Source organism: Oryctolagus cuniculus (genome assembly GCF_964237555.1).
Source record: "Oryctolagus cuniculus chromosome 16 unlocalized genomic scaffold, mOryCun1.1 SUPER_16_unloc_1, whole genome shotgun sequence".
In the NCBI taxonomy this organism is placed as follows: Eukaryota; Metazoa; Chordata; class Mammalia; order Lagomorpha; family Leporidae; genus Oryctolagus; species Oryctolagus cuniculus.
The window spans coordinates 2355925-2428013 of record NW_027208201.1 but is presented as its reverse complement, the minus strand read 5'-3'; the positions used below and the strand labels follow the sequence as shown (position 1 = coordinate 2428013).

The following is a 72089-nucleotide window of genomic DNA, read 5'->3' as shown; positions in this document are numbered from 1 at the left end:
AAAGAATAAGGGGAAGAAACTTCACACAGTGCCACAAGACCTGCACCACCTGAGAAATGCAGAAAGAGGAAGCAGCAGGGTTAGGCAGAGACACCTGTCACCACTACAAGGAGGTGCTGATCCTTGACCCCCACACATACCAACTGAGGCTGAAATCAGAGCATGTGCCCAGCAGTCCCAGGGTATTCAGAAGCCATACTGACTTTTCTAAAGCAGTATCAAATTGGAAGGCCTTGTTTAAGCAGAAGTCAGAGCATCAGTGAAACCAAAGCAAACACAAACACAGCCTCTGTCCAAACCATCTGTGCTCACATGGCCCTCAGAAAACATAAAATGCAAATGGCGGTAAAGCCACATCTCTAAATCTAATACCAGCAAGGTTCAAGTTGTATGATGAGACTCAGTATGAGCAAGATTCAAATTGCCAGATTATACCCAGGCAAACTGGCTTGGCAGAATAACAAGGGTAAAGTTAACTCTCATCTAATGTTGGGGTGCAGTGTGAAACAACGAGGCTGTATTCCCTAATGGAGGGTAGAGATGTGAGGTACTTTTCCAAGTCAGAGGAGACGAAAGAAAGAAGAAAGATTATTTTACATTCTAGGAAAACTGGGCTTTTCCACAGCGAGATGCCGGCAGGCCTCACTGGGCCCAGGAACATCCCTGGAAGGTCCACATCTCACCACAGAACATGGCAGGGATTCTTGCATTCCCTGCGATGAGGCACTGAGAGACAGCTATGAGGGGAATACAACGCCCTCCCTAAGGCTGGCACAATGCGACTCTTACCAAGGTCTCAGTGACCCAGCATAGGGACCAGAAGAGGCCACATTGGGCCATGAAGGGCACCTGTGTAGGATGCAGTTCTCACCTCTCTTCTCTCACGAAAAGCCTTAGGTGCCTCCCTTGGCTTCCAGCATCCACTTAAGACTCAAAGCAGGGGCTAGCGATGGCTGGTTTGTGGGTCTCTGCAAATTCCCAGAGTGGCAGGGAGGGGACAACCTGAGAGGCTAAATTTCAAAGAGCCCCTGGGGGGCAACTTCAGGTGCATTCAGGCAGTCTCTGGGCCAGGTTCCAACCCAGCACCATGGGTGCCCTCTGGGGGCAGCAGACGGCACTGACCCCGACAGAAAGGTAGAAAGGCAGGAACAGGCCTGACTTAGGTAGAGGTCAAAACTGCAGGAATGTCGCACTCCAACAGCACATTTGTCCCATTTCAATCAGATGACTCCACCACACCACTAAGGGTCCCTGACACAGACATGATTCTGAGCAGAACACGTCTGACAGAAGACTGTGGTGGGAGCTGCCTCAGCAGTAGGATTGTGGTGGTTTTCCTTTATAAATGCATCAAAACTGGATTTATTTGCCCTGTGCCTACTACTTGCACCTTAAAGGCGGGAATGTGACTTCCACATGGAAAATAAATTTCTGTGTTTCTTTTAAAGATAGATACAGGCCTGTGGTAATAGAGAAAACGGATGGAAAGCAATGCATTCAAGAATATATTCTTCAGATAATGCACAAACACCATCAACCCAACTAATAATACTAAATAATATATCATACTAAATAATATATCATCAAGGAGATATCATTTTGACATATAAAGCCAGAACATTGTTTTTAAAGAGGTCGATGTGAAAGGTAAAGAATCTATTAGTGTAATTCCAGACAATTCTTTGGACATTACAATTAAAAATCGTTGTCACATGCATTGCCGTATATGCACACATCATATTTCTCAGGATCTATCTCAGCTGCTCCACTTCTGATCCAGCTGTGCTAATGGCCTGGGAAAAGCAGTGAGGATGGCCCAAGGGTTTGAGTTCTGTACTCACATCTGAATGAGTCAGATGATGCTCATTCCTTCAGTCTGGTCCAGCTCTGGCCATTGCAGACAGGAGTCAACTAAAAGATAGTAGATCTCTCCTTCTTTGTCTCTCCCTCATTCTCCAAAACTCTTTCAAATAAATTCTACAAACTTGGATTAGCCAAGTGAGCCATGGTGCCAGGCCCATAGAACATCTTACTCCAACTGATTTAACTGTTGCCAGAATCTAACTATTACCAATCTGTTTCCAAGAAAACTGGAATGATACCAAGTATATGGTTAAAGTAACTACTCATCCATCACAAGCTAGAGCTGGAAAATCTTCCTGATATATGCGATGATCATATCTTACTGCTTAATGGAAAAATATGAGAAATTCTACATAGTTTTCAGGAGTAAAAATTCTCCATTATTCATTTCTGTTCATTTTTTACAACACATGTAATCCCACAGATCACTTGGTCAGAGTGCCAGTGACACTGAATCTTTCTTATGTTTTCTTGAGTACAAAATAATGTTTAGTGTAGTTGAAAATCTTTATCCTTCTGAAGATCATTATGTATTAAAATATGATAATTACTACCTGAAGGTAGGCAGAATTTTCTCATCAGTCACATTCCACTTCTTTTTTTCTGTCAAAGATGAAGACTTTTGAGACAGGTGTTAACTTCACCATGAAACAGGCACTGAATTACCTGTCTGATTGGAAATCTCATTTTCTGAACAAGGTGTGCAATCAAAACAACAGGTAGGCTTTCCCTCCAGAGGGTTTTTACTGAGTCCAGGGCTACAACTCTCACTGCACTGAGCATGGCATCTGAGAAAACTCAGATGGATGTAGGTCATAGTTGGGACTGTTATCTAAACTTCAAGTAGGGTATTTAGTCCTGGAGAATCTATGCTCTTAAATTGTAAGTACCTGTTTCTAATACACTGATTGCATGCCATATTGACTCTGTGCCATGAAATAGACTCAAAACATATGGAAGAACAAGTGTCTTTGTTATCCTTCCTCAGATGCCACAAACACAAGAAACATATATAGGTTGGAAGGGGAGTGGATTAATGTCTGTAAAGGTATTTTTATTAAGCCAAGTGACACAAAATACCATACCAACTGTGGGTAACAATGTGTAGTGTGAATCTTAAAATTAGGAACAGATTACGCCTTTAATTTCTGTGGCCCACTCTATTACATCCTCAAAGAGAGACAACTGTTGCTCATGGGGAAGAAACACTATTTTCACCTTACATCCAACAGCTTTTGGAAAATTACAGAAGTACAGAATGTCATACTCAACATCCAATTTTCTCTTTTGATTCAAATTCACTAGGTCACCAGCAGGATTGGCAAATTGGAGGTGCTTGAGAAACAGGTGCATCTAAAAAAAATGTGCCATCCTCTCATGTGACTGCTCAAAAATTTGTACAATAAATTCAAGTTAGAGAAAGTATCTCTTGGTCTGTAATCACAGCTACACAAAGGAACAGTTTTGTAGCAACCCTATGAATTCAAAGAAACCAGATACAGAGCTATATCACAGTAAGTCAGATTTCAATCATTTTCATTAAGAAACATGAGGAAACAAAATCACTACGTGTGAGATTCAGACAAAAGCTACACATGCTCTATTGTTTTCTCCATGTATCTATGGCAACAAAGAGTAAAATGAAGTTACCCATATACAAATGTGTTCAAATTACATATCATCATTATCTCCAAATTGTAGATATTTCATATATATATATGCCACACAGACAACAGTGGGGAGACTTAGGACGCTCAGGGCTCCGAGTCCACACATCGGCACTGGAAGGGGAGGTGAGCTCAATAACACGAGACATTGGTGGGGAAACGGGGGTCAGAATCTAGAGGGGGGCCGGAAAGTGCAGCAAACTCACTACCGGAAAGAAGGGAAAAAAAAGCTTCTGGGTTTCTCTTCCCCCTAAACTTGCAAAGGTTACAAGGCTGCAAGGCTTGAAGAATTCCCAAGAGACAAAGAGCAGGCCTCCTCTCTGGATTTACATATCAATGGGGGAGAGCTAAGGAACTGAGTCACTACAATTCAGTAGCCTAGGCAACCCAGTGGGAGTCCAGAGGAGCCAAAGACTGGAAGCTAAATACCATCAATTCTGCACAGCCATGCAGTGTTACTTACCCCCTGAATAAATAAAATACATAAATAAATAAAAAGAGAGAGATTTACCATGAATAACCTGAGGGTGTCACCTTTGCACACCCTTAACCAGGAAGAACCAGGCAGAGCTCTCAGGCCGCACCCATCTCAAGCCTCCAAGGCTCCTCCAAAAGCAGGCAGTCCACTTAACACGGACACAGTATAAAAAAAAAAAAAAACGCACAGTGACGCAAGAAGAATTAACTATGCCGAGTAACAAACACAGAAATAGAGGGAGCAAGATCAATGATGACACTATGATGCCTCCAAATAAGCGAAACACCCCAAGCCAAGAGTATGAAGATGATGAGATAGAAGAAATGCAAGATACGGATTTCAAAAAATTTATGACAAGAACATTTAGAAGTTTTCAAAAGCAAATCCTTGAACTACAGAAATCCTTAATGGACAAGATTGAAAATCTCTCTCGTGAAAATGAAATTTTAAGGAAGGGTCAAAATGAAACTCAGAAACTAGTAGAACAGGAAAGTGTTATAGTGAAGAGAAATCAAAATGAAATGAAGAGCTCAATAGATCAAATGACAAACACATTAGAAAGCCTTAAAAACAGAATGGGTGAAGCAGAAGAGAGAATATCGGACTTAGAAGATAGAGCACAGGAAAACATACAGTCAAACCAAAGAAAAGAAGAGGAAATTAGAAATCTAAAAAATATTGTTGGGAATCTATTAAAAAAACCAACATTCGAGTTCTAGGAGTTCCTGAAGGCATGGAGAGAGAGAAAGGATTAGAAGGCCTTTTTAGTGAGATACTAGCAGAGAACTTTCCAGGTTTGGAGAAGGACAGAGATATCCTAGTACAGGAAGCTCATAGATCCCCAATAAACATGACCAAAAGAGATCCTCACCACGACACGTGGTAATTAAACTTACCACAGTGAAACATAAAGAAAAGATCCTAAAATGTGCAAGAGAGAAACGTCAGATTACTCTCAGAGGATCTCCAATCAGACTCACAGCAGACTTCTCGTCAGAAACACTACAAGCTAGGAGGGAATGGCGAGACATAGCACAGGTGCTAAAAGAGAAAAATTGCCAGCCCAGAATAATATATCCTGCCAAGCTCTCATTTGTGAATGAAGGTGAAATAAAGACCTTTCATGGCAAACAGAAATTGAAAGACTTTGTGGCCACTCATCCGGCCCTGCAAAAGATACTTAAAGATGTGCTACACTCAGAAACACAGAAACACGGCCATCAATATGAAAGAAGGGAAAGGAAGAACACCTACCAGTAAAAGAGCATGGGAAGCTCAAAGCATATACTACAAAATATTTCCGGGAAAATGACAGGGCAAAGTCACTACGTATCAATAGTCACATTGAACATTAATGGTCTGAATTCTTCAGTTAAAAGACACCGTTTGGCTGACTGGCTCACAGAACACAACCCAACTATTTGTTGCCTACAAGAAACACATCTCTCTAACAAAGAGGCATGCAGACTGAAAGTGAAAGGTTGGAAAAAGATATTCCATGCCAACAGAAACCAAAAAAAAAGCAGGTGTAGCCATATTAATATCAGACAAAACAAACTTTAATACAAAAACTGTTAAGAGAGACCAAGAGGGACACTATATAATGATTAAGGGTTCAATTCAACAGGAAGGTGTAACTATTATAAATGTATATGTGGGCCGGCGCCGCGGCTCAATAGGCTAATCCTCCGCCTAGCGGCGCCGGCACACCGGGTTCTAGTCCCGGTCGGGGCGCCGGATTCTGTCCCGGTTGCCCCTCTTCCAGGCCAGCCCTCTGCTGTGGCCAGGGAGTGCAGTGGAGGATGGCCCAGGTGCTTGGGCCCTGCACCCCATGGGAGACCAGGAAAAGCACCTGGCTCCTGGCTCCTGCCATCGGATCAGCGCGGTGCGCCGGCTGCAGCGCGCCGGCCGTGGCGGCCATTGGAGGGTGAACCAACGGCAAAGGAAGACCTTTCTCTCTGTCTCTCTCTCTCACTGTCCACTCTGCCTGTCAAAAAATAAAAAAAAAAATTAAAAAAAAAATAAATGTATATGCACCTAATTACAGGGCACCGGTCTATTTAAAAGATATGTTAAGGGACTTAAAGGGAGATTTAGATTCCAATACAATAGTACTGGGGGACTTCAATACTCCACTCTCAGAAATAGACAGATCATCTGGACAGAAGATCAACAAGGAAACAGCAGATTTAATTGACACGATTGCCCAAATGGATCTAACAGATATCTACAGAACTTTCAACCCTACATCTACAGACTTCACATTCTTCTCAGCAGTGCATGGAACCTTCTCTAGGATTGATCACATACTAGGCCATAAAGCAAGTCTCAGCAAATTTAAAAGAATTAGAATCATACCATGCAACTTCTCAGACCACAGCAGAATGAAGCTGGAAATTAGCAACTCAGGAAACCCCAGAAAAAATGCAAACACATGGAGACTGAACAACATGCTCCTGAATGAACACTGGGTCATTCAAGAAATCAAAAGAGAAATCAAAAACTTTCTGGAAGTAAATGAAGACAACAACACAACATATCAAAACTTATGGGATACAGCAAAAGCAGTATTGAGAGGCAAATTTATAGCAATAGGTGCCTATATCAAGAAATTGGGAAGGTACCAAATAAATGAGCTTTCAGCACACCTCAAGGACCTAGAAAAACTGCAGCAAATCAGACCCAAATCTAGTAGAAGAGAAATAATTAAAACCAGAGAAGAAATTAACAGGATTGAATCCAAAAAAAAATTACAAAAAATCAGCCAAACGAGAAGCTGGTTTTTTGAAAAAATAAACAAAATTGACACCCCATTGGCCCAACTAACTATAAAAAGAAGAGAAAAGACCCAAATCAATAAAATCAAAGATGAAAAAGGAAACGTAACAACAGACACCACAGAAATAAAAAGAATCATCAGAAATTATTACAAGGACCTGTATGCCAGCAAACAGGAAAACCTATCAGAAATGGATAGATTCCTGGACACATGCAATCTACCAAAATTGAACCATGAAGACATCGAAAACCTAAATAGACCCATAACTGAAACAGAAATTGAAACAGTAATAAAGGCCCTCCCAACAAAGAAAAGCCCAGGAGCAGATGGATTCACTGCTGAATTCTACCACACATTTAAAGAAGAACTAATCCCATTTCTTCTCAAACTATTCAGAACAATCAAAAAAGAGGGAATCCTCCCAAATTCTTTCTATGAAGCCAGCATCACCTTAATCCCTAAGCCAGAGAAAGATGCAGCACTGAAACAAAATTACAGACCTATATCCCTGATGAATATAGACGCAAAAATCCTCAATAAAATTCTGGCCAATAGACAACACATCAGGAAAATCATCCACCCAGACCAAGTGGGATTCATCCCTGGTATGCAGGGATGGTTCAACATTCGCAAATCAATCAATGTGATTCACCACATTAACAGACTGCAAAAGAAAAACCGTATGATTATCTCAATTGATGCAGAGAAAGCATTTGATAAAATTCAACACCCTTTCATGATGAAAACTCTAAGCAAATTGGGTATAGAAGGAACATTCCTCAATATAATCAAAGCAATTTATAAAAAACCCACAGCCAGCATCCTATTGAATGGGGAAAAGCTGGAAGCATTTCCACTGAAATCTGGCACCAGGCAGAGATGCCCACTCTCACCACTGCTATTTAACATAGTTCTGGAAGTTTTAGCCAGAGCCATCAGACAAGAAAAAGAAATCAAAGGAATACAAATCGAGAAGGAAGAAGTCAAACTATCCCTCTTTGCAGACGATATGATTCTGTACTTAGAGGATCCAAAGAACTCTACTAAGAGACTATTGGAACTCATAGAGGAGTTTGGCAAAGTGGCAGGATATAAAATCAATGCACAAAAATCAACAGCCTTTGTATACACAAGCAATGCCATGACTGAGAAAGAACTGCTAAGATCAATCGCATTCACAATAGCACAAAAACAATGAAATACCTTGGAATAAACCTAACCAAGGACGTTAAAGATCTCTACGATGAGAATTACAAAACCTTAAAGAAAGAAATAGAAGAGGATACCAAGAAATGGAAAAATCTTCCATGCTCATGGATTGGAAGAATCAATATCATCAAAATGTCCATTTGCCCAAAAGCAATTTATAGATTCAATGCAATACCAATCAAGATACCGAAGACCTTCTTCGCAGATCTAGAAAAAATGGTGCTTAAATTCATATGGAGGCAAAAGAGACCTCAAATAGCTAAAGCAATCTTGTACAACAAAAACAAAGCCGGAGGCATCACAATAGCAGATTTCAGGACATACTACAGGGCAGTTGTAATCAAAACAGCATGGTACTGGTACAGAAACAGATGGATAGACCAATGGAACAGAATTGAAACACCAGAAATCAATCCAAACATCTACAGCCAACTTATATTTGATCAAGGATCCAAAACTAATTCCTGGAGCAAGGACAGTCTATTCAATAAATGGTGCTGGGAAAACTGGATTTCCACGTGCAGAAGCATGAAGCAAGACCCCTACCTTACACCTTACACAAAAATCCACTCAACGTGGATTAAAGACTTAAATCTACAACCTGACACCATCAAGTTATTAGAGAACATTGGAGAAACCCTTCAAGATATTGGCACAGGCAAATAATTTCTGGAAAAGACCCGGGAGGCACAGGCAGTCAAAGCCAAAATCAACTATTGGGATAGCATCAAACTGAGAAGTTTCTGTACTGCAAAAGAAACAGTCAGGAGAGTGAAGAGATAACCGACAGAATGGGAAAAAATATTTGCAAACTATGCAACAGATAAAGGGTTAATAACCAGAATCTACAAAGAGATCAAGAAACTCCACAAAAACAAAACCAACAACCCAATTAAGAGATGGGCCAAGGACCTCAATAGACATTTTTCAAAAGAGGAAATCCAAATGGCCAACAGACACATGAAAAAATGTTCAAGGTCACCAGCAATCAGGGAAATGCAAATCAAAAGCACAATGAGGTTTCACCTCACCCCAGTTAGAATGGCTCACATTCAGAAATCTACCAACAACAGATGCTGGCGAGGATGTGGGGAAAAAGGGACACTAACCCACTGTTGGTGGGAATGCAAACTGATCATGCCACTATGGAAATCAGTCTGGAGATTCCTCAGAAACCTGAATATAACCCTATCGTTTGACCCAGCCATCCCACTCCTTGGAATGTACCCAAAGGAGTTTAAATTGACAAACAAAAAAGCGGTCTGCACCCTAATGTTTATTGCAGCACAATTCACAATAGCCAAGACCTGGAACCAACCTAAATGCCCATCAATGATGGTAGACTGGATAAAGAAATTATGGGATATGTACTCTTTAGAATACTATACCGCAGTAAGAAACAACAAAATCCAGTCATTTGCAACAAAATGGAGGAATCTGGAACACATTATGCTGAGTGAATTAAGCCAGTCCCAAAGGGACAAATACCATATGTTCTCCCTGATCGGTGACAACTGACTGAACACCAAAAAGGAAACCTCCTGAATTGAAATGGACACTATGAGCAATGGTGACTTGATCAGCATAGCCCTGACTGTTAATGAACAACTTAATACATTATCCCTCTTAATATTTTTTTTCTCTATTCTACTTAATATGACTGGTTTAATTCTGTAATCATCACACAGTTATTCTTAAGTGTTGAAAATTAACTGAAATGTGATCCCTGTTAAACATAAGAGTGGGAATAAGAGAGGGAAGAGATGTATAATTTGGGGCATGCTCGGGCTGACTTGCCCCAATTGGTAGAGTTGGAATCATACCAGGCGATTCCAATTAAATCCCATTAAGGTGGCATGTACCAATGCCATCTCACTAGTCCAAGTGATCAATTTCAGTTCACAATTGATCATAATGAAAGGACTAAGAGTCAAAGGGAGCACATAAACAAGTCTAGTACCTGCTAACACTAACCAATAGAATAAATAAAGGGGAGAGTGATCCAACATGGGAAGTGAGATACTCAGCAGACTCATAGAATGGCAGATGTCCTAAATAGCACTCTGGCCTCAGAATCAGCCCTAAAGGCACTCGGATCTGGCTGAAAAGCTCATGAGAGTATTTCAGGCATGGAAAACCAAGACACTCTGGCAAAAAGATCTCTGTGAGTGAGATCCCAGTGGAAAGAACAGGTCTTCAAAGAAGGAGGTACCTTTCTCTGAAGGGAGGAGAGAACCTCCACTTTGACTATGACCTTGTCTAAACAAGATAAGAGTCGGAGAATTCTAGGGGCTCCCATAGCCTTGGAAACTCATGACTGTTGCAGAGGGAGATTACTGATGCCATAAACAGGAGTGTCAATTTGTAAAGTCAACAACAGGAGTCACTGTGCACTTACTCCTCATGTAGGATCTCTGTCCTTAATGTGCTGTACATTGAGATTTAATGCTATAACGAGTACTCAAACAGTATATTTCACTTTGTGTTTCTCTGGGGGTGCAAACGATTGAAATCTTTACTTAATGTACACTAAACTGATCTTCTGTAAAAAAAAAAAAAAAGAAATTATCAATTCCCAACTTGACTCTCACTGGGATTAAACATGACAATAGGTCTGATCTGATTTCATCATCATTTAAAAAAAATCAAATCATCTATTATTTTTCACTTTATGTTTCTGTGTGGGAGCAAACTGTTGAAATCCTTACTTAAGGTATACTAAGCTGATCTTCTGTATATTAAGATAATCGAAAATCAATCTTGATGTGAATGGAAGGGGAGAGGGAGTGGGAAGGGGGAGGGTTGTGGGTGGAAGGGACGGTATGGGGGGGAGCCATTGTAACCCATGAGTCGTACTTTGGAAATTTATATTCATTAAATAAAACATTTAAAAAAATGCCCTGACACAATCTCCGTACTGAAAATTATAGCTGCAAAAGTTGTTCCAGAGAACTAAGGAGCTTCTAAATAAAAGCTCCAGTATTGGGAATTGCTGATGACAGGATTCTATGGAACTTAGATTCCAGGATTGGATTCTGAACTTTTGTATGTAGCTTTAAAGAGGCCCTGATGCACTCTGTGCTGAAAAAGGTAACTACAAGAGTTATGGATTCCAAGATCTGGATTCTAAGCCTTGTGTTTGCTTAAAAGCCTCTGAAACAGACACTGTGCTGGACAAGGGAGCAGCAAAGGTGTTCCAAGGAATCAAGGAGTTTTTAACAAACACTCCAACATTAGAAATTCCTGAGCAAGCCATTCATAAGAAGATCCTCTTCAGATCAGTTTCAGCTTAAATAAAAGGGAGCTGACCAGGTGCTAGTGAACATGGCTACTTCTGTGAAATTAGGACTAAAATTCTACCTCTTAAGCCTTCACAGGTGAATGCAAAAGACATTCCTGACTTTTCCTATAAGCCAGTCAGAAACCTTAGAACTCGACTTCTGGGAGTAACTGACTATGCAGGGACACAGACCTTGGGAATGATCAGGACTGCTCCAACCCACAAAGCAAATTTGTTAGACAGGATAGACAGAGACTTACAGACACTGCATATGCAGGACTTGCACTACACCCCTCATGAGCAGGAAGCAGTTACAGAAGAGATGATTCGATGGCCATCAACTCCCCTTAGGATTAAGGGGATGGAGTCTCTGAGGGGGGACTGAATTAGGCACGTGTGCTCTAGTAGGCCAGACCTATGAGATGAGACCCTGAAAAATCCAGATGCTGAATGGTTTACTGATGGCAGCAGCTATCTGAAGGAAGCAGTTAGAAAGGCAGATGATAGAAGCCCAAGCACTACCACACAATACTTTAGCCCAAAAGGCAGAGCTTATCGCATTGACTAGGGCTTTACAACTGAGAAAAGTTTAGCAAGTTAATATATATACAGATTACAGATATGCTTTCCTTGTGTTACATGCACACACAGCAATCTGGAAAGAGAGGGGCTTACTGACCAATGTTAAATATGAAAAAGAGATACTGGCTCTACTTCAGGCAGTACTGGAGCCTTTAGAAGTGGCCGTCATCCACTGCAAGGGATATCAGAAGGGAGATAATTATATTACCCAGGGAAATGCATTATCAGATAGAGCAGCTACACATGAAAGTTTGGAAATGGCCCTTATACGTCAATCTGTGGAAGTAGCTAAGGAATCTCACTATATGGAGCCTGAGATTGAAGGGGCCCAACAGCGAGGTTATACTAAAAGCCGTGTAAGGCCACCTCCCCTGTTGACTCCTGTGCAGAGAAGGGGAACATAAACAGCTGAAGATTGGCAGGGTGATTTTACCAATATGCCCCCAACAAGCAATTATAGGTACCTTCTAGTCTATATTGTTACCTTTGCAGGATGGATAGAGGCCTTTTTGACCCAAACAGAGAAAGCACACGAGGTGCTTAGAGCCTTGTTGAAAGACATCGTGCCACGCTATGGACTCCCACGGTCACTACAGAGTGAAAATGGACCTTCATTTGTATCTAAAATAACCCATCAGGACCCAGAAGCTTCTGAGAATGGTGATGACCATGCAGGAGACACTGAGAATGCCAGTGACTGAAAGAGATCCAGCTCATGAAGTGAACTCATTAGAAGAGATAGGCAGAGACTTCCAGACTGAGAAAGGCAGGGTCTGCACCCCTAATCAGCAGGAAGTAGCTACAGAAGATGGTGACTGGACGCCCATCAATATCCCCTTAAGATTAAGGTCTGGAGTCTCTGAGGGGGGAATGAAGTAGGCAGGCATACAGGTTAAAATTTATCAGATTTGTGAACTGGAAGACCACGCCTTCACCACGCCCCTGTGTGGCCTCATTCCCCTACCTGGCCACACCTGGGTGCCCACCAGCCAATCAGGTTAATTAACCACTCCCCTTTGGAAGTGGGTTAAAAGCTGGGCCATGGTGTGGCCCAGCCTGCTCTTCTTCCCTGGCCTCTTGCCAGAACAGGGCTTGCTATAGCCTTGCACCTCCAGGGCTCATGGCCTTTGGGCTGTGTGCTCTAGGCTTCCTAGCCTAGATGCTCATCCACATGGCTGGTTCCTGGTGCTTGGTATGAACCCCTATTCACTTCTCTCCCCTAAATAAAGCTCTCACTCTCCTATGCATCTTTCTCACTAAATAAAAACTTAAAATGTACCATGCTGCTTCGTTTATCTGTGCCTGTATTTAGAATTCTTCTCCAAATATTAGGCAAGAACCCTCCTGGTCTTGTTAATATTGGGGATTTAGTAATAAGCCTATGGTGAAATGGTAGGCACCCCAAATTCCAGTAGCACATGTGGCACCCCAAATAGCATTTCTAGGGAATTTTAAGGGGCCCCATTTCAGGGTAAAATTTAGGGGGTCTTGTCCAATTTCAACTGGCCATGCCCCGATCTACCAGGTGAGACATCAGAGTACACCCCAACAATCTCCCTGTTACAGTAAGTTTTCAAGATGATTCTGAGGCAAGATTTATTTGAAGACATTGATTTAGGAAAAAACCAGGATATTAACATACACAAAGAGTTCAGGCATTGTCTAAATAATTTCTCTTCAAGAGTCCTTCAAAAAATATAACATACAAACTACCTAAAAGGAAAACTAAATATCTCAATTTATTGGGATTAAGAAGATCATACCATACTTGATCGACTGGATTGTCAGAACAAGGAGAGCAAACAAATTAACTTTCTCATCAAATGCTGGAGTCTCAGTGAGGTAAGACTTTCTATTCCAAAAAAAAAAAAAAAACAATTCTACAATGTATTGTTCAAGTAAGATACAAATTTCCAGCCCAAGGGAGAAAAGGTACATTAGAATTATTTTACATTTCGGGATTACTAGGTTTCACCAAAATGGTGGGGAAGAAGCCAGGAGGATGCTCCCTCCTTATGATTCTCCAGGGAACCACCCCCACTACTGCCATATCATATGACTGCCAGATGTAGGTGCTCATCCTCTGACCTCCACAAACACTACTGAATGTGAAGGCAGAGAGTGCATCCACCAGCACTCCTACTGTTTCAATGTACCCTCCTGGCTAATTCTGATGCCAGGTAAGATCTGAAAGCAATGTTTAACAAAATATTAAGGTGATGAAGGCAATCAGTATAAAAACATCAGACAGTCATTGTCAAAATATTTTGTTTCTGTGCCACTCACAAAATGCAAAATAAAAACCACCATAGGCTGCAAATGAAATTTTAGTGCCAGCAAGATTAAAATGATCAAATTATACACAGATAAATTGGATAAGCAGAAAAAAGACAAAGGGAACAGTGAATTAATTTCTCATCTAATGTTGGGGAGTGAATGAACAAGACTTGCTATTCTGAATTTTGTATATATACAAAATTGGAAATTCTCTAACATAGAGTACAAATAAGCGGAACTTTCCCAACTTAGTGGTTAAAAGTTAAGAAAAATTGTTAGGTAGGAAGTCAGATATGAGCTTATGTGTGTGTGACATAAAGGCCTAAAGAGAAGATGTCTATGTCCAGCATACGCATCTGCATCTCAAAGTCATCCCAAAGCCCAGTGTTCATATCCTGCCCTGGCCCCTCCTACCGGACAACCTGCCAGGTGGAGGTCCCCCACTTCTGCCTGATAACCTTCCAGGTGCAGCCCAGTATCTGCACTTCAAATGCCCTTGCTGCCCTTCCTCTAGGGGGCCTGGCCCCAGCCAGACTTCCCCCTGTCTGATAACTTCAGGGAAAAAACTCAGAAGTTTTTCTATTTACACCCAAAAAGACCTTTGTTCCAAGAGGAGCAGAGGTGGGGAAGCAAGACCCATCTCCTTAACCGGGCCCCCCCCCCCCCCGCCCCGGCCTCAACTGGACTGCGCACTCAGCCCTCTGCCTCTCTGCTGAGCTGCCAGCCTGGCCTGGCCAGGGGTAATCTCTCTCTCCACTCAACCATGTAACCTCGCTCCTTCTCCCCTCCCCCATCAGAGTGACTGCTCTCTCAGGTCCTGTCTGGAGAGGTGCCCATCCATTCTTATGCATGTCCCTTCCCTAATAAACTTTGCTACTTTTTTTACTTTCCACTACTCTGTCTCACGCCTGAATTCTTTCTTGCATGAAGACATGAACCCTGCATTCTCTGGTAACAAAATGAGTTTACTTCATCTGTTTGCTCCCACACAGAAACATAATGTGAAAAATACTGTTTGAGTACTAGTTATAGCATTAAATCTTAATGTACAGCACACTAAGGACAGAGATCCTACATGAGGAGTAAGTGCACAGTGACTCCTGTTGTTGACTTAACAAATTGACACCCTTGTTTATGGCGTCAGTAATCACCCTAGGCTCTTGTCATGAGCTGCCAAGGCTATGGAAGCCTTTTGAGTTCACCAACTCTGATCATATTTAGACAAAGTCACAGTCAAAGTGGAAGTTCTCTCCTCCCTTCAGAGAAAGGTACCTCCTTCTTTGATGACCTGTTCTTTTCACTGGGATCTCACTCACAGAGATCTTTCATTTAGGTCTTTTTTTTTTTTCCCCAGAGTGTTTTGGCTTTCCACGCCTGTAATACTCTCATGGGCTTTTCAGAATCTGCCATTCTATGGGTCTGCTGTGTATCTCGCTTCCCATGTTGGATCATTCTCTCCCTTTTTGATTCTATCAGCTAGTATTTGCAGACACCAGTCTTGTTTATGTGCTCCCTTTGTATTTTAGTCCTGTCATCATGATCAATTGTGAACAGAAATTGATCACTGGGACTAGTGAGATGGCATTGGTACATGCCACCTTGATGGGATTGAATTGGAATCCCCTGGTATGTTTCTAACTCTACCGTTTCAGGTAAGTCAGCTTGAGTATGTCTCAAATTGCACATCTCTTCCCTCTCTTATTCCCACTCATAATTAACAGCAACCACTTTTCATTTAAGTTTCAACACTTGAGAATAATTGTGTATTGATTACAGTATTCAACCAAAAGTATTAAGTAGAACAAACAAAACAAAATACTAAGAGGGATAACATATTAAGTTGCTCATCAGCAGTCAGGGCAAGGGCTGATCAAGTCAGCATTTCTCATAGTGTTCATTTCACTTTAACAGGTTTCCTTTTTGGTCCTCACTTACTTGTCACCGATCAGGGAGAACAAATGGTATTTGTACCTTTGGGATTGGCTTATTTCACTCAACATAATGTTTTCCAAATTCCTAACAGGGATCACTTTTCAGTTAAAATTTAAAAAATAATTGTTTGTTAATTACAGAGTTCAACCAATAGTACTAGAACAAAAAAATGCTAAAATAGATAAAGTATTACATTGTACATCAACTGTCAGGACAAGAGCTGATCAGGTCACTGTTTCTCATAGTGTCCATTTCACTTCAACAAGTTTCCCCTTTGGTGCACAGTTAGTTGTCATCGATCAGGGAGAACATATGATATTTGTCCCTTTGGGACTGGCTTAATTCACTCAGCATGTTGTTTTCCAATTTCCTCCACTGTTTCTCATAGTGTCCATTTCATTTGTCTTTTTTTTTTTAAATACATTCTTATGAGTTCTAAATCAAGCACCAGGTAGAAAAGTTGATCAGCACATGTATTAGAGCTCAAGTAATCACAACGATATTCATTTCAGCACATGGTTTGGGAGACAGTGTTTTTCCAAGCTGATCAAAGTGGAGAATGGAGGACAGGAACAATAGAAAATACCCTCTCTTTTCTTCTATGAGGAGATATAGTCTCACTCCAACATTCTGAGACAGGCCAAAAAGAAATGTCATGATGAGGCCACAAATAAATTATCAAGAATTTCTATGTGAGGTAAGGGATGGACAGGCCAGGTACACAGGCAGCATTTCCTGAATCTTCAAGAAGTAACTAACAGGACAACCAAAAGAAATATAAGGAAAGCAAAGGACACTTACCCCTGGCATAGGAATATGGGATTATTGATGCTTCTGTTGTGGAGGTAGCTATAAAAGGTGGGAAGAGCATCAGTCACCATATCTGCGCCCTTATGAAGGCTGCTTGCATCTCAAGAAAGCAGAACATATCATCCAGCTGACATCAAGCAAGGGAACCTGCATTAGGGGAAAGAGAATAAGCAAAGGAGGCATTTTAGAAATTTGTACAAAATTCTAGAGCTCAATTGTGGTGGAAGCTTCAGAGTCAGGCAGGTACATACGCATATTGTGTTTCTCTTCATGCATGTATGCACATGTGTGTGTGTTTCTACTGGACTGGAGAGGGCATTTTTTATAGCTCATGATGAATGACTCAAATGTAGAACTTCAGTCTTATAGGGAAATATATAATTGCATAAAAGTATATAGAATCTGGGATCATATATTTCTGTCTAAATTGAATTTTACCAACACCCCCCTAAAAGTCGATAATATTTATCTGTTTAAGGATTTTTATAATTTCTATTGAAGTCCAATAACTTCTAGGTTACTCTAAAGTAATTTCCAAAAACAAAAACATGTGGTAGAGTTCGATGTGTACAGGTAACACACATAAGAACTTACACTCAGTCTGCATCAAGAACACTGTCTCCAACAGACTCTATCCTGGACTATTTTCTCATACTCAATACACTTCAAATCAAATGTAGAAATCACTCTAAGCACATTGTAAGATTAATGTCTTAGCAAGTAAAAAAAATAGAAAATCTCCAACACAGAGGTGATCTAGCATGTCAGCACTCACTGTGTCAATTATCAGTAGCTCCAAATTAGTTATGCTGGTATGTAAAGTCTGCAATGGAACATTTCTGTTAACTGTTCTGCATTATGTCCCAACCAAGAAGCCCCACATCATCCAACTTCCAGCCATACTGAATCTTGTGTAGTGCCTCTGAATAGAACAGAGCATGAACTTTACTAGTTTTGCCACATATGGTAATCTACCAAAAATCTGTTTCTATCATTATCCATCAAACCCAGTAATGTTGATTACTGGGGAGAGTCCAAGATGACTGAATAGGAAAGGGCTTTCTGTTCTAGGCTAGGGGTAGACAGTCAAAGTAAAAGCGGAAGAAGTAAATTCTGATGGGACAGTTAGAAGGAAAACCACAGTGGGAATTCTATGGAAGAAAGAAGAATGCTGTGGATCAGTGTCAAAGGTGCGGATGTGCATTATGATCAATGACACAAGACACAATACCAACAGCCAAGATTCGAAGAAAGTAACAGCTTGGGGAGGGAGGAGAGATCAGAATATAGTGGCCTGGGCCACTGGTTCTGTAACTGGAAGGAGAGTTTTCAAGAGTCAAACAACTGATAGAAAATGGGAGAATATGGTGTCATATTAAGTCTTTCTTAAATCTACGAAAGACTTAAATCTATGACCTGACACCATCAATTTACTAGAGAGCATTGGAAAAACCCTGCAAGATATAGGTACCGGCAATGACTTCTTGGAAAACACCCCAGAAGCACAGGCAGTCAAAGCCAAAACTAACATTTGGGATTGCATCAAATTGAGAAGTTTCTGTACTGCAAAAGAAACAGTCAGGAAAGTGAAGAGACAACCAACAGAATGGGAAAAAAATATTTGCAAACTATGCAACTGATAAAGGGTTGATAACTAGAATCTACAAAGAAATCAAGAAACTCCACAAGATCAAAACAAACAACCCACTTAAGAGATGGGCCAAGGGCCTCAATAGACATTTTTCAAAAGAGGAAATCCAAATGGCCAACAGACACATGAAAAAATGTTCAAGATCACTAGCAATCAGGGAAATGCAAATCAAAACCACAATGAGGTTTCACCTCACCCCAGTTAGAATGGCTCACATACAGAAATCTACCAACAACAGATGCTGGCGAGGATGTGGGGAAAAAGGGACACTAACCCACTGTTGGTGGGAATGCAAACTGGTCAAGCCACTATGGAAGTCAGTCTGGAGATTCCTCAGAAACCTGAATATAACTCTACCATTCAACCCAGCCATCCCACTCCTTGGAATTTACCCAAAGGAAACAAAATTGGCAAAAAATAAGCTGTCTGCACATTAATGTTTATTGCAGCTCAATTCACAATAGCCAAGACCTGGAACCAACCCAAATGCCCATCAACAGTAGACTGGATAAAGAAATTATGGGACATGTACTCTATAGAATACTATACAGCAGTCAAAAAAATGACCCGGTCATTTGCAACAAGATGGAGGAATTTGGAAAACAACATGCTGAGTGAATTAAGCCAGTCCCAAAGGGACAAATATCATATGTTCTCCCTGATCGATGACAACTAACTGTGCACCAAAGGGGAAACATGTTGAAATGAAATGGACACTATGAGAAACAGTGACCTGATCAGCTCTTGTCCTGACGGTTGATGTACAATGTAATACTTCATCCATTATAGTATTTTTTTGTTCTAGTACCATTGGTTGAACTCTGTAATTAACACACAATTATTCTTAGGTGTTTAAATTTTAACTGAAAAGTGATCCCTGTTAGGAATTTGGAAAACATTATGTTGAGTGAAATAAGCCAATCCCAAAGGGACAAATACCACTTGTTCTCCTTGATAGGTGACAACTAACTGAGCACCAACAACGAAACCTGTTAAAGTGAAATGAACACTATGAGAAATGCTGACTTGATCAGCCCTTGCCCTGACTGCTGATGAGCAACTTAATATGTTATCCCTCTTAGTATTTTTTTGTTTGTTCTATTTAATACTTTTGGTTGAATACTGTAATCAATACACAATTCTTCTTAAGTGCTGAAACTTAACTGAAAAGTGATCACTGTTAAATATAAGAGTGGGAATAAGAGAGGGAAGAGATGTGCAATTCGGGACATGCTCAAGCTGACTTACCTCAAACAGTAGAGTTAGAAACCTACCAGGGGATTCCAATTCAATCCCATCTAGGTGGCATGTACCAATGCCATCTCACTGTTCACAGTTGATCATAATGATAGGACTAAGAACCAAAGGGATCACATAAACAAGACTAGTGTCTGCAAACACTAGCTGATAGAATAAAAAAGGGAGAGAATGATCCAACATGGGAAGTGAGATACACAGCAGACCCATAGAATGGCAGATGTCCTAAACAGCACTCTGGCCTCAGAATCAGACCTTAAGCCATACGGATCTGGCTGAAGAGCCCATGAGAGTATTTCAGGCAAGGAAAGCCAAGACACTCTGGGGAAAAAAAAAAGTAAATGAAAGATCTCCGCAAGTGAGATTCCAGTGGAAAGAACGGGTCATCAAAGAAGGAGTTAACTTTCTCTGAAGGGAGGAGAGAACTTCCACTTTGACTGTGACTTTGTCTAAATATGATCAGAGTCAGTGAACTCAGGGGGCTTCTATAGCCTTGGCAGCTCATGACAAGAGCCTAGGGTGATTACTGACGCCATAAACAAGGGTGTCAATTTGTTAAGTCAACAACAGGAGTCACTGTGCACTTACTCCTCATGTAGGATCTTTGTCCTTAGTGTGCTGTACATTGAGATTTAATGCTATAACTAGTACTCAAACAGTATTTTTCACTTTATGTTTCTTTGTGGGAGCAAACTGTTGAAATCTTTACTTAATGTATGCTAAATTGATCTTCTGTATATAAAGAGAATCAAAAATGAATCTTGATATGAATGGAAGGGGAGATGGAGTGGGAAAGGGAAGGGATCGATTGGGAGGGACGTTATAGGGGGGAAGCCGTTGTAATCCATAAGCTGTACTTTGGAAATTTATATTCATTAAATTAAAGTTTAAAAAAAAAAACTTCAAGTGTACATATCATGCAATAGAAACAGTTACCAGCCAGACGGAAAATGCCACCTCTACCCCATTGCTCATAGTTGCATTTCTAAATTTATAGAAGCATCTCATGTATGCTGTGAGCCACAGCACACAGCATTGTCTAAACTGTAAACCCCATCCTTCTTGGTCACGTCAAAATCATGCCAAAGCACTCATTCCAAGGAGGCATCAGTGAACAAGATTGCAAAGTGTTACAGGATACCCTTAGAAACTGAACAATGAAAAACATCAACCAGAATCTAGTGAGGTATACGTCTTCTGGATATTTGGAAGGGTTAGCTATAAAGTTTTGAAAACTATAAAGTTTTCAAAACAAGGGAATGAGTGGAGAAGGACATGGAATGGAACCAGCAGGAAATGGAATGAGTGGAGAAGGAAATGTGTCTCACTATTGTCAAAATCCCACAGGGAGAAGGGGACCCAGATTTTTCATGTCATTAAATGTTCTTATGTTTGAAAGTTCAAGGCTAACAGATATTTGCTGTCAAAGCAAAGAATTACTACATTTTCTGATGATGCCCTGATCAGTATATGATATGGCTAAGCTGTTGCATAATGTGTCTTCTCAGTCACTGGGATCAATCCCTCAAAGGCTACATGCATGCCATTCTTGTCTATCTCTAACTTTCATATCTGACATAAATCAAATACCTTTCAGGTGATCAGAGATGGCCAGTGCCACCCAGACTCGGAGGAAATGAAACATCTAGCAGACCATGCAAGGGTCAGAGGTGTTCTCTTCAATGTCGTCTGAAAGTGAGAATGAAAAGTGAATGGTCTTAGAGGACAGGCTCAAAATGCCCAAAGGTTAGTTACAAGGGGAGAAAAAATAGCATGAAATGTAAGATGATAGCCTTAATGTACAATCTCAACACTAAAAGGTATAAACCATGCTTGACTGGTGGAAGACTAGAATATTCCATTTTCCTAATAATCTACCAAGGTTTTATAGCTTTCTAAATCACAACACTTCTGAAACAGAGGTCCAGGAACTCCCTTTCTCCTTTTCCATTTCCTCCTCTCTATTTCAAACACCAAATATATGGCTACTCCAATCTCTGACTACTTCCTCTTTAGATTGTACCTTTGGAAAAAGAAAATCTACATTTTTCACCTATTTGTGCCCCTGAGAAAGTCACCCAAGTGAATGTGGGTTTTCTCTCCCCTTTCTTACCCAATCTCATCTGTGGGAATTTGGAGAGATCTAGGAGTGTCCTAATCTGAGCAGAAATCCTTGTCCTGGAGAGTAGTGCTAAAGTAGAGGCCTCACTCTCCTTAAGCTGTAATGTGGGATGTCTTGTCCATCCCTGAAGCCCATTGAAGGGACTCTTCCTTGTCCTTAGTTCACTGCACATGGCATGATACAGATCAAAGAGTCACCTTGGGCAAAAGACAGGGGTCCCAGCTGATATCCTCAATGGTAAATACAAGAGCCAGAACATACTGTTAATTCTAGGATGCAAACCTCCACAAAGGGCACAGGGATACTTAGGGAAAAGACTTCAACCATGATTATTTTTTTTATTAACTCCAATCCTATAACCACTATAGAATGAATGTTTTGTGCAAATATGCAGAGGTTGAAATACTGCTCTGTATCATGATCATATTTGATGAGTTCTTTTGGGGGAATAATATTTTTTTATGAATTACCTACCCATTTTCTTGGATGTTTTGAACATGAGAATATGGAGAGAGATCATTACATCTCTCTAGCTGGTGAAGACAGTGAGAAGAGGAAAGGAAAAATGTCTTTTCTTGAGGCAGGAATGTGTTTTTAACAGACAACAACTTCATGCGTTTTGTTCCTGGTCTTCCCAGCCTCAGCAATTCAAAAAATAAATTTCTGTAGTTAAGTCACAAAATCATGGTATGTTGTTATATGGAAACTCTAGGTGACTGACACAGCAATCAACTTTTGATGAACACTAGTTAATTTCATTTTTTTTCAACAGACAGCTTTCCTAATTCCTTAGATTTTGTATTTGTAGCAAATTCCACAACATGTTTTGGAATGTTCTATCTAAATTCCATGCACCACAAGGGAGAGAAACTGTTTTTAAAGGAAAGCATAATGAATTAAACACAAATCACTCTTCCTGAATTACTGTACATGTTCCATTCATGGCTGAAAAAATGGTTATCTATATTAGCACATCATTAAATGATTCCCTGAACAGCATCAACATGAATATGATTTTGCACAAGGTCATGGGATTGAAGAATAACTCACCTGAGGGCTATGTGGCTAGCAGAAGCAGGATATTTAAGTGTGGAGAATGGGGGAGCACAAGGCTTGGCATTTATAACTGTTAACCTCTGCCTTATCAAACCTTTGGCATCAACTCCTATCCAAAATCAGGAAACTAACTCCAATTCAGAGCCTGAATGAAGGAGAATCATGAAAATGCAGAACATTTAGAAGTTGTAAGAATCACTTATTGGGGGACTTCAAGTACTTTAGATCAAAAGGCACACCACCTAGTAAAGTTGAATGGCTGCCATCTATTTTATATGGAAATTTGAAAAGTATTTTCATATAAATAATTACTATTGGTAGCAGTTCTAACTCCAAATTGGTCTTATTCTCTGAATCTTAACTCAAGACTTGCATGCAGATAGATGTGCAGGCCAAGAAAAAACCTCATGCATTTCTACAGGCAGTGACACAAAACTTCCTCAAGGTTAGAACACAGGTGCCCTTTGTATTTCAAGTGTCCTGCGTATTCAGTCACGATGAGCAAACTACCTCCAGTTGACAGCTAGTTCATGCTTGCTGTGTTTCTGACAGGAAGAGGCATCTATCAAGTTTTGGGCACAGGAATTTATGTGTTTCCAATGAATCAAATTGTAATCTTGACTTTTCAACTATCCCTATTTTAAGATTTATTTTATTTATTTGAAAGAGTTACAGAGAGAAAGGTAGAAAGAGAGAGAGAGAGGTCTTCCATCCACTAGTTCACTACCCACATGGCTGCAATAGCAGGAATACACCGATCCAAAGCCAGCAGCCAGGAGTTTCTTCCAGGTCTCCCAGATGGGTGCAGGAGCCCAAGGACTTGGGCCATCTTCTACTGCTTTCCCAGGCCATAGCAGAGAGCTGTATTGGAAAAGGAGCAGCCTGGCACTTCAGGCCAGGGATGCCAGCACTTCAAGCCAGGGCTTTAACCCACTGCTCCACAGTGCTGGCCCTCAAGTGCCTTTTTATTATCTATGCTGCTTTCTGGGTGAGGTATGTTGAAAATTCTCCTTCTAAGCAAAAATGTAATCTCTGATCTATGTTCTTTCTCTTCCCTTTGTCATACTTCCAGTTATCCTCTAATTCCACGTCCTCTTCATCATCACCTCCTCCTCTTTTCTAGAAGAAAGCTATATTTGATCTCTGCAAACAGGCTTTTGCTGACAGATTGCAAGTGGATATAATATATATATATAATATATATATATATTATATTCCATCCTTTAGTTCTTCAAACAGGCAACCAGTAATAAGAAGATAAGCTACACTGGGAAATCTAATAGTTGGGGGTTTAATGTCTAATGCAGTTATTTTAAATTTAATATTGTTTTATTCTGCTGTAATCAACAATGGTCCATTTTTCTTTCATGTTTCTAATGAGGCTGCTTTATAAGGTCCCTCTTGTGTGATTTTTTTTTTTTTTACCTTTGAAGTACCTGTATTCTTATCATGATATTTTCTTCCATTTAAGAATCATGTCAGTTTCTCCTGGTCATGAGATGGTTCCATGTTGAGTGATTTCATGTGCTTCTGCATACTCAGCATTTATCTTGGATTGCCACAGGAATTTGCCTCAGTTTGATGGAGAGCACCACACAAATATTTTCCTATTAGGATGGCTCTTGGCTTTGTCTGTTGTTGGTTCATGCAAAAATGTTCAAGTGTTTGCCATCCACTTCCTTTCTTCCTAGGGTTTTCTCCTCAAGCAAATTCAGCAAAGTAATGCAAATTATACTGTTTGAAAGATCTTGATGTTTTGTGGTAGAAACTTTCATGTTTTCTTTAGAAGAAAGAGAAGGGAATTTCAAATAAATGAACTTACTTCTGCATTAAAATAGGAAGAAGGGAAATCCAAAAACACAGGAAGCACAATTGGTCAGAGGCTTGGACTCACCACATGTGGAGTTGAATGCCACTGACCATCTCCAAATCTACCATAAGTCATCACAGAGTGCATCCCAACAGTCTCCCTGCTTCAGTAAGTTCTCAAGGTGATTCTGAGGGTTGCAGGAAGAAGGAAAGCAAACATAATTAACTTCCTTTTCAAATGCTAGAGTCTCCATGAGGTAAGACTTCCTATTCCAGAATAAAAAAAATTCCATAATATACTGTTCAAGTAAGAAGCAAATTTCCAGCCCAAGAGGGACAAAGTGCATTAGAATCATTTTACATTACAGGATTGCTAGGATTCACAAAAATGGTGGGGAAGAAGCCAGACGGAATCTTCCTCCTCACAATTCCCAACGAGAATCCCCACAGTCACCTACCCAACTCTGCTCAAGTCTAACAACCTATGAGAGAACCTAAAAGGACCACCAATCTGCAGAGCAGTGAGGAGCCAACAGAATCACTGGCACGAACACATGTTGCTCCTTTGCATTTTGGCCCTTCTGGGCTGCACACAAAGCCCCTTATCTTCAGTGTATGGTGCTAAGAAGAAAAGTGGGGTGTGGCCTTTTCTCATTCCCCATGCCTCATGAACCATATTCCTGTACAGAACATGGTTCCTGACTCTGTTCTCTCTTGAGAAACCTGTGCTCACAGTATTGAGGCTCCTGACTTGGCCTGAAGATCATTGTGGAGGCATTCATTATGCTGATGTGTGGATCTCTGCGATGTCACTCCAGAGGAGCTGACCTCAGGTTCCACAAGAAAGATCCTTTTAACCACCTTGAACCCACTCACGTGCATTCACTGCAGTACTGCAGGCAAGGCCAAATCCATCCTCTTCTTCTGACACCCTCTAGTGCCTGAGGGTGGTACTGACCCTGACTGCTAATACTGATAGAATTAAAAAGGAGAGAACAATCCAATATGGAAAGCAGGATACACAGCAGACTCATAGAATGACAGATGTCCTAAACAGAGCTCTGGCCTCACAATCACCCTTAAGTCATGAGGATCTGGCTAAAAAGCACATGAGAGTATTTCTGGCATGGAAAGCCAAGACACTGTGGCAAAAAAAATGACCTAAATGAAAAATCTCTGTGAGTGAGATCCCAGCAGAAAGAACATGCCATCATAGAAGGAGGTACCTTTCTCTGAAGAGAGGAGAGAACTTCCACTTTGACTATGGCCTTGTCTAAATAAGACAGGAGTTGACAAACTCAAGAGGCTTCCATAGCCTTGGCAGCTCATGACAAGAGTCTCAAGTGATTACTGACATCATAAATAAGAGTGTCAGTTGTTAAATCAACAACAGAAGTCGTTGTGCACTTACTCCCCATGCAGGATCTCTGTCATTATTGTGTTGAACTATGTGAATTAACAGTATAACTAGTACTCAAACAGTACTTTATACTTTGTGTTTCTGTGTGGGTTCAAAGAGTTGAAATCTTTACTTAGGGTATACTAAATTGATCTTCTATCTATAAAGATAATTGAAAATGAATCTTGATGAAGAATATGTTGGGTGAGGGAGTGGGAGATGGGATGGCTAGGGGGTGGGGGGGGAGGTTATGGGGGAAAAGCCACTATAATCTAAAAGTTGTACTTTATATTTATTAAATAAAAGTTAAAAAAAGAAAAATGAAATAAAGGGAGACCTGGGCATTAAGAGCAGTCGACAGCTGCAACTCAAGACTGGGTGAACTGAAACATCAATGTATAATGGAAAGCATCTCCATGGGAACACCAGAGGCCTTGCAGAAATAAACATGAGTGTGTACAGGAAGCCTGAAAGACTGTTTTGGTAGGAGTTGCCTCTAAGCAATGATTGGCCATTGGTTTTCCTTTATCCTTTATACACACATAGATTTATTTGTCTTAAGGATATTATTGAACTATAAATGAGAACAGGCAAATTTTGCATTCAATGTAAAAATCAATGACAATGCACTTCTTTTTAATTAAATAAAGAAGCCTATTATAGAACAGACAGCTTATGAAAGGCAAGTCAGCACAGAATATACTATTCAGATAATACATAAACATATGATCTAGCTATGAATGATAGAAATTTTAATCAGAGATAGCAATGACACATTAACTCAGGAGTTAGTTTTTGCATGCAAAAATATAGAATTTTAGTTCCAGTGATCATGCCTTTACACACACACATACATACACAATTGTTTTAAAATACAAGGACTCAGATACCAACTGACTTGGATTTTAGAAGACACACCTGCTAATGGCTAATCCTATACAACTGAGTGTGACTCAGGAAATGTTGCTATGTTCTGAGACAACCATATATAGTTATGATATCTCCAACCCATGTGCTTCTCAGATTGTTGGAGCTGAAGACACTGCTGGAGGGTTTGGGGAGAAATAAGTAATTCTATAAAGAACCAACTACTGTGTTTGAGAGGATGGGGACATTTAATTTAAGATGCCTCAATTAGGGAAAAGGCTCTCAAAAGGATGTTGGAATCAGTCTGATCTGGTACTTCTTCACTTATCTTTTAAGAATAATGGAAACTGGAGCTGCGCTGTGGTGTAGTATGTTAAGTTTCCACTTGCAGTGCTGGTGTTCTACATGTTGGTGGCTGGAGTCCCAGCTGCTCCACATCTGATCCACATCCCTGTAAGAGTGAAAGAAACTCAACAACAACAAGCTAAACATCCAGGGAGAAATGGGAAATGACTTCGACGTGATTTTTCAAAAAAACAGAAACTGAAGTGGCCAAAGGAACTTGAAATAATGCTCAGGATCACTAGCCATCAGGGAAATGAAATCGAAACCAGAATGAGGTTTCACCTTACCCATAAGAATGGCTCCCAGAGAGAAATCAACAAACAACCTATGCTGGGGAGGATTTTGGGGAAAAGGTACCCTAATCCACAGGTGATGGGAATGTAAATGGATGCAGTCATTGTGGAAGATATTATCGACCATAAGGGCTGAATATAGATCTTCCATATTATCCAGCAAACTGACTCCTAGGAATTTACACAAACCAAATGAAATCAGCATGAAAAAACATCATTGGTACCCCCATGTTCATTGCAGCTCAATTCAAAATAGTTAAGATATGGAATCAACCCAGATATCCACCAACTGATGACTGGACAAAAAAACCATGGTATGTTTACTCTAAGAATATTAATCAGCAGTAAAAAAAAAGAAATCCTGTCTTTTGCAACAACATTGATGAAACTGGAAAACATGATACTTAGAGAAAACAGCCAGTATCAAAAATGACACATACCATATGTGTTCTCTTATCTTTCATAACAAGTGCCTAAAATGTAATGTATTGGAGTGAAATTGATAATTTGTGATCCCATGTTTTTTATAGCCTTTTTATCCATTATTGTGGAATTGTGTTGGTTTATTCATAGCATTTATAGGACACTTTACATATGGTAGGTCTAATCAAATGAGTATAAAGTAAACTAGAAGTCGGCACTGCAGCTCAATAGGCTAATCCTCCACCTGTGGTTCCAGCACCCCAGGTTCTAGTCCCGGTTGGGGCGCTGGATTCAGTCCCAGTTGCTCCTGTTCCAGTCCAGCTCTCTGCTGTGGCCAGAGAGTGCAGTGGAGGATGGCCTAAGTCCTTGGGTCCTGCATTCGCATGGGAGACCAGGAGAAGCACCTGGCTCCTGGCTTCGGATCAGCATGGTATGCCAGTCCCAGCACGCCGGCCCCAGTGCGCCAGCTGCAGAGGCCATTAATTGGTGAATCAACGGCAAAGGAAGAGCTTTCTCTCTGTCTCTCTCTCTCACTGTCCATTCTGTGGGAATAGGAGAGGGAGGAGGAAGAAGTGTGAGATTTCGGACAGGAGGGAGTGTTAGGTGGGAAACATCACTATGGTCCTACATTTGTATATATGTAATTCATGAGATATGTATACCTCAACTAAAATTTGAAATATAAACATATTGAGTAACTTGCAAACAATAAAATATATTTTTTAAAATGCAGAAGTAACAACAAAATATAAGTAATTCATGAACAATGGGAATAGGACATGATGGATATTTCTGCACAGATACATATATGACCAGAGGGCATTACAAAGGATGCTAATCTGAAATAAGCATGGACAAACCATTCTACACCAGTAGGAGCCTGCACCTCACATCCACCCCATGGCTACAAAAAATTTCAAAACTTTTCAAATGATGGAGATGACATAGGGAATTTGGAACCTTCAAACCATGATAGTGAGAAAGTTACAACACATTTGATATGTCACCTCCTTAACAAATCCGACATAAAATTAATTATGGCCAAAACATTTCACACCTAATAGTACATTCAAAAATTAAAAAATACACAAAATGCTCTTGTACATCAGAGTTTGTCTCCACAACATGCAAGTCAGTGTATGGTTAACTGGAAAAAAAAAATTCAATGACTAACTACAAGGAATTATCAGTTCGTCATGAAAAAATATAGATATCTGCAATAATGTAGATGGTCATTGAATACACCATGCAAAACTAAAGGTCACCTAAATCCAAGGAGTCTGATCATTATTTTGTAGAAAACAATCAGGACCATAAAATCCATGGAAACAGATACAGATTGGTGGTTGTGTGAATGGCAAGGGAAGGGACTGAGAGTAAAACCATTAGCTGATAAGAAATTTGATTTGTAGTGATTAAAATATTTTAAAATATGACATAGAGGATGGTCACACAACAGAGTGAAATGTCCAAATGACATTACTTCAGTTTAAAGCTGTTACTTTGTTGAATTATTTTCTGCTCGGTATGTAAAAAATGCTTTTTCATGTTTGGTATTGGCAAAAGTATATCTAAAGCCAAAATAAATAATAAACAGGAATAAACAGATGGAAAAGAAGCTTGAAGAAACACATCCACATATGAAAACCTGGTGTGTGATGATCATATCCTTTCAAGTCTATATGAAAGGATATATAATTAAGGAGTTTCTGGACAATTCATTATACAGATTAAAATGATTTCACATGTATAATGGTTGCACTGAAAATATTCAAACTCTCTTATAAAGCTGACTTTAATGTAGACAGTAATAAACAAAAACAGCAAATGAACATGTAACTTATTTTATTAAATATGAATATTACAATGCCAACCAGCTGACAATAAAAAAACAGAAATGAAAAGTTTCAAGGAGAGCCTTTATCTGAGATGGGATTGTGTTTGTGATCATAAAACCCAGCCTAAGAAATTTGTACACAGTATTATTTTGAAGAAGAGAGGAGGACTGGCAGCAGTGAGGGGTGTAGTGGATATAACTACACCCGTAATCCCGACATCCCATGCAGGTACCTGTTCATATCCTGGCTGCTCCACTTGCAATTCAGCTCCCTGTTAATAATCCAGAAAAAGCAGTGGAAAATGTCATCCCTGACACTCACATGCACACCTGAATTAATCTTGCTTTGGCATGAACCAGTGTTGGGCCACTGCAGGTATCTTTACAGTCTATCACCAGATGGAAGGTTGTTAAAACTCTCCCTTTCTTTTCTGTGAATTGGTCCCTCAACAAAAACATTTTAAGGAAAATATGAATTGTTCATAAGGGGGTATATTCTGCAACTTATTTTTTAACAACAGAGTGCAAGATCAGTTTTATAAATTTTAGTTTCTAACCATTGAAAACTAAAAAAGCCTTAAGAGCTACTCTTCAGAATATCTGTTTCCTTGGGAACTATTCTATCCATTAATCCTTTCAAAGCATTCTTCTCAGGTCTTAGGAGAATAATGTAGCACTTGGGGACAAAGATGCAGCCCAGGAGCCCTGCAACAGAGGCCAAGATGGAGAAGACCTCCACAGCCACCATGACCTTCCCCTTGGTGCTGTGGTAGACAGGCAGGAAGGTCACCCAGACACTGCAGAACACCAGCATGCTGAACGTCAAGAACTTGGCTTCATTGAACTTGTCAGGCAGATTCCTGGCTAGGAAAGCCACAGTAAAGCTCCCCAGAGCCAAGGAACACAGGTAGCCAAGGACACAGTAGAAGGCAGTGACTGAGCCCTTGTTGCACACCAGGATGATGTGGCCATGCTCAGAGTGAGCATCTGTGTCAATAAAGGGAGGAGAAGTCCCAAGCCAGATGGCACAGAGAGCCAGTTGGATCAGGAAGCAGATGGGAATAATGGATTTAGGTAGCCCTGATATCAGCCAGTGTCTCATCCTTCTCCCTGGGGCAGTGACCTTGAAGGCCAGAAGCACAGTGATAGTTTTGGCCAGGACTGTGCAAACAGCCACAGTGAACACCATTCCAAATGTGGTCTGCTGGAGGACACAGGTGGTTGTGTTGGGATGTCCAATAAACAGTAAGGAGCAGAGGAAGCAGAAGATGAGGGTGAAGAGCAGGATGTAGCTGAGACTATGATTGTTGGCCTTGACAATGGGAGTGTCTTGGTGCTTCAAAAAGACACCAAGAACCGCAGCGGTGAGGACAGAGAAGCACAGAGCTGTGCAGACGAGGGTCATCCCCAGGGGCTCTTCAAAAGACAGAAAAGTCACCTTTTTGTGGAAGCACTGGTCTCACTCTTTGTTGGCATACTGATGATCTGGACACTTCACACACTGGTCTATATCTGGTGAGAAATGTACAATAACATCATCCCAAGTTCAGTTATTTCTGATTCACAAGGACCTTCTAAATAGCTGAGTAGATTTAAGCAATATCTCCTTATTGTTTTTGAAGAGAGGAAACATAAATCACTTGCAATTAATTATGCCCATCTTTCCCATATTAGCCAGACTGCTATTACTTCATCTCCCTATTTTATCTTACATACTGTTGGGTACATTGCCTTTTTCTCCTAATGAAGCCTTAAGGTTTGTGCTCTGAACATATTCATGATGCTTTAAGCAATACCTTAATCTGTGTCATTTGTAACATCATGAATTCATTGTCCATGGTTTCTTTAGATTGGAAAGTGATGATCCAGAGGAATCCATGTGTCTTGAGGGCTAATCTGCCTTTCTACATGGCACATTCCTGATGCATTCTCGCTTTGAACAAGAGCAAGCACCCTCCCTCAACCATTACTTTAATGATGCAATTCATTTCCTATATTCATGGCCTAATAACAACCCACAGTTCACAAAATTTGTAATGAAAGATATATTTATTGTTTGATTGATTTAATTTGTTTGGATTGCCATGTTACAGATTGAGGAAGAATGACATGGAGAAAGTGGGAACTCTTCCATCTGCTAGTTCACAGCCTACATGGCCACAATAGCCAGAGATGAGCTGATCTATGGCCAGGAGCCAGCGGCTTCTTCCTGATCTCCCAATTGGGTACAGGGGCTCAAGCTCTTGGCTTCTCCTCCACTGGTTTTCCAGGCCATCAGCAGAGAGGTAGATCAGAAATAGAGCAATGGCCAGAGTTGTGGCACAGTAGGTTAATCCACTTTCTGTGGCCTCAGCATAAACAATGGGTGCCAATTCTAGTAACTGCTGCTCCTCTTCCAATCTAGCTCTCAGCTATGGCCTGGGAAAACAGTGGAAAAGGACCCAAGCACTTGGGCCCTTGCACCTGCATGGGAGACCTGAAAGAGCTCTTGGCTCCTGGCTTTGGATTTCAGAGCTCCAGGCATTGTGGCCATCTGGGGAGTGAACCAGCATATGGAGACCCCACTCTCTCTTTCTCTGCTTCTCTTTAACCCTGGCTTTCAAATAAACTAAGAAATCTTTTAAGAAAATAATATGCACAGAGCAGTGCCTCCTGGGTAATTTCTAGCACAAGTTGTAGTAAACATTCTTTTTTTTTTTTAAAACTTTTATTTAATGCATATAATTTTCCAAAGTACGACTTATGGATTACAATGGCTTCCCCCCCATACCGTCCCTCCCACCCACAACCCTCCCCTTTCCCACTCCCTCTCCCCTTCCATTCACATCATGATTCATTTTCGATTATCTTAATATACAGAAGATCAGCTTAGTATACATTAAGTAAGGATTTCAACAGTTTGCTCCCACACAGAAACATAAAGTGAAAAATAATAGATGATTTTTTTAAATGATGATGAAATCAGAGCAGACCTATTGTCATGTTTAATCCCAGTGAGAGTCAAGTTGGGAGTTGATAATTTCTTTTTTTTTTTTTTTTACAGAGGATCAGTTTAGTATGCATTAAGTAAAGATTTCAACAGTTTGCACCCCCATAGAAACACAAAGTGAAATATATTGTTTGGGTACTCGTTATAGCATTAAATCTCAATGCACAGCACATTAAGGACAGAGATCCTACATGAGGAGTAAGTGCACAGTGACTCCTGTTGTTGACTTTACCAATTGACACTCCTGTCTATGGCATCAGTAATCTCCCTATGCTCCAGTCATGAGTTTCCAAGGCTATGGAAGCCCTCTGAGTTCTCCGACTCTTATCTTGTTTAGACAAGGTCATAGTCAAAGTGGAGGTTCTCTCCTCCCTTCAGAGAAAGGTACCTCCTTCTTTGATGACCTGTTCTTTCCACTGGGATCTCACTTGCAGAGATCTTTTGCCAGAGTGTCTTGGCTTTCCATGCCTGAAATACTCTCATGAGCTTTTCAGCCAGCTCCGAATGCCTTTAGGGCTGATTCTGAGGCCAGAGTGCTATTTAGGACATCTGCCATTCTATGAGTCTGCTGAGTATCTCACTTCCCATGTTGGATCACTCTCCCCTTTATTTACTCCATCGGTTAGCTTTAGCAGGTACTAGACTTGTCTATGTGTTCCCTTTGACTCCCAGTCCCTTCACCATGACCAACTGTGAACTGAAACTGATCACCTGGAACAGTGAGATGGCATTGGTACATGCCACCTCGATGGGATTGAATTGGAATCCCCTGGTACCTCAACTTTGTTTCCAACCTTCACTCAAAATTTTCATAATTCTTAAGCAATCTGAAAATAACCTTTAGGGTTTAAAAGTGTTCTTTTTTGCATTCCATGGGTTATTTTAGCTCCTTGTTTACAAATCACAGATCTCTGTTGATTTATTTTTATGCAGTAATGCTAATTACTATCACTAGTATTTCATGGACTAATAAACTGAATTATATTGTGTGCACCAATTTAAGCATAATGGAGCCTCTTTAAAAAACACTGACAAGAACCAAATCAGCAAGTCAGAGATGAAAAAGGCAATGTAACGAGAGACACCACTGAGAAAAAAAGTCATCAAGAATTATTACAAAGAACTGTATGCCCACAAATCAGGAATCCTAGAAGAAATGGATAGATTCCTGGATGCATAAAACCTACCTAAATTGAATCATGAGGAAATAGAACACCTAAACAGACAAATAACCAAGACGGAGATGGAATCAGTAATAAAGACACTCCCAAAAAAGAAAATCCCATGTCCCGGTGGCTTCACTGATGAATTCTTCCAAGCATTTAAAGAAGAACAAATCCCAATTCTTTTCAAACTATTCAAAACAATCAAAAAGTAGGGAATCCTTCCAGAACCCTTTTATGAAGGCTACTTTACATTAAGTTCCAATTCATAAAAAGACATGACAGAGAAAGAGAACTATATACTTCTGGAAACTATTATGGATGAAAAGGATTAATTACTACCTAAAGGTAGGAAGAATTTTCTCATTAGTCACATACCACTTCTTTTTGTTATTTTGTCAAAGATGAAGATTTATGGGACAGATGTTAACTTCACCATGAAACAGGCACTGACTTACCTGTTTGGTTGGAAATCTCATTCTCTGAACAAGGTGTGCACAACAACAGGTAGGCTTTACCTTCAAATGGGTTTTCCTGAATCCAGGGCTACAACTCTCACTGCAGACCGAGCGTGGCATCTGAGAAAAATCAGATGAATATGGGTCACAGTTGGGACTGTTACCTAAGCTCAAAGTAGGGTATTTAGTCCTGGAAAATTTATGCACTTAAATTGTAAGTACCTGTTTCTAATACACTGATTGCATGCCATATTGACTCTGTGCCATGAAATAGACTCAAACAAGTGGATGAACAAATGTGTTTATTATCCTTCCTCAGACACCATGAACAAAAGAAACATACATAGTTGGGAAGGGGAGTGGATTAATGTCTGTAAAGGTCTTTTTATGAAACCATGTGACACAAAACGCCAAACCAATTGTGAGTAACAATGTGTAGTGTGAACTTTAAGTTAGGAACAACTTACCTCTGTAATTCCTGTGGCCCACTCTATTACATCCTCAGAGAGAGACAACAGTTGCTCATGTGGAGAAAACTGTCCTATTTTCACCTTACATCCAATACCTTTTGGAAAGTTCCACAAGTTGAGAATATCATACTCAGCATCCAATTTTCTCTTTTGATTCAAGTTCACTATGTCACCAGCAGGATTGGCAAATTGGAGGTGCTTGAGAAACAGGTGCAGCTAAAAGAAATGTGTCATCCTCTCATGAGACTGCCTAAGAATTTGTACAACAAACTCAAGTTAGAGAAAGCATCTTTGTAATCACAACTACACATAGGAGCATTATTGTAGCAACCCAATGAAGCCAAAAAAGGAAACCTGATAGAGAACTATATCACAGTAACTTGGATTTCAGTCATTTTCATTGAAAAACAAGGACAACCAAAAATCACTAGGTGTGAGATTCAAACAAAAGCTACACACACTCTATTATTTTCTCCATGTACATATGGCAACAAACAGCAAAATGAAGTTACCCACATACAAATGTGTGAAAATTACATGAGATCATGATCTCCAGGATCCAGAAACTACTGAGCACTATCTGACACTGAAAGAGGAATTCTCCTACTGCTGAGTTTGAAAACAGAGACAACATCTACATATTTCACATATAAACATTAAATGGAGAGACTCTTGCATTCTTTTAAACACACATACTGATCCTTATTCACAATTACATCCCAGTAGTCAAGGGAACCTTGTTGCTGATGGCAAACTAAACGAAGGGGGAAGATTTATATCTTAGAAACTGAAACAACTGCATGATTTCTGGTGTTTTGGAGAAAGGATCACAAGCTACTTGGTTTGAACACCTACAGAAGTTCTTAAGTGGATCACTCCAGGAGTACATGTCATGCAATAGAAACCAAATTACCTGCCAGGAAGAAAATGCCACCTTTGCCCCATTGTTTCCTGGCTGCATTTCTAACTCTTGTAGAAGCATCTCATGTACGCTGAGGGCCACAGCATACACAGCATTGTATATGTTGTAACTCCCATCACTCATGGTCATATCAAAATGATTCGGAGGCAATGATTCCAAGGAGGCATTCAGTGGACACTTCTGCAAGGTGTTGCAGGATACCCCAGAAACTGAGCAATCAAAAGCCAATGACCAGAATGTAGAGAGGTAAAAATCTTCTGGGTATTTGGAAGGGTTAGCTGTCCGAAGAAATTTTTTGAAACCAAAAATCTCCCTATGGTGGTGTGAAAAAATGAGAGTCCCATGGAATGAGTGGAGCAGGAAATGTCCCTCAGAACTGGCAAAATCCCATTGTGAGGTGGTGACCCAGACTTTCCATGTCATTACATGTTCCCATGTTGGAAAGCTGATGCCTATGAGGGAATCAGTGTCACAGAAAAGAATCACCACATTTGCTGAAGATTTTATGATCTGATTGTGATACGGCCAGTGGACTGAAGAATGTGACTTCTCAGTGGCTGGGATCAGTTCCACAAAGTCTACACAGATGCCATTCTTCTGCATCTCAACTTTCAAATTGGACATAAACTGAATACCTTTTGGGAGGTCTGATATGGCCAAACCCACCCAGGTCCAGCTGAAATGAAGCATCAGGGAGACCATGCCACGGGCCAGGGAAGTGTCTTTGGGGGCCATCTGATAGAGGGAAGGAAACTGACCACTGTCACTCAGAGGAGGTTCAAAAGACCCAAGAGTCAGCTAAGGGAAAATGCAAGAAATATGTGTAAGGTTATTGCTACAGTGTACAATCTTATTCCTGAAGAAATTAAGGAAACGATGGAAGTGTCAGAAGATTTTAGAATATTTCATTTTTTCTTATCTCCCACTACATGAGATCTTCCTAGTTCATGAGTCATTAGCTTCACAAGTTGACATAACCACTTCTCATTTTAACTCATCCACACCTCTGCTTCAGAATAAATGTCACTAATCCACCAATCCTTTGCATGCCTTCTCTTTAGATCACCCCCTGTGGCAAATATATAAGGTCACTGTTGCTTAAATTTTTGGGTCGAATAAGGGACCTAAATTGATGTTCTTTTTCCTTCTCTTTCCCTTGCACACTCACCTGTGGAATTTTGTAGAGTTCTAGCAGTGTCCCCATTTGGATAGCAATGCTTCTTCCTGATATTACAGCTACAGACTTGCTCTGTTTCCTACACGTGTAATTAGGAATGTCCTTTTCCAGTCCTGCAATCCAGATGAAAAGATTCTACATCACCATCATGTCACTGTGCATGATATTATAGAGATCAAATCCCAATGTCATATTGGGTAAAAGATGTGGATTCTTGTTGATCTCCTCAGTAGTGAAAACCAAGGCCAGAACATACTGGTAGTTTTTAGACTGAAATCTGTATGAAATGCACAAGGATCTTTAAGGGAAAAGCCTCCAATCCAGATTATCATCAATTCTACTGTAATTACTGTAATGGATGGCCATGGCCAAAAATTCATATGTTCTAATCCTTCTCTGTACATTTGCTAAGGAGAGAGTGTGAAGACTGCCATATTTGCAGGACACATGTCCACCTCAGAACCAAACTGCTACTCCCTAGATCTTGGTCTCCCAGATTAAATTATTCTGAAATATAAGATCTGCTGTTACACCATAATCTTGGGCATGTTTTCACATGGCTGACCATGCATTTGGATTTAAATCATCTCTGGCAACACCTACCTCTTTTACATTTTTTATTTGATATCTAACCTAAATAATAAATAGGCTCTGGAATGATTTCTCTAAAGTTCATTGACACCTAGGAAGAACATTGCAGTTGTCAAAGAAAGCATGATAAGGAAAAGCACATCATCATGAGTATTGCTACTATAAATGTTTCCTATAATCACAAACTGCAATGATTCTTCATCTTATCAAATCATTAAACACTTCTTAAAACAGGAGTCATATGACCGTAAGGCTGCAGGTTGTAATGGGCAAAGAGAGTAACTCAACTGAAGGCTATGTGATCAGCAATAGGGATGCTGTCAGAGCACTGAATCGCAGATGGAAATCTGGAATTAATCCTGAAAAATCACTTCCCCATCAAATTTAGCCATCAACCACCATCTCAAGCCAGGAAAATGAAATCAGATTCAGAGCTTGAAAGATGGAAAGCAGTGAAAAAGTAGGGGCACTTTAGAGAAGCCTGAAACACTCAGTAGGTGGACTTGAAACACTGGGCTGTGAGACCTGTGACACTTTACAACTAAGCCAGTTATGGATTTATTTAGAACACTAAGCATATGTTAAAGTAAATCATGACCAGTGGTATCAGCGTTTACTTCAAACAGACCTTCTTCACTCAGTTTTTCCTACAGAATTCAACATAAATAGCCTTCCATTCAATGAGCATGATGCATTTCTCCTTTCTGGGATCTGACATGTCACAAAAAATATAAATGTGGAGCCCTTTGTATTTATTTCAGATGTCCTTTGTGTTGAGTCTTGATGAATAGACTAGGTCACATACAATGCTTGCTAAGGGTCATTCTGTGCTCCAGAGGAAGTGACAGTTTTTTATTTCTTGGTTCATGGTGAAACGTAATATGCATCTATGTATATTATACACATATTCTCTCTATTTATATATAGGTGTTCTATAATCATGTATACAGTTGCTTTATATATATATTGTTTGATATATACAGTTCCTACAAATATGTGTTATCAAATATTTCATTCGTACTTTGTATGTAGAATGAGGAAAAATGAAAGACCTTGCTAAATGAATCAAATAATGTTCAGTTTTGTATTTCATGTATCTCTGCTCCTCTCCTCATTCTTCTACACTTCCATCAATTCCCCATCCTCTCATTTTGTTCACCAGCTCCTGCCAGCACCAAAATATCTAGAACACTCTTTGACACACTGGGCTTTTTGAGAGTTTCCCTTTTGGTCTGTTTAGTGCTCTGTTTCTTGTCTCTAAGAACAGTTTATCAGTAGTTATTTTATGTTGTAAATTTTATGAATCTAACATTGCAGGGTATAGTGTCTATTGATAATTAAGTGTTGATTTTTTTCCCAAGTATCACCAATACAGGTACTTTCTACTGGGTTTGCTAAGATTTAATTTTGATCTCCCATTTGCATGGCATACATCTTGGAGGAACCTGGGCTCTATTCATAGCATCTTTTCCTGCTACTGGAAATTCACTACCTCTTGGTCTCTATCATTTCAGAGAACATTTAAATGGTGTGCTGTATGCAAAAACATGGAGAATACTGCTGCTAATAATGGATAAATATTTATAAATGAGATACCATGTGCACATATAATATTAGGTGAATTTATAAATATCAATGTGAAGTGAATAATATCATTATAACAAGCTAGTATCCATTAGATATTTTCAGGAGAGATCTTTGGACAAATGCCTAAAATACTTAATTAGTTGTATCACGCTGTCCTAAAAGACAGTATATTGTGTTGGAATGAAATTTGAATATATATATATGTATATGTATAATGACATATTTATATTTAGCTACAAAAAGAAAGTATCTGAAAGAGGAGCAGGAGCAGATAAAACCCCATCTGAAAGGTATTTTGCTGAGAAAATGATAGAATCATGGACACATCATCAATGTTGTCAATTACAACCATTAAAATTTTTATGGGTATATTCATTGTTAAAATTTAATTATTATTTTATTTGTGCAAAGGTGTTGCCCTGATATTTCTTTTATCTAATAAAAAACTTACTTTCTTGAATTTCTTTTCTCCTTTATGACTGTAGAAGAAATGAGGTGTTCTTATGATCCCAAATCTAGCACATATTAGAAAACATTGTGAGCACATGTGGAAGAGCTCATCTAACTCAGATTTGTTCATTTCAATGCATGGGTTCTCTAACAATCTGCTACTGAGGCACAATAGGCCCCTGAGCTGATGAACATGGATAGGGAATGACAAAAAGATAGCAACCAGACTCTCCCTCCTCCTATGAGGTAACATTTCCTGAACCATTAAAGATGCCAGGCAAGAAGAAATGTCTTTCTCTTGACCCCACACTAACTATCAGCAATTTTTAGGAGGGACAGAGGATGCACAGGGCAGGAACACAGAATGCATTTATCAATCATTAGCAGACCAAATAACAAGGAGCTGTTATGCAAATCAAGGGAAATGATTATGACAAAGAGAACTTACCCTCTGAATGTTACATTATTTTTTGAATTATTCATGATTCTATCAATGAAGTATCTGTAAATGGGGAAAAAGGCAGCAATCTCAACATCTCCATCCTTGTAAAAACTCTGTTTCATGTGGTAAAAGCAGTAGCGATCATCACGACGTGTCAAAAGGCAATACAGCTGCAGAAAGAACAACAGAAAAATCAAAGGAAACATCTTTGAAGTCTGTGAAAAACCCTAGGACACAATTGCAGTGGAACATGCAGGGTTATGCAGGTGCATATATATAGCATGCATGTGTGTGTGTGTGTGTCTGGGTGTGTGTGATTGCTTGAAACAAGCCACTTTAATACTGCTCCATCTGACCTCTTTCCACCAGCTGTCCACTGGTGGACATGGGGGAACCAGAAACCCTTCCTGCCCTGAGGCTCTGAAGCTCAGGCCTTCTGTCCTGGTGAAAAACACAAGAAGAAAAACATGTTTGTGAATCATCCTCTTCACCCAGGTGCCAGGAGTTCCTCCAAGTCCATGGATACAGACTCAAGGGCATAACACCTGTTAGTTATATTTGGTCCAAGGGCTTTGTCAATAAACCACTCCATGAACTTTTGGCAATTATGTACTGGGACTGCATCAGAGGGCATGAAGGGAGGCATCAAGTGAGGTTCTCAGTTGGGTTTCAGACCAGAAATCTCTAGTGTCAAAGAATTCAAAGACCTAAATAGCAACAGGCAACCACACATTTTCTCGATGCCACACAGACCCCAAACCAATCCTGTTTATAGAGATACCCACTAGGACATGTGATTTTCAATCACTGTGGGACCAGTAATCACCCTGAATTCAGAAGTTCCCATTCAGGATGTCAAATCACTTCATCTTTATTTGTAAAGCATGAAACCCTTCCACGGTGCTGTTAACCATGGTAATCCCATGCTGATCTGTTTTTGCACTTACAACCTTGGTTGATGCACTCATGAGAACTCAGGACTTTTTGAGTACTTCTCACTTTTTGCTATAAATCTGAAAATACCAGCCAGAATGTAGACTTCAGAATATTCATGGACAATGTGTGTTATGAACCAAACATGCACGAATTTCATCAATATATATCCATTATTTTTTTGCTTAACTATTTCCCTCATATTCATCACTTTTTATCTTCTGCATTCATTTTTTTTGAATGGCAGAGTAAGACAGTGAAAGAAAGTGACAGAGAGAAAGGACTTCCTTCCATTGGTTCACTCCACAAATGGCTGTTATGGTCAGTGTGCTGTGTGGATCCGAAGCTAGGAGCCAGGTGTTTCCTCCTGGTCTCCCATGTGGGTGCAGGCACCCAAGCACATGGGCCATCCTCCACTGCCTTCCCAGGCCACAGCAGAGAGCTGGACTGGAAGAGGAGCAACCCTGACAGAACCGGTGCCCCAACCGGGACTAGAGCCCGGAGTGCCAGGGCCTCAGGTGGAGGCTTAGCCTAGTGACTCACAGCACAGGCCTATCTTCTGCATTCTTAATGCTGAATTTGATATTTTTATAGCTTGGGATGAATGCCTCAAATGCAGAATTTCAGTCTTACACAGAAATATATACGCTAATTGCATAAAAGTATAAAAATCTGAGATTATACATTTCTGTCTAACTTTAACTTTAGCAACACTACCTTAAAAGTTAATAATATTTTTCTATTTGAGACTTTTTGTAATTTCTTTTGAAGTCTAATAACATTTAGCTCACTATACAACAATTTCCAAAAATGAAAGCAAGTGGACATTTGAGTTGGTAAGTACAGAGTTCTCTGTGTGTATAGGGAACACCCACATGAACTTACACTCAGTCTGCATCAGGAACACTGTCTCCAATGGACTTTATCCTGAACTATCTTCTCAGGCTCAACACACTTCAAATCAAAAGTAGAAATCACTATAAGCCCACTGCAAGAATAATGTCATAGCAAGCAGAAAAAGAAATAAAGCAAATCCACAACACAGAAGTGCTCTAGCACATAGCACTCACTGTGTCAATTCTCAGTAGCTCCAAATTAGTTATGCTTGTATGTAAAGCCTACAATGGTGCATTTTTGTTAACTGTTCTTCATTATGTCCCACCCAAGAATCCCCACATCATGCATTTTCCAGCCATACTTCATCTGATGCAACTCCTCTGAATATAACAATACATAGTACCTTGCTAATTTTGCCACATATGGTAATCTACCAAGAATCTGTTTCTACCATTTTGTAGGGAAATTAGATAAGTGGTTCAATTCAAAGATGACACCCAAAGGAAGTAAGGTGGGTGGAACCCAAAGTTGTTTACCACCAAAGCTAATTGGCCACACAACATCAGGAGAAGTGACAACTGATGATGAGTGTACAGACATATGGCTAGTCCTGTAAAAATCACCCCATAAAATGACCTTTAAGTGATTGGTTAGTTCTTATGCCCTGCCCCAATGACTCTGCAGTTTTGTGCTTTAAAAGGGTTTGTTATGTGCACAATAAAGGAGTTCTTGCTTGACTTGGCTCCCCGCTGCATCTGATTGTCTCTGGGATCATAAGGCTGGGAAACGGGCAAGTGGTGCACTTACCTTTCCTTGTTCCCAGTTCATCCTTGTTTGGGTGGACTAAGACCCTGCACCATTATTCATCTTACCTAGGATTAACACTGTTGATTACTGGGGGAGTCCAAGATGGCTGAGAGGGAAGGGCATACTCTTCTAGTTTAGGAGTAGAAAAAGTAAAAGTGGAAGAAATACATTCTCAGGGGAGAGTTAGAGAGAAAAGTGCAGTTGGAATTCTATGGAAGGAAGAAGAATGTTGTGGATCAGTGTGGAAGGTGCAGATGTGCAGTACAATCAAGGACACACATAATCCCAGGAGCCCAGAGCCAGAGAAAGCAACAGCTTGGGGAAGGTGGGGAGATCAGACTGCAGTCAGTGGCCTGGGCCATGTTTGCATAACTGGAGGGAGAGCTTTCAAGAGTCAAACACCTGATAGAAATTGGGAGAATAGAGCCACACATTCTTTCAGAAACATGTTTACAACTTATATTTTAAAAAGCAGAAGGAACAACAACAATATCATCAACAATGGGTATAGCAATTGAACAGATATTCTGCAGAGATAAATGAGCAAAAGGCCTTATCAAAGGTGCTAATCATCAGTAAACTTAGAGTGACCACCTCACATCTGTTCCATTGGCTATAACAGTTTTTGTTCTCAAGGATTTCATTTTGAAAGGCAAAGGGAGAGGGTGAATGTATGTGAGTGAGACAGAGAGAAAAACAGAGAGAAAATGAGAGAGAGAGAGAGAGAGAGAGAGAGAGAGAGAGAGAGAGAGAGTTTTCCATCCCCCAGGTCACTCTCCAAATGGCCACAATGGCTGGAGCTGAGCCAATTCAAAGTGGGGAGCCAGAGCTTCTTCTGGATTTCCCAGCCAGTTACAGGGGACCAAGCACTTCAGCCAGGTTCCACTGCTTTCTAAGATCATGGTAGAGCTGGATCAGAAATGGAGCAGCCAGTACTGGAACTGGTACATATGGGAGGCTGGCACTAGAGGCAGTGGCTTTACCAGTTATGCCACAGCGTCAGCCACAATAATAGTTTTTGCAAGAAATTTGTATGCCTCAAACAAAAAAGATAAATAACAGAAAAAAGAAAAAAAGTAAAAAAGTAAAAATTTTTTAAAGTTCAAGGATACCTCTCATGAAATGGAAACCTGCCAGGCTGAAAATGCCACCTTTGCCCCAGTGCTCATTGGCTGCAGGTCTAACTCTTATAGAAGCATCTCAGGTATGGTGTGGGCAGAAACATACACAGCATTGTCTATTCTGTAGACCCCATCACTCATGGTCATGTCAAAATCATGCTGAAGCATCCATTCCAAGGAGGCATTCAGTGGACAGTAATGCAAGATACTGCAGGTTGCCCCCAAAAACTGAGCAATGAAAAGACATCAGCCAGAATCTAGTGAGGTAAGCATATGCAGGATATCTGGAAGGGTTAGCTATCAAGTTTTCAAAACCAGTGAATGAGTGGAGCGGGAAATGTATCTCACTGGTTGTAAAATCCTACTGGGAGATGGGGACCCAGATTTTCCATGTCATTAAGTGTTCTTATGTTTGAAAGCTCATATCTATTAGAGATTTGTTGGCAAAGAAAAGAATAACCATGTTTGCTGATGATGATCTGAGCAGTATTTGATATGGCCAGGCCATTGCTTAATGAGTCTTCTCAGTGACTGAGATCAATCCCACACCACTTCACAGATGTTATTCCTGTTTATCTATAACTCTCAAACCTGACATAAATTGAATACCTTTCAGGTGATCAGAAATGTTCAGTCCCACATGGGCTGGGCTGAAATGAAGCATCTAGGTGACAGTGCAAGGGTCTGAGATGTGTTCTTCAATGCCATCTGCAAGAGAGAATGAAATATGACCATGGTCACACAGGCTCAAAAGAGCAAAAGGTCAGCTACAGGGGGAGAAAAAATAGCACTCAACATAAGAGGACAGCCATAAAATACAATCTCAACCGTGAAATTTGTCAACAATGATTGAAAGTGGTGGAAGACTAGAATATTCTAATTTTCCTGACAATCTACCATGGTTTGAGAGCTTTGTAGATCACAACTCTTCTGACACAGTCATCCAGGAAAGTCCCTTTCTCCTTTTCCATTTCCTCTTCTCTACTTCAAACACCACAAATATGGCTACCCAATCTCTGAGTACTTCCTCTTTAAATTATACCTATGAACAAAGAAAATCTCCATTTTACAGCTTTCGTGCACCTGAGAAGTTCACCCAAGTGAATGTGGGTTTTCGCAGTTTTCCTCTCTTGGAAGCCCCCCTCCATGCCACTCTGGCTGGAGGTCCTTGTTTCTAATAAATACTTTTAAATTTCTTTGCTGTCCGCTTGGAAATTCTTCTTCCACGTGAGGCAAAGAACCAAGGTAACAATAATTTTTGTGCCACCATTTCCCATAATATTTTTGGTGCCATTACTTGGAGAGCAACTCCAATGTGACTCAGATTGCAACTCCTATGTGGTGTGCATCCAACGTTGGATAATCTCACTGGACTGGTGAGCATGCAGAATACAGTCACTTTTTTCATAGTGTCTCTTTCATAGTCACTCTCACTTTCCCTAAAACACTGGGTCCCTGTCAGCCATTTAAAAGTGATTAGTGTGGCTGCAGTTAAGACTCAGGGGTGAGTGCTGGCTGACTAAGGCTAGATCAATCCCCTGGAACTGGAATTCTATCCTTTCAGCCTCCCTCTCTCTTGTGTGGATCAGCCCTTTGTGTGGGGCTGGAAGAAGGCCTAGAGATGACTGATGGATTCTGGCTGGGGCTACACGCCAGTGTTTTCAGAAGGTCTCCTGGCTGGGTACCAGGCTCTGAATGCCAGAATAGTTTTGGGCCAAGAAATGCTGTTTCCAGTGGGGAGCCAATCTCCTGCCATTTTGGACTCCTCACAAGCTAGAAAACCAGACACTCCACTCTTCTTGCTTCTTGTCTCAGCTCTGGGAATGTTGGTCTGGCCCAACACATTTTCTTTTCATGGGGATTTGCCCAACACATCACACTGGGAGAAAAGTTTGAAGTAACCTTGAAATTCAGGCCAGGGACACTCTCTGGTGTTTTTCAAGGACTCCCTGACTGGACTCCAGATCACAATTGCCCATTCAGATGTTGGCTGAAAATTGCATTCTGTTCTTCCTTCCTGGAGATCATCTGTCGGTGAGACTGGGCACATTCTGAAGTGAGGCCATGGGCTCCCAGCTCCATGCCTCTATGAGTCTTTCTTTTACCCCAGATCTCAACAGATTTCTGTCTCTCTCTCTCTCTCTCTCTCTCTCTCTCTCTGCTTCTCTAAATGCTTTCTATACCTCTTCAAGTCTCCACAATTTCTAGAAACTCGATTTCTTAGTCTCATTAATAGCTAATTCCTAAATAATTAGTTTGTTAGACCTGGGTTAAGGTCCATCTCATTTGCAGTCAGTCTGTCTCACAATCTAGACTCCCATTAGATACAGTCCTCATGTGGCATAGACAAGTCACAGCATGTCTCTAGTATCCCCCATCTTCCTTTTGCATTCTCTCTTTAGAGTCCCCACTGTCAAATACCTCAGAGTTTTACTGGAGAGAATTATATTCCCACACCTTGCTTCTTTGTGACTTAACCCATGTAGTCACCAATGTAGGTGGTAGCACTCTAGCATACAAACACCTCTGCTAAGGCTTTCACCATGAAAGCTCATTGACAAAATCAAGGCTAATAGATTAGACTCAAGGAGAGGCATAGAACTATTATTGTTCCTTATGTATAAGAATAAAGCTGCAGTATATATTTGACAAGGCAGAGGCCCAGTCTAGCACACACGCCAGGAAGGGAATTGATCACTCCATGTGTGTGTGTTTGACAAATATATATCCTAGGCTACAGGTGTGGAAGGCTGAGTGAGAATGGGTGACACATGCTAATCCCACCCTCACCTTTCTCCCTTCCCTGTGGGCTTCAGTGCACATCTAGATGACACAGTCAGTGGGAGTTTTGAGATAGCTCAAACTCAGGAGACCTAGAACCTGAAGTACACTTCTATTTCTATGCCTGTTCCAGCCAGGAGGCAAACTATGTACTTTTATTTCTTTGGCCTGTGAGATAATCGAAAAATGCCTCATCATTTCTATACCACTACTGGGTTTGTTTAACAAATATGTTTTCATAAACTGTTCATGAAAAATAGTTAAATACTACTTAAAGTGACATAGGCTGAAATTTGATATCTTACCTTATTTAAAAATGTTATCTTAATTTAGATTCTTAACAGGTTATTTTTAAAATGTAAATCCATAGGGAGATTACTGATGCCATAAACAGGAGTGTCAATTGGTAAAGTCAACAACAGGAGTCACTGTGCACTTACTCCTCATGTGGGATCTCTGTCCTTAATGTGCTGTGCATTGAGATTTAATGCTATAACGAGTACTCAAACAGTATATTTCACTTTGTGTTTCTATGGGGGTGCAAACTGTTGAAATCTTTACTTAATGCATACTAAACTGATCTTCTGTAAAAAAAAAAAAAGAAATTATCAATTCCCAACTTGACTCTCACTGGGATTAAACATGACAATAGGTCTGATCTGATTTCATCATCATTTAAAAAAATCATCTATTATTTTTCACTTTATGTTTCTGTGTGGGAGCAAACTGTTGAAATCCTTACTTAATGTATACTAAGCTGATCTTCTGTATATTAAGATAATCGAAAGTGAATCTTGGTGTGAATGGAAGGGGAGAGGGAGTGGGAAAGGGGAGGATTGTGGGTGGGAGGGACGGTATCGGGGAGAAGCCATTGTAATCCATAAGTCGTACTTTGGAAATTTATATTCATTAAAAAAAAAAGTTAAAAAATGTAAATCCAGGAAACTGGAGATGGAAACATCACAAGTATAGAAATGTGTGCTTGGTAAGAAAGGTTAAGAAGGAACGAGCTTTGTTATGAGAACAAGAGAATGTATCCATCAGTATGTAAGTACTTAGGGAGGTGTAGTAATAACTGCGGCTAACATGAGGAAGTTGGGAATGAATAACAGCCAATAATTTCCTAGATGTCATTTATATGCTGTCTTCAACATCAAATCAGAATATTCCTAAAATAGCACAGTTGGGTATTCCAGAAGAACCTTGTGAATCAGAAATAACTGAACTTGGGATGATGTTATTGTAGTTTTCTCACTACATATGGACCAGTGTATGAAGTGTCCAGATCATCAGATGCCACCATGGAGTGAGACCAGTGCTTCTACAAATAAAGTGACTTTTCTGTTTTTTGAAGACACCCTTGAGATGACCCTCATCTGCACAGCTCTGTGCTTCTCTGTCCTCACTGCTGTGGTTTTTGGGGTTTTTGTGAAGCACCTAGACACTCCCATAGTCAAGGTCAACAATCATTGTCTCAGCTACAACCTGCTCATCGCCCTCATCTTCTGCTTCCTCTTCTCCTTAGTGTTTATTGGTCATCCCAAAACAACAACCTGTGTCCTCCTGCAAACCACGTTTGGAGTAATGTTTACCATAGCTGTTTCCACCATCATGGCCATAAATATCACTGTGGTTCTAGCTTTCAAGGTCACTGCCCCAGGGAGAAGGATGAGACACTGGCTGATATCAGAGGTACCTAACTCCATTATTCCCATCTGCTCCCTGATCTAACTGGCTCTCTGTGCCATCTGGCTTGGGACTTCTCCTCCCTTTATTGACACAGATGCACGCTTAGAGCATGGCCACATCATTCTGGTGTGCAAGAAGGGCTCAGTGAGTGCTTTCTTTTTTTTTAACTTTTATTTAATGAATATAAATTTCCAAAGTACAGCTTATGGATTACAATGACTTCCCCCCCATAATGTCCCTCCCACCCGCAACCCTCCTCTCTCCCACTCCCTCTCCCCTTCCATTAACATCAAGATTCATTTTCGATTCTCTTTATCTACAGAAGATCAGTTTAGCATACATTAAGTAAAGATTTCAACAGTTTGCTCCCACACAGAAACATAAAGTGAAAAATAATAGATGATTTTTTTAAATGATGATGAAATCAGATCAGACCTATTGTCATGTTTAATCCCAGTGAAAGTCAAGTTGGGAATTGATAATTCCTTTTTTTTTTACAGAAGATCAGTTTAGTATACATTAAGTAAAGATTTCAACAGTTTGCACCCACATAGAAACACAAAGTGAAATATACTGTTTGAGTACTCGTTTTAGCATTAAGTCTCAATGTACAGCACACTAAGGACAGAGATCCTACATGAGGAGTAAGTGCACAGTGACTCCTGTTGTTGACTTTACAAATTGACACTCTTGTTTATGGCCTCAGTAATCCCCCCTTGCTCCAGTCATGAGTTTCCAAGGCTATGGAAGCCACTTGAGTTCTCCGACTCTTATCTTGTTTAGACAAGGTCATAGTCAAAGTGGAGGTTCTCTCCTCCCTTCAGAGAAAGGTACCTCCTTCTTTGAAGACCAGTGCTTTCTACTGTGTCCTGGGCTTCCTGGGTTCCTTAGCCCTGGTGAGCTTCACTGTGGCTTTCCTAGCCAGGAATCTGCCTGACAAGTTCAGTGAAGCCAAGTTCCTGATGTTCAGCATGCTGGTGTTCTGCAGTGTCTGGGTGACCTTCCTGCCTGTCTACCACAGCACCAAGGGGAAGGTCATGGTGGCCGTGGAGGTCTTCTCCATCTTGGCTTCTGGTGCAGGGCTCCTGGGCTGCATCTTTGCCCCTAAGTGCTACATTATTCTCCTAAGACCTGAGAAGAATGTTTTGAAAGGATAAGGGATAGGATAGTTTCCAAGGAAACAGATGTTCTCAGTTGTAGGTCTCAAGGCAATCACAGTTTTCAATGGTTAGAAACTAAGATTGAAAAACTGATTTTGCACAACCACCAATCTGTTTATGTTTCTATGGTTTTCATTGTCCTGGGTGTTTTGTATAAATTAAATATTGGACTCTGTGGATTTAGATGACCTTTCATTTTTGCATGGTGTTTTCAAGGGGCATCCACATTATTGCAAGTATCTGCATTTTTCATGACAAACTGATAAATCCTTGTTGTAATTTTTTGAGTTTTGTGTCTCCAATTAACTATAGACTGATTTGTGTGCTATTTCCAACTTTGGCTGTTTGGATACAAACACTGATATGGAAGAGATTTTTGCATATTTTCTAATTTTTGAGTGTACTCTCAGGTGTGGAATGTTTTGGTCATAAATTAATTTTGTGTTGAAGTTGCTAAGGAGATGACAACTGCCTTCCATACCATATGTGCTGTTACTTTCTATCACATTTGAAGATTTCAAATTCCCTACATTATCTACATCACTTGAAAAATTTCTCAATTTATTGTACCCATGTAGTGGATGTAAGGTGTAGGCTCCTTCTGGTGTAGAATGGTTTCTCCATACTTATTGCTGATTAGGATCCTTTGTAATGCCCTCTGGTCATATATTTAACTGTGCAGAAATGTCCATCATATTCTATTCCCATTGGTCATGAATTACTTGTATTTTGTTGTAACTTCTGCCTTTAAATTTTTTTTTTTTATTGTTGGTAAGTTACTCAATGTGTTTATATTACAAATTTTAGTTCAGGTATAAAAGTTTCATGAATTTCATATATACAGATTAGGAATGTAGTGATACTTCCCACCTAATCCTCCCTCCTGTCAACATTGTTATGCTTCTTCCCCTCCCTCTCCTATTCCCATTCTTTATTTTTACAAAGAACCCTTTTCTAGTTTACTTTGTACCCATGAGATTAACCCTACCATATGTAAAGTGTTCTACAATGGTAGGAAGAAACCAACAGTATTCCTCAAAAATAGAGACAAAGGCTATAAACAAACATGGAATCTCCAATTGTCAATTTCACTCCAATACATTACTTTTTAGGCACTTGTTATGACAGATAGGAGAACACATACAGTACATGTCTTTTCTGATACTGGCTTATTTCTCTAAGTATCACGGTTTCCAGTTGTATCAATGTTATTGCAAAAGACAGTATTCCTTTTTTTTTTTTTTTTTTACTGCTGATGAATATTCTTAGAGTATAAACCATGGTTTCTTTATCCAGTCATCAGTTGATGGGTATCTGGGTTGATTCCATACTTAGCTATTTTGAATTGATCTTCAATGAACATGGGGGTACAGATGACCCCTTTTCATGCTGATTTCATTTTGTTCGGGTAAATTCCTAGGAGTCAGCTGACTGGGTCATATGGCAGATATGTTTTCTTTCACAGACATTTCCATACTGTATTCCAAGTGCTGCATCATCTGACATTCCCACCAACTGTGGATTAGGGTACCTTTCTCCCTAGTGCTCTACAGCAGAGGTTATAAAGTGTGTGCACTCAAGGTGGAAACTTAACATACTGCACCACTGCCCAGCTCCAGTTTCCATTATTCTCAAAGATAAGTGGTGAAGCACTAGATCATGCAGATTCCAACTACCTTTTGAGAGCCTTTTCCCTAACTGAGGCATCTTAAATTAAATGTCCCCATCATCTCCAGCAGAGTCATCAGTTCCTCATAGAATTACTTCTTTCTCCCCAAACCCTCCAACAGTGTCTTCAGCAGCTATAGCCTGAGAAGCACTTGGGTGGGAGGTATCATAACTTTATGTGGCTGTCTCAGAACATAGCAACACTTCCTGAGTCATACTCAGTTGCGTATGAATAGCCATTAGCATGTGTGTCTTCAAATATCCAAGTCAATTGGTATCTGAGTCCTTGAGTTTCAAAACAATTTTGTTGTGTATGTATGTGTGTTTGTAAAGGCAAGATTATTGGAACTGAAATTCTATATTTTTGCATGCAAAAACAAAGTCCTGAGTTAATGTGCCAATAATATATCTGATTATAATTTCTATCATTCAAAGTTAGATCATAATGTTTATACATTATCTGAATAGTATATTCTATGCTGACTTACTTTTCATGAGTTGTCTGTTTTATGATAGGCTTATTTCATTAAAAAGGAAACACATTGGCATTCATTTTTAAATTCAATGTGAAATTGGCCAGTTATCCTTTATTATTCAATAGTATCCTTAAGGCAAGTGAATCTAAGTATTTATAAAGAGAAAAGGAAACCTACTACAATCCCATTGCTCCTATCTAAATAGTCTTTTTTTTTGCATTTTTTTAAACTTTTATTTAATGAATATAGATTTCCAAAGTATAGCTTATGAATTACATTGGCTCCCCCCACCATGACTTCCCTCCCACCCGCAACCCACCCCTTTCCTGCTCTCTCTCCCCTTCCATTCATATCAAGATTCATTTTCAATTTTCTATATATAAAGATCAGTTTAGTATACATTAAGTAAAGCTTTCAACAGTTTGCACCCACATAGAAATGCAAAGTGAAATATACTGCTTGAGTACTCGTTATAGCATTAAATCTCAATGTAGAGCACATTAAGGACAGAGACCCTACATGAGGAGTTTGCACCCCCATAGAAACACAAAGTGAAATATATTGTTTGAGTACTCGTTATAGCATTAAATCTCAATGCACAGCACATTAAGGACAGAGATCCTACATGAGGAGTAAGTGCACAGTGACTCTTGTTGTTGACTTTACAAATTGACACTCCTGTTTATGGCATCAGTAATCTCCCTATGCTCCAGTCATGAGTTTCCAAGGCTATGAAAGCCTTTCGAGTTCACCGACTCTTATCTTATCTAAATAGTCTTTCAGACTTCCTGTACACATACATGTTTATTTCTGCATGGCCATCTGATGTTCCCATGGAGATCCTTTCCATTATATTTGGATGTTTCAGTTGACCCAGTCTTGATTTGGAGCTGTCTGCTGCTCTTATGCCCATGTCTCCCTTCCTTTCAGTCAGGGTCAATACCGCCCTCAGGCACTAGAGGGTGCCTGAGGCAGCATGGATTTGACCTTGCCTGCAAGACTGCAGTAAATGCACCTGAAGGGTTACGGGATGGACTTAAGGGCTCCTTCTTGTGGAACCTCTCAGGTCAGCTCTTCAAGAGCGACACCTGAAGTTTGCAGAGATCCACACATCTGCCATAATGAATGCCCCTAAATTGATCTTCAGCCAAAGTCTGGTGCCTCAGCACTGTGCACACTGTTTTCTCATCAGAAGACAGAGGCAGGAATCCTGTGGTGAGTGGGAGACTCTGCCCAATTCTACTTCCTTGTGTTTTTATATTTCCCTTCTTCATTTAACACAAATCAAGGTCTTTCAAAGAGTATGATTTGGATTATTTCCCTAAATTTTCTAGATGAGAAAACCCCAGGAAGAAAGATATGGATTGCAAACAGTTGAATGCTTTTGCAGACAAAACAACAGACAAAGGCTAAGAGCCATCCTAAAAGGAAAAGATTTATGTGTATTTCACTATGCATCTGGGGCAACTTAATGTTGAAATCCCAGATAAACTCTGAGATATGAGATGGAAATGAAATCACTCAACATGGGATTATCCCGTGACCAGGTGAAACTCTCATGGTTCTTAAGTGGAGGAAAAGATTGTGATAAGGACACATGCAACTCACAAGTGAAAAATCATGCAAGAATCACCTTATAAAGCAACCTCATTAGACACGTGAAGGAAAAATAAACATTGTTGATGACAGCAGAATAAAAGAATATTAAATTTAAAATAACTGCTTTAGCCACTAAACCCCCAACTGTTAGATTTCCCAGTGTCAGAATCTCTTCTTACCACTGATGACCTGTTCGAAGAGATAAAGGATGGAATGATATATCGTATCCACTTGCAAACTCTCAGCAAAAGCCTGTTTGGCAGAGATCATATACAGATTTCCAGAGAAGAGGAGGAGGAGATGAAGAGGACAGAGCAATTAGAGGAAAACTGGAAGAATGACAAAGAAGAGAAAGACTAAATACAGATCAGAAAATATATTTTTGCTTAGAATGGAATTTTCCACTTATCTCACCCAGAAAGCAACATAGATAATAAAGAGATACTTGAAAAGTCAAGTTTACAATTTGTCATGTTGGAAACATATAAAATCCTATGCCCAACAATTGAAAGATACCTCTTCTGGTCAGAACATACGAGCATGTATAAGCCGTCAACATGAAACAGACTGTTCATCATGACTGAATACTCAGGACACTTGAAACACAAAGGGCACCTGTGTTCTAACCTTGGGGAAGTTTTGTGTCAGTGCCTGTAGAAATACACGATGTGTTTCTTTACCTGCAAGTCAATCTGCATGCAAGTCTTGAGTTAAGATTCAGAGAATAAGACCTATTTGCAGTTAGAACTGCTACCAATAGTCATTATTTATATGAACATACTTTTCAGATTTCCATAGAAAACTAGATGGCAGCCATTCAGCTTCACTAGGTGCAGCGCCTTTTGATCTACAGTACTTGAAGTCCCCCCAGTGATTCTGGCATCTTCTAAATGTTCTGCATTTAAGATTCTCCTTCATTCAGGCTTTGAATTTGAATTAGTTTCCTGATTTGGGGTGGGGGCTAATGCCCAGTTTTGAAAAGGAGGAGGCTTAACAGTTATAAATGCCAAGCCTTGTACTCCACCATTCTTCACACTTAGATATCCTGCCTCTGCTAGCCACATAGCCCTCAGGTGAGTTATTCTTTCCCAAGACCTTGCACAATGCCATGTTCATGATGATGCTGTTCGAGGAGTCATTTAATGATGTGCTAATATAAATAACCATTTTTGTTCCATGATGGAACATGTGCAAAATTCAGCAAGATTGATTTGTATTTAGTTCATTTTGCTTTCCTTTGAAAATCAGTTTCTCTTCCTTGTGGTACATGTAATTTAGACAGAACATTCCAGAGCCTGTTCTGGCATTTGCTACAAATACAAAATCCAAGGACTTGGGAGAGCCATCTGTTGACATAAATGAGAGTAACTAGTGTTCATCCCAATTGACTCGTTGTGTTAGTCATCTAGTTTCCATTTAACAACATACCATGACTTTGTGACCTAACAAAAGGAATTTATTTTTCAGAATTGCTGAGGCTGGTAAGACCAGGATCAATATACATGAGGTTGGTGTTGGTGTTTGTCCAAGACACGTTTCCTGCCTCCACTAAAGAGAGTTTTCCTTTCCTCTTCTCACAGTCTTCACCTGTTAGAGAGATGTAACAAACTCTCTCTGCAGTCTCATATTGAAAATTGCAAGAAAGAACTAGGTAAGCCATAAAAAATTGCTATTTCCACCCAAAGACCTCATCAACTATGATCATGCTACAGAGCAGTCTTTCAACCTCCACATATTTGCACAAAACATTCAGTCTCTAGTAGTTCTAAGTTTGGAGTTTATAATAATCATGGTTGGAGACATTTACCAAAGATCCCTAAGGATCCATGTGCCCTTCGTGGCCAGGGAAAGCAGTGGAAGATGGCCCAAGTCTTTGGTCCTTTGCAGCTATTTGGGAGACCTGAAGAAGCCCCTGCCTCCTGTCTTTGGATCAGCTCAGCTCCAGCTGTTGTGATCATTTGGAGAGTGAACCATGGGATGGAAGATACTCTCTCTCTCTCTCTCTCTTTCTGACTGTATCACTCACATTCACTCTCTCAATCTTCCATTCAAACAAAATCTTCAAAAACAAAAATTATTGTAGCCAATCGAGCAGATGTGAGGTGATATCTCAGTGTGATTTTGAATAGTATTACAAGTTTACTAATGTTTAGCACCCTTGGTAAGGTCTTTGGCTCTTCTATTTGTGCAGCAATGTATGTTCAATTCCTCTATGCAGTTTCGATGATATTTGTATTGTCCCTTCTGTTTTTTTAATTTGTATGTTGGAAACATGTATCTGGAAGGATATGTAGCCATATTCTCCAATTTTCTCTCAGGTGGTTGACTCTTAAAATCTCTCCCTCCAATTACATAACCAGTGGCTCAGGCACTGCAGTCTGATCTCCCCTCCCTCTCCAACACTGTTGCTTTCTCTGGCTCTTGGCTGCTGGGATTTTCTGTTGTGTCCTTGAACATATTGCATGTCTGCAACTTCCACACTGATCCACAGCATTCTTCTTCCTTCCATAGAATTCCCACTATGGTTTTCTCTCTAACTCTCCCATGAGAATGTGTTTCTTCCACTTTTACTTTTATATCTCCTCCTAGATTATAACAGTATGTCCTTCTCATTCAGCCATCTTGGTCTCTCTTCAGTAATCAGCAGTATTATTCCTAGGTTAGATGGATAATGGTGGAAACAGATTCCTGATAGATTACAATAAATGGCAACCCTAGCAAAGTGTCATGTTCTGTTGTATTCAGAGGAGCTGCATCAGATTAAGCATGGCTAGAAGATGGATGATGTGGGGATTTTTGTCTGGGACATAATTCAAAATGGTTAAAAATGCCGTATTGTAGACTTTGCATACCAGCATAGCTAATTTGGAGTTACTGAGAATTGATACAGTGAGTGCTGACACGCCAGCTCATCTCTGCATTGTGGATTTTGTCAGTTTCCCTTACTGCTTGCTATGACATTAATGCTACAATGTACTTATAGCAATTTCTACTTTTGATTTGAAGTGTATTGAGCCTGAGAAGATAGTCCAGGATAGTCCATTGGAGACAGTGTTCTTGATGTGGAATGAGTGAAAGTTCATGTGTGTGTGTGTTCCCTGTACACACAGAGAACTCTGTACCTACCCACTCAAATGTCCACATATTTTTGTTTTTGGAAATTGCTTTGTAGTAACCTACATGATATTGGACTTCAATATTAATTATTAGAAGTCTCAAATAGAAAAAAATATTATCAACTTTTATGATGTTGCTAAAGTTCAATTTGACATAAATGTATGATCTCAGATTCCATATAAGTTTATGCAATTAGAATATATATTTCCCTGAAATAAGTCTGGAGTTCTAAAATTGAAGCATTCATCACAATCTATAAAATATCAAATGCGGCATTAAGGATATAGAAGATGAAAATGTTAAATATGAAGGAAACATTTAAGCAAAAATATTGAATATATCTGGATGCCAATTTTTTAAAATTCATCCATAACTGTTTCATAACACACATTTTCCATGGATTTCCTGAAGCCTCCTCATTGCATGGAGTTCATCCTCTCCATTCCCAATCTCTTTTCAGTGAATCAAGTGCATTCAGATTGACTCTATTTTTAGTTCCTACACATTAGAGAGAACAGTGGATGCTTGTTCTCTGATTTAGATTTATTTTTCTTGTATAACTGAATAGACAACAAGCTTCATCAATGTATCAGTAATAAGTTTAACTCATCAAGAAATTATATTTTCATTTTTAGGCAAGTCACTGAATTCTGTTTGGTATTTTGTTCCTATACTGCATCTCACTTTGCATGTACCCCTAATCAAAATCTCACTAATGGCATCAAAGCAGTGGCTAAGCAATGAAAAATGTGTTTGCCTTAAAATATTAGGCACCACATTTACAGTAATTTGAGTTTAGAAAACTTTTGAGTGGAAAAATAGAGTTCTCATATATGCCCTCTCTACCCCCCTTATTAGATTTACTACATTGGCAATACCTCACACAGGTATACAAGCACAAATGATTAGTCAGTGTTGATCCTCATTATTTCCTATAGGACATGGTATCCATTTTGTTCACTCTTGTGTTGTGCAGTTTGTGGTTTGGCAAAGGATTAATAGTACCTAGCTGCACTGATGGTGTCCTACATAAGCATCCTGAAAGTCACTTGCATTCAAGAAGTACAGGTGTCTGCAGGCATGATCCTGCCCTTGGTGTTTGTGGTGGTGGGAATAAAGAGGTGACTTCCAGCTGGTATTCTCTGCCTAGAGTAAAAAGCTATAAATAAGTACTCAAATAATCCCAGGTTCTCATGAGAGTATCAACCAAGGTTGTAGGTGCAAAAACAGATCATCATGGGATTACCTTGGTTAACAGCAACATGGAAGTTTTTTATGTTTTACAACTAAAGATGAAGTGATTAGAAATGCAGAATGGACATATCTGAATTCAGGCTGATTACTGGTTGCACAGTGATTGACAACCACATGTCCTAGTGGGTATCTCTGTAAACAGGATTGGTTTGGGGTCCATGTGCTATCAAAGTGATGTGTGGCTGCCCAGAACACTGCTTGAGGGAGGCTGCCCTGTTGCACTTTGAGTCATTGTAGTGTGTGACACTGGAGATTTCTGGTCTGAAAGCTTACTGAAAGCCTCACCTGATGCCTCCCTCCATGCCCTCTGATGCAATCCTGGTACATAATTGCCAAAAGTTCATGGAGTGGTTTATTGACAAAGCCCTTGGTCAAATGTAACTAGCAGGAGTTTCTCCCTTGAGTCTTTGTATCCATGGACTTGGAGGAAATCCTGGCACCTGGGTGAAGAGGATGATTCACAAACATGTTTTCCTTCTTGTGTTTTCCACCAGGACAGAAGACCTGAACTGCAGAGCCTCAGGGCAGAAAAGTATCAGATTCCCCCATGGATGAGTGGACAGCTGGTGGAAAGAGGTCAGATGGAGCAGTATTAAAGAGGCTTCTTTCAAGCAATCACACACACACACACACACACACACACACACACACTGTGTATCTACCTGCATGACCCTGCATGTTCCAGTGCTCTTGTCTCATAGGGTTTTTCACAGATGTTTCCTTTGATTTTTCCGTTGCTCTTTCTGCAGCTGTTTCCCCTTGTGACTTCTCAGGATAGTACCGACTGCTATTACCAGATGGAACAGAGATTTTACAAGGATGGAGATATTGAGATTGCTGCTTTTTTGCACATTTACACATATGAGGTTCCCATAATCATGAAGAGCTTCAGCAAATATCGCACATTCAGATGGTAAGTTCTCCTTGCCATAACCATTTTCCATTTATTTACATATTAGCTACTTGTTATTGGGTCTGCAATTCTATAGGCAAATATGTTCTGTATCCCTGCCCTGTCCATCTTCTGTCCCTCCTAAACACTGCTGGTAATTGATTTGGGGCATGAAGCAGACATTTCTTTCTGCATGGCACCATGGATGGTTCAGGAAATATTATCTCATCAGAGGGGGAACCAGAATCTGGTTGGTATCCTCATATCCTTCCCTGTCCAGGTTCATCAGCTCAGGGGCCTATTGTGCCTCAGTAGCAGATTCTTACAGAACCCATGCACTGAAATGAATGAACTGAGTTACATGAGCTCTTCCACATGTGCTCACACTCTTTTCTGCTACGTACTAGATTTGGGGCCATGAGAACACTTCATTTCTTCTACAGTTGTAAAGGAGAAAAGATTCAAAAAGTTTTTTCTATATAAAAGTAATCTCAGGGCAACAGCTTTGCACAAATATAATAATTATATTTTACTGATGAATATACCCATAAGAATTTCAATGGTTGTAATCTAATACATTTACAGTGTTTCTCTGATTCTGCCTCTTCTGGGCAAAATAGATTTCTTAAGGGGGATTATTCTGTATCTGCCCCTCTTAAAGATACTTTATTTGTAGCCAAATATAAATGTTTCATATACATATATAGCATATATAAATTTCATGCCTACAGAATATAGTATCTTGTAGGAAAGCAGAATTGTTTTCTTCAAACCTGTTTATGAAGGTGCCAATTTTCTAATTGGTTTCTACTGTAAGGCTACAGGAAGTAGGTTGCAGCTGCATAGAACTTTGATAGAAGGTAGGTATTAGGACATAGATCATTTCAGTATCATTAAAGCCAATGGATTTGAGAAGTATAGTTGGTGGCACCAAGGTGATGCAACTGATGAAGTATTTTAGGCATTTATCCAAAGATCTCTGCAGAAAAAATCTAATGGATACTAGCTTGGTGTAGCAATATTACTCACTTCACATTGAATTTATAAATTCAATTTGATATGTGCACATGGCATCCAATTCATGAAATATTTATTCATTAGTAGTAGTATTCTCCATGGTTATGCATGCAGCACATCATTTAAGTGTACCCTTAATGACGGAGACCAGGAGATAGTGAATTTCCATTAGTAGGAAAAGAGGCTATGAATAGAGACCAAGTTCCTCCAAGATGTATGCCATGCAAACTGGAGATCATAATCAAATCTTAATAAACCCAGGGAAAATATCTGTGTTGATGATTCTTGGAAAAATAAGAAATACTGAACTGTCAATAGATTTAGGCACTATACCTTCCAATGTTAGATTCACCAACTTTAGAATATACAACAGTTACTGATAAACTGTTTTTAGAGATAAAGAACACAGCATAAAAGAGATAAACTCTTACAAATCCCAGTGTGTCCAAGAGCCATCTAGACATTTTGGTACAAGGCAGCAGCTGGAGAAAGAAATGAGAGGATGCAGAACAATGAAAGTGTCATAGTAATGAGGAGAGAAACAGATATATGAAATACAAAACTGAATTTTATTTGATTCATAGCAATGATTTTCAAATTTCCTCATTCTACAAAGTATGAATGACATATTTGGATAACAAATATGTATAGAAACTATATATACATAAAACACTATATATATAGCTACTGTATGCATGGTTATAGTATACCTATACATAAATATATAGAGAGAATACGTATATAATATGCATACATATATACATACTATGTTACAGCAAGAACCAAGAACTGAAAAACGGTCACTTCCTCTGGAGCACACAGTGACCCTTAACAAGCAGTGTGCATGACCTAGTCTATTCATGAGGAATTAACACACAGAACATCAGAAATAAATACAAGGGGCTCCTCATTTGCATTCTTAGTGAAATGTCACATCCTAGAAAGTAGAAATGCATCATTTTCTTTGCATGGAAGACTATTTATATTCAAAATTGTAGGAAAACTTGAGTGAAGAAGGCCTGTTTGGAGTAAATACTGATATCACTCATAATGAAAAGTAGAAATGCATCATTTCCTTCACATGTAAGGCTATTTATATTCAATATTGTAGGAAAACGTGAGTGAAGAAGGCCTGTTTGGAGTAAATACTGGTACTACTCATAATGATTTACTTTCACATATGTTTAGTGTTCTAAATGCATGACTGGCTTAATTGAAAACCATCAGGTGCCTCGTAGCCCAGTGATTCATGTTCACCCAGGGAGTGTTTCCAGCTTCTCTAAAGTACTCCTCCCTTTTCACTATTTCCCTTCTTTCAAGCTGTGAATATGATTTCATTTTCATGGCTTGTGATGGAGGTTGATGGATAAGTTTAATGGGGAAGAGATTTTTCAGGATCAATTACAGACTCCCATCTACCATTATCAGTGCTCTGACATCATCCCTCTTTTCAATCACATAGCCTTCAAGTGAGTTACTCTCTTCCCATTACAACCTGCAGCCTTATGATCGTATGACTGCTATTTCAAGCAGCACTTAATGATTTGGTAAGATGAAGAATCATTGCAGTTTGTGGATGTAGGAAGATGTGACTTTCCTTGTCATGCTTTCTTTGACAACTGGAATGTACTTCTAGATGTGCATGAACTTTAGAGAGGGCATTCCAGAACCTGTTGTAGTATTTACTTTATATATCAAATACAAACACTTAGAAGAGGTAGCTGTTGCCAGCGATGATTAAAATTGATGAGGTTTGCATCCAAAAATAAGATCAAGTTCTTTGGCTGCATGGACAACCATGTGATAACATACCAAGACATTATGATGTAAAAGCAGATCTTATTTTTCAGAATCATTTAGGCTTGGAAACCAGTAAAAGTTGGTAGCAGCTTTGGTTCTGGTGAGGACATGTGTCCTGCAATAACAATAGTTCACACTCTGTACTCAGCAAATCTACACATACGGATTAGAACATATGAATTTTTAGCCATGACTAATGCATCTTTCACAGTAATCACAGAATTGATGATAATCTGGATTGGAGGCTTTTCCCTTAAAGATCCTTGTGCCTTTCATGCAGGTTTCAGTCCAAAAACTACCAGTATGCTCTGGCCTTGGTTTTTGCTATTGAGGAGATCAACAAAAACCCCCATCTTTTACCCAACATGACCTTGGGATTTGGTCTTTATAATGTCATGCACAGTCATATAACTGTGACGGAGAAACCCTTCATTTGGCTTGCGGGACTGGAAGAGGACATTCCTAATTACACATGTAGGAAACAGAGCAAGTCTGTTGCTGTAATATCAGAAAGCAGCATTGCTGTCCAAATGGGGACCCTGCTGGAACTCTACAAAATTCCACAGGTGAGTGTGTAGTGAAAAAGTGGGATAAAGTACATCACCTTAGGTGCCTTACTTAGAACCAAAAATACGTGACAGAGACCTTATACATTTGACACAGTATGTGATCTAAAGAGAATGCGTGCAGAGATTTTGTGGCTTAGCCACATTTGTTCTGAAGCATAAGTGTGGGTGAGTGTAAAGGAGAAATGTCTTTCTCAACCTGTGAGTCTAATGATTCATGAACATTGGAAGTTCATATGTAGTGGGAGATGAGAAAAATGAAATATCCTAAAATCTGATACGTCCAATATCTGCTTAACTTTTTCAGGAATAATATTTTACACTATGACAATAACCTTACATAGATTTCTTGCATTTTCCCTTAGCTGACTCTTGGGTCTTTTGAACCTCTTCTGAGTGACAGTGGTCAGTTTCCTTCCCTCTATCAGATGGCACCCAAAGACACTTCTCTGGCCCATGGCATGGTCTCCTTGATGCTCCATTTTGGGAGGACCTGGGTGGGTTTGGCCATCTCAGACCTCCCAAAAGGTATTCAGTTTATGTCTGATTTGAAAGTAGAGTTGCAGAAGAATGGCATCTGTGTAGACTTTGTGGAATTGATCCCAGCCACTCTAGAGTCACAAATTTCATACCAAAATAGTGCTAAAATTCAGATAATAAAATCATCAGCAAATGTGGTGATTCTTTTCTGTGTCACTGAGTCACTCATAGGCGCCAGCTTTCATTCATGGGGGGAGTTAATGATGTGGAAAGTCTGGGTCACCACCTCACAATGGGATTTTGCCAGTTCTGAGGAACCTTTCCTGCTGCACTCATTCCATGGAACCCTCATTTTTTTCAAACCACCATGCTGAGATCTCTGGTTTCAAAAACTTTCTTCGGACAGCTAACCCTTCCAAGTACCCAGAAGACTCTTACCTCTCCAAATTCTGGTCGCTGGCTTTTAATTGCTCAGTTACTGGGGCATCCTGTAAAACTTTGGAGAACTGTCCACTGAATGCCTCCTTGGAATCCTTGCCTCCGCATCATTTTGATATGACCATGAGTGATGGGAGTTACAACATATACAATGCTGTGTACGCTGTGGCCCATAGTGTACATGAGATGCTTCTACAAGAGGTAGAAATGCAGCCAGGGAACAATGGGGCAAAGGTGGCATTTTCTCCCTGGCAGGTAACTTGGTTTCCATTGTTGACATGTACTCCTGAAGTGATCCCCTTAAGAGCTTCTGCAGGTGTTCAATCGAAGTAGCTTGGGAACCTTTCTGCAAAATCAGGATAAAATGAGCCTCTGCCTGTAATTTGTCATTAGCAAAAGGGCTCCAATGAAAAGTGCGCAGGTAATTTGGATAAGCATCAATGCTGTGACTTAAAAATATCGTCCAATTCTGTCAATTTAATTTTGACATGTGAAATACCTAGACTGTGTTATTCCATTTTCAACTTCAGAGGTACGGTAATTATTTTCACTTCCAAATGTTGCTGAGGATGTTCTTCTACAATGAACATAAGGGATCTCATATAATTTGCATGGTTCTTTATTCTAGTAACTTTATTACAGTTAGTTGTCCTAGGTACACTGAGAAAATGAGTGTTGGTAGCTTGGACGGCACTGTTGGAAATGGTCTGAATCTCACAGCTAGATATTTTTGACTCTCCTTGTTTTTGTAGAAAAATGAGTGAAATCATACTTACCTTGATGTAGTTCTCATAGGGTTTTTTTTTTTTTCACTTCAATTCATTGGGTGGCCCTAAACAGGTTCTATTGTTTATTTGTGATTATAGACAAAGACTGGCTTTCTCTAAGCTGGGTTTGGTGTGTTATCACTTGGGCAGTCTTCATGAGAATATGATGCTTTTTTTCAGTTGCACACATTTCTGAAGAACCTCCAGTTTACCAATCCAGCTGGTGACCTAGTGAATTTGAATCAGAAGAGAAATTTGGAAGCTGAATATGACATTCTCAACTTTTGGAATTTTCCATATGGTTTTGGACGTAAGGTTAAAGTAGGGTGGTTTTCCCCATATGTTTCACAGAGTGAACAGTTGTCTCTCTCTGAAAATTTGATACAGTGGGCCACAGGATTTACAGAGGTAAGTTGGACTGATCATAAGCTTCACATGATTCATTGTTACACCCCAACTGCTAAGGGAGTATGTGCAGGATGGCTTATTAAAAAGACACTTAGAGACATTAAACCACTCCACTTCCAAACCAAATACTTTCTTATGTTTTTAGTGTCTGAGGATGGACAGTACACACACATTTCCTCCACATCTTTTGAATCTATTTAAGAAAATCAAATTGAATGTTGTCATTGTGTCAGAAACAGATGATTACAGTTTAAGTGAATAGGTTTGCAGGACTTGAAAACCCTCTAGTTGGAACTTAAGTTATAGTCTGAACTATGACCAACACTCATCTGATTTTTCTCAGACTCCACGCTCGGTATGCAGTGTGAGTTGCAGCCCTGGATTCAGGAAAACCCCTCTTGAGGGAAAGCCTGCCTGTGTTTTGATTGCACACCTTGTCCTGAGAATGAGATTTCCAATCAGACAGGTATGTCAGTCCCTGCCTCTTGGAGAAGTTACCACCTATTTCTTAAATTATCAACTTATCCATGCAAATAAAATATGTGGAATATAACTTCTGAGAATACTCTTCCCACCTTCAGGTAGAAATTAATCCCTGTAATCAATAATAATCCATAAAAGGGTAAAACTTTCCACAATAAACTCTCTGTATTACTTATGAAAGCATATAAAAGACTGAATGTCTCTGAAATTCTGACCATGTTGGAGTTCAGGATGATATACATATGGTAAAAAGTGAATAGAAACCAAGTTTGGAGAATATTCACCCCATAAAACAGTGTGGCATTTCTAAATTTTTTCCATGAATCAGAGTTATGCTATCAAATGTTTCATAAAGATTTTCCAGTTTTTGCTTGTGTCGTATGAGTAGTTATTTGTACCATATATTTAGTATCATTCTAATTTTTTGAAACATTATTGATAATGAAGGGTTCTGGCAACAGAGTACTGTCCATGGAAGTAGTGTGATGCATGTGCTAATTCAGTATAGGAAAACTCATGTCTGAGTTCTTTGTGCTTGTATAAGTAAAAATGCTTTCACCAAATTCAAGTGTAGCATGCTTGGAATGAGAAAGCACAACTCTAAACAAACTGTGTGTTATATGAAAAACTATGTTAGAAATCATACAGTATATCATCCTGAGGATAATACTCATCAAATATAAATGGGGCTAAATTTAGCCTTTGACAAAAGTCATTGCTGCTCAAAATATAAATCTTCAAGAACCTTCTTATGCTTACATATGTACACACATTTATAAACTTTATATCAAAAGAACACAAGCTGACATACACGGTAATAAGTATGCCTAGTGGACCTGGCACTGTGGCGCAGTGGGCTTAAGCCCTGGCTTGAAGCACCAGCATCCCATATGCATGCCTTTTCTAGTCCCAGCTGCTCCTCTTCTGATCCAGTTCTCTGCTGTGGCCTGGGATAGCAGTAGAAGATGTCCCAAGTCCATGGGCCCCTGCACATACATGAGAGACTCTGAAGAATCTCCTGTCTTCAGTTCAGCACAGCTCTGGCTGCTGCAACCATCTGGGGAGTGAACCAGCAGATGGAAGACCTCACTCTGTCTCTACCTCTCTTTGTAACTCTGTCTTTAAAAAAAATAAGTATGCATACCAAGGTAGGTCAATGACTGCAAATTCAGCACAAGCCCTTGAAGGTAAAATGTGGACATTATAAGGAAACTGAAGTAAGTAAACATTGGAAGAATTTAAAGTTGGTGATCATAAACAAGAAAGATCTATGAACCTCAGCAAGATGGAACAGTGCGAACAATAAGATTACTGGGTGTGTGTGTGTGTGTGTGTGTATCTATGCACAAAGAGAGCTGAAGAGGTCTATTTAGATATAAAAATACTAATATTAGAGCTTATTAATCATTTAATTCTGATACATTGAAAAATAGAGAAGAAATTCAGATATTCTCAGATAGAAATACTATGAAATATGTTGAGCAATATTTGAAAAATCCAAATATCCTCACAGTTATTAAAATAATTCCCAATACTTGAATTGTGATAAATAATTTTCATATGAACTCCTTTCTCAGGTCCTATAGCAAACAGGAAAATGTAAAATTTCTGTTTCTTCTATGGGAACGTCTCAAGTTGATGTATCAAATACTGCCATATATTTCAGCAAAATGAAATTGTAAGACGCTGTTGTTGAAATAAATTCATACATTTGAAATCTCAAACAATGTAAATCTAACAGTATTTTTAAATAGGCTACATCTTGCCCAAAGATTTTCATAAAGTCTAATTAAGTTTATAGTACATGAAGAATGTAATAATAATTAGCATAACTGAAGAAAAATAGTTAATAAAATCTAAGTGATCTATGAATTGTAAACAAAGAACAAAACCACTCAAACATGACAAAAAGAAGGATTAGCTTTCAATCCTAAAGTGAATTTTAGAATGCTACAAAACATGGAAATTATGGCTGGAGATTGGATACAAAGTTGACGAAAGAATGCAACTTCTACAGAAAATTACCCAGGAGGTTCGGCTCCATGCATATTGTCAAAAAAGAATGACATTCAACTTACTAAAAAGGAAGATTTAAAAGTGGCATCATTTAGAGTGATATTGGGATGGTGTAATGAAATCAGTGAATCGGTAATTGAATTAAGTAGTGCTGGTATACAAAATTGTACAAAGCAGTTATTTTCCTTACCAATTCTGGAAAACAAACCTATGAAAGATGGCACATGTAATGCCTCAAAAGTATGAAATATCCAAAGGTAAGACTAACTAAATATTGGAAGAAATATGCAAGTTGAGACATCAGTCATCAATGGAGCAATATATTGAAAACAAGAGGATACAGACAGAGCTGGAGAGAAAATTCATGTTTAAGGATAAAAAGACAGGAAAGTGGAAATATGCCAGTAAGTTTCAAGGTGATCTACAGACTGACTTTGATTACAGGCAGCATCCTAGTGTGTTCTTTGATGAAAACGTTCAAGGGTGGCAAGTAATCCAGCTGGTATCAAGTGTACAACTCTTCTGTGTTTCTCTGGAACCTGACCATTTTCCTTCTAATGGTGCTTTGTCAATCAGTGCTTTCCCCAATCATGACATAATCCAGATTCTACCTTAAAGAGATATGTTTTAGTGAGATTGCTAGGTGATTTCTGTGCAACCCAAATTCACAAAGTATATCTCCCAGTCCATGATATTAAGAGTGGGAACCTGGGGCTGGTGCTGTGGTATAGTAGGTTAAGCCTCCGGTTTGGATGCTAGCATCCCAGTTGGTCAGCAGTTTCAGTCCCAGCTGCTTCACTTCCAATGCAGCTCTCTTCTGATGCTAGGAAAAGCAGCAGAAGATGGCCCAAGTTTCGAGCTCACACCTATACAGGAAGCCCAGAAGAAGCTCCCAGTTACTGGCTTCAAAACAGACAAGGTCCAGGGCCGGCGCCGCGGCTCACTAGGCTAATCCTCCGCCTAGCGGCGCCGGTACACCGGGTTCTAGTCCCGGTCGGGGAGCCGGATTCTGTCCCGGTTGCCCCTCTTCCAGGCCAGCCCTCTGCTGTGGCCAGGGAGTGCAGTGGAGGATGGCCCAGGTGCTTGGGCCCTGCACCCCATGGGAGACCAGGAAAAAGCACCTGGCTCCTGGCTCCTGCCATCGGATCAGCGCGGTGCGCCGGCCGCAGCGCGCCGGCCACGGCGGCCATTGGAGGGTGAACCAACGGCAAAGGAAGACCTTTCTCTCTGTCTCTCTCTCTCACTGTCCACTCTGCCTGTCAAAAAAATAAATAAATAAATAAATAAATAAATAAAAACAGACAAGGCACAGCTATTAATGTCTTTTGGGTGTCAGATCTCTCCCCTCCTCATTTTCCCTCTTTCCCTTTCTCCCTGTCTCTTTCTCCCTGTCCTCCTCCCCTTTCTATCTTTCTGTCTCCATTCTGCTTCTCCTCCTCCTTCTGAAACTGTGACTTTCATGTAAATTATAAATAAATGAATACTCATTAAAACAAAGACTGCAACCATTGGGTGGTTGAATAGGCCATGAGAGTACAGAGGAAATAGCATCATTAAAACAAGGGCTCATTTCAGGCATGGAAAGCCACGACTCTGCAGCAAAAAATAGACTACATGGAGGATCTCTGTGAAACCTCTGTTGAAAGAAAGGGTCATCAAAAAGGGATGTACTCTTGTCTGAAGAGAGGAGAGAGCAAATACTTTGCGTATGACCCTGTCCGAATACCGATGGAGCCTCTGGTCACAAAAGGCTTCCATAGCCTTGGCAGACCATGGCAAGAGCCTCAGGTGAACACTGACATCATGCATACATAAACATGTTAATTATTAAAGTAACAACAGAGTTCACTGTTTACTTAGTCCCCATGTAGGACCTCTGTCCCTAATGAGTTGTACTATGAGAATCGACTGCAAATTTTGTCCCCAAACTGTGCTCTATATGTGGTCTGTGTGTGTGGATACAAACTGTTGAAATCTATGTTTAACACAGAGTTGATCCTCTGTATTTAAAATCAAACTAAAAATGAACCATAATGAAGAAGGAGATGGTAGAGGAAGAGGAAGAAGGAGGTGTGATGGGAGTTGGAGTGGGAGGGTTGGTATAGGGAAAAGAACCCCTATATTCCTAAAGGTGAATGTATGAAAAATGCAATCATTAAATAAAAACTTAAAAACCGAGGGCTGCTGCTTGCTCTTGTCAAAGTGAGCATGCAGCAGAATGTGCCCTGTATAAGGGCTGAGTAGCCCTCACCACACATGCAAACCTCTGGCACCTTGATCATCAGTTCCCAACCCAAAGTAATAATGAAGAATGAATTTGTGTTGTTAAAATAACACAGTCTAAGGTAAGTTTTTAAAGCACCATGAATAGGTTCAGAGAGTAGCCCTTAGGGCTTTGTTAGGAGAAAAAGAGCATGTACTCATCATTATGTAAGGTACTTAGGAAGACGAAGTATTAACTCTGGCTAACATGAGGAAGATGGACGTAAATAATTGCCAATAATTTTATATGTCATTTTTATATGCTGTTTTTCACATTAAATAAGGACTATTTGCCTAAACTAGCTATGTTGGGTATTCTAGAATGTACTTTTGAATGATGAATAACTGAACTTGGGATGATGTTATTGTACTTTTCTCACCAGATATGGACCAGTGTGTGAAGTGTCCAGATCTTCAGTATGCCAACACAGAGCGAGACCAGTGCTTCTACAAAAAACTGACCTTTCTGTCTTTTGAAGAGCCCCTGGGGATGACCCTGGTCTGCACAGCTGTGTGCTTCTCTGTCCTCACTGCTGTGGTTCTTGGAGTCTTTGTGAAGCACCGAGACACTCCCATAGTCAAGGCCAACAATCGTTGTCTCAGCTACATCCTACTCATCGCCCTCATCTTCTGCTTCCTCTGCTCCTTAGTGTTCATTGGTCATCCCAACACAACAACCTGTGTCCTCCAGCAGACCACGTTTGGAGTGGTGTTCACTCTGGCTGTTTCCACCGTTCTGGCCAAAACTATCACTGTGGTTCTGGCCTTCAAGGTCACTGCCCCAGGGAGAAGGATGAGACACTGGCTGATATCAGGGGTATCTAACTCCATTATTCCCATCTGCTCCCTGATCCAACTGGCTCTCTGCGGCATCTGGCTTGGGACTTCTCCTCCCTTTATTGACACAGATGCTCACTCTGAGCATGGCCACATCATCCTGGTGTGCAATAAGGGCTCAGTCACTGCCTTCTACTGTGTCCTGGGCTACCTGGATTCCTTGGCCCTGGCCAGCTTTACTGTGGCTTTCCTAGCCAGGAATCTGCCTGACAAGTTCAATGAAGCCAAGTTCTTGACATTCAGCATGCTGGTGTTCTGCAGTGTCTGGGTGACCTTCCTGCCTGTCTACCACAGCACCAAGGGGAAGGTCATGGTGGCTGTGGAGGTCTTCTCCATCTTGGCCTCTGGTGCAGGGCTCCTAGGCTGCATCTTTGTTCCCAAGTGCTACATTATTCTCTTCAGACCGGAGAAGAATGCTTTGAAAGGATTAAGAGACAGAAAAGTTTCCAAGGAAACAGATGTTCTCAGGTGTAGCTCTTAATGCTCTCACAGTTTTCAGTTGTTAGAGACTAAGATTTATAAAACCTATTTTGCATTGTGATGTTATAAAATAACTTGCCAAATGTAACCTTCTTATGAACAGTTTATGCTTCCCTTAAAATGTTTTTGTTCTGAAGCACCAATTCACAGAAAAGAAAGGGAGAGTGGGAGAAACCTTCCATCTGGTGATAGACACTGAATATATCTGCTGTGGCCCAGTGCTGGTTCATGCCAAAGCAAGATCATTTCCGTTGTCCATTTGAGTGTCAGCATCTTAGGCCATCTTCTACTGCTTTTTCTGGATCATTAACAGGGAGTAGGATTCCAAGTAGAACAGCCAGGATATGAACTGGCACCCACATGGGATGTCATAGTTACAAGTGGTGGTTATAACCACTACACACTCACACTGATCCCAATCCTCCTCTCTTCAAAAATAATACTGTGTATAAATTTCTTAGCCTGGGTTTCATGTTCACAAACACAAACTGATCTCAAATAAAGGCTCTCCTTGAAGCTTTTCGTTGCTTTTCATTTCTGTGTTTTCATTGTCACCTTGTGGACATTGTAATATTCATATTTTAATAAAATGAGTTACATGTTTGCTGTTTTCTTAGATTTATTCATTTATTTGAAAGAGTTTACACAGACAGAGGAGATGCAGGAGGAGAGAGGTCTTCCATCTGTTCAGTTCACTTCCCTATTAGCCACATTGGACAGAGCTGCACTGATCTGAAGCCAGGAGCCAGGTGTTCCTGGTGCAGGGTCCTAGAGACTTGGGCCATTTTCTGCTGCTTTGCCAGGCCATAGCAGAGAGCTGGATGAGAAATGGAGCACCAGGTCTTGAACCGGCCCCCATATGGCATGCCAGAGCTTCAGGCCAGGGTGCTAAACTGCTGTGTCACAGTGCCTGCCCCTGTTTGCTGTTTTTATTCATTCATTAGTGTATTTATTCATTCATTATTCATTTACTATTAAAGTTGGCTTTATAATATATTCGGAGTATTTCAGTGGAAATATTAGACATGTTAAATCATTTTCATGTGTATAATGCATTATCCTGGAACTCCTTAATTTTATACCATTTTGTATGGATTTGAAATGATGTGATAATCATACACCAAGTTTTCATTATACATAGAAGTGTTTATGCAGGCTTCTTTTCCATCTGCTCATTTCTGTTTATTATCGATTTTGCTTTAGATTTACTTTTGCCAATACCAGACAAAAGAAAGGGATTTTACATCTAGACCTGAAAATAATTAAAAAGAAAGTAACAATTTTAAACTGATCTAATGACATTTAGACCTTTCATTCTATTGTGCAACTATTACCTCTATCCAATTTTAAAATATTTTCAACACTCTAAATCAGGTTCCTTATCCATTAATTGTCAATCTCAGTTCCTTGTCTTGCCAGTTACACAACCAGCAATCTGTTCCTGTTTCTTTGGATTTAATTATCCTGAGTATTTCATATAAATGAAATATTGGACTCAGTGGATTTAGGTAACCTTTCATTTTGCATGGTGTTTTCAAGGGGCCTCCACATTGTTGTAGGTATTTACATTTTTTATGACAAAATGATAATTTCTTGTAGTAATTCATTGTTACAAAAGACATGATTTCTTTTTTTACTGCTAATTAATATTCTTATGGTATACATACCATGGTTTCTTTATCCACTCATCAGTTGATGGATATCTGGGTTGATTCCATACTTAGCTATATTGAATTGAGGTGCAATGAACATGGGGTACAGATGACCCCTTTTCATGCTGATTTCATTTTGTTTGGGTTAATTCCTAGGAGACAGTTTGCTGGGTCATATGGCAGATCTATTTTCAGCTCTCAGAGAGTTCCATACTGTCTTCCACAATGAATGCATCAGTTGACATTCCCACCACCTGTGGATTAGGGTACCTTTTCACACAAATCTTCTCCAGCATAGGTTGGTTGTTGATTTCTGTATGAAAGCCATTCTGACGGGTGAGGTGAAACCTGATTGTGGTTTTGA

The 72089-nt window shown here is 39.9% G+C and overlaps 2 pseudogenes; one reads left to right on the top strand and one right to left on the bottom strand.

The window, feature by feature from the left end:
* Positions 1-30429: 30429 nt before the first annotated feature.
* LOC127486039 (vomeronasal type-2 receptor 116-like) lies at positions 30430-42783 on the bottom strand (annotated as a pseudogene).
* Positions 42784-48029: 5246 nt separating this feature from the next.
* On the top strand, positions 48030-70074 carry LOC138847790 (vomeronasal type-2 receptor 116-like; annotated as a pseudogene).
* The last annotated feature ends 2015 nt before the right edge of the window (positions 70075-72089 follow it).